At 38.7% G+C, this 72,089-nt stretch overlaps 2 protein-coding genes and 1 non-coding gene across 8 annotated transcripts; 1 reads left to right on the top strand and 2 right to left on the bottom strand.

The window, feature by feature from the left end:
• Positions 1-6,532: 6,532 nt before the first annotated feature.
• Positions 6,533-6,605, bottom strand: TRNAF-GAA. Its single transcript has one exon. It is a non-coding gene; the product is annotated as a tRNA-Phe (tRNA).
• Positions 6,606-9,020: 2,415 nt separating this feature from the next.
• LOC113295312 lies at positions 9,021-9,482 on the bottom strand. Its single transcript, XM_026543660.1, has one exon. The coding sequence runs from the start codon at positions 9,480-9,482 to the stop codon at positions 9,021-9,023; it is 462 nt and encodes a 153-aa protein (XP_026399445.1).
• A 674-nt stretch (positions 9,483-10,156) lies between these two features.
• LOC113298586 lies at positions 10,157-13,068 on the top strand. Of its 6 annotated transcripts, none has more exons than XM_026547356.1 (4): positions 10,160-10,575; positions 10,910-10,968; positions 11,756-11,865; positions 12,862-13,068. In XM_026547356.1, the coding sequence occupies exons 1-4, from the start codon at positions 10,549-10,551 to the stop codon at positions 12,981-12,983; spliced, it is 318 nt and encodes a 105-aa protein (XP_026403141.1). In that variant the 5' UTR covers positions 10,160-10,548; the 3' UTR covers positions 12,984-13,068. The 6 variants fall into 6 exon arrangements, 4 of the variants coding, with proteins under 4 accessions (XP_026403141.1, XP_026403142.1, XP_026403143.1 ...); XM_026547357.1 differs by having other exon boundaries at positions 10,166-10,575; positions 11,777-11,865; XM_026547358.1 differs by lacking the exon at positions 12,862-13,068 and adding an exon at positions 12,273-12,636 and having other exon boundaries at positions 10,172-10,575.
• Positions 13,069-72,089: the final 59,021 nt, after the last annotated feature.

The following is a 72,089-nucleotide window of genomic DNA, read 5'->3' on the forward strand; positions in this document are numbered from 1 at the left end:
CCAATACATGTATGGCCTCGATCTTCAAGGTGTTTGATAGGAAGTCACGATTGCCAATCACTTTAGAATACTGAACGAAACTTGACTAGCTTGTTCTTTGGTTGGTTGGGATAGAAGGTGGAGGTTACATTAAGAAAGACAACCATCGAATTTAACTGGGTGCATCAAAAAGGGCTACCTCTTGCAAAGTGTCATGTAATTTTTTGTTTCTTTTTCCTTATGTATCAAAAGTGTTTCCTTGTATCAAAAAAAAAAAAAAAAAAAAAAAAAAAAAAAAAAAAAAAAAAAAAAAAAAAAAAAAATCAAGTATTTATCAATTCCATCATCTCTTGTTCCAAAAATAAAAAGAGAATAGTCAATGTAAATAAGAGTCATGTAAAGAGTCATTTTGTTGTTTCATTGTAATAAGCAAGGAAGGGTGTATGCCATTGATGTACAACGCGAGTAATTGTGAAACACCTCCAACTCATTCACAATTCTCGTAAAGTCCGGACAGCTAGCTAGATTTCGACCTTGGTTCTTAGCCTGAGAAACTATCTCTTGGTGATTAGTAGTCATAACATCCGATCTTTCTTTACACATGTGTAGATACACTTTACACTCTTATCACATGTCCTTATTTGTTATCAGTGCTAGGATTGTGCCTTCGATAGCTAGATTGACATCTCCATTTTGCTGTGAGCTTAACTGACTTGCACATGTCACATTTGATGGAATCTGAGCTTATATTTTGACCTAGAACTTTGTAGGTACGTTCTAAGCAAACCTTCACGAGACTTCAACTCGTCCACTAGGGACACTTAGTGGTTTAAAAGGCTTAGTGCATACGCTAAATGCATTCGAGAGACCAGCGACAGTGGTATAGGTAGGATTTCCTTAGTTTTGTTTTACTTGAGGACAAGTAAAATTCAGGTTTGGGGGTATTTCATGAGTGCTAAAAAGTGCATATTTCTATATATTTTTCTTGGCATTTAACTCATCTTTTGTGCATTAATTCTACATTTTATCCCATATTCTGTATTTTCATTGTTTTCAAGAATAAATATTTTTCTTACTTAATTTTGCATTTTTAGGTAATAAATAAAGTTTGGATGAATAGCAGAGCGGAAAAGAGCAGAAAAGTAGTGAAAAGCCGGGAGGAATTACACAAGGAAGCCGCGAAGAATGTTGTGCACAAGACCAAAAGGCTAGAAGTGGGCTTGAAGAAGAAGAATTGTCCTTAAAGAAGATATGGGCTTGGCATACCCAAGGCCCAAAACCCTTACTCAAACACATTTCCACTATCCAAGCCCGTCTCGGATTTCAGCCGTCAGATCGAAGCATTTCAGCATCCTACGGTCGCTCCATCATCGCACATCAAACTCCGAAGCCCCCGCTTTACATCGCAACGCCCATCTCCATCTTGGGTCGTCCGTTTTGCTACATCCCTTCATCCGACGGTCGCTCCACGCTTACCTCCGTATCGCCGTTGGATCCACCTACCATCTTCCCATCCATCGCTCCTTGTCGCAGATCATCAAAGTTCGCTACACCCGCTCAACACCCTAGCATCCAAAACCATCGACTTCACCCAAACAAGTTCTTCTTCCCCAAATCTTTTTTCCCCAAAATCTTTTTTCTTCCCCCGACAGTTGCAGTCGAGCTCTGCTCCTGCCTCTCTTCCATGTCACTGCCACCCTCTGCCTCACTACCATCTCCATACCCCGACACCACCTCAAACCCATCTCCCTAGCCTAGTTATTTTCCCCATCTCACAACCACTGAAACCCTAGGTTTTTGGGTGAGTAAAATAACTCGAGCTAGGGTTTCACCAACAGCGAGGAGAAGACAAAATTGAGGGAAGGAAAAGCTTCAGAAGAGCAGAGGGGACATACCCAAAGCATGGGTCGAGCTCAATTCAGGAAATTGGTGAGAGAATTTGATTTTCCCCAAAAAAATTAGGGTTTCGAATTAGGGTTTTTGTATTTTGTTGTAAGCTATAAAAGGGAAGTGATGTAGGATGTTAAAGGTTGTTCTTGGTTAGCCGAGATACCCCCTAATTGGGTTAATTTAATTCTCAATGTCAATTTGATTTCACTGTTAATTTTTAGGGTTCTTCATTTGCAATTTTCATTCACTGTTTAGTAGTTTAAATGCTATGCTATTTCACATGATCATGTTTAGTTCCATTTTAATGTTAATTATGTTCTGAGTTCACTGCTGAGGCTCAGATGAAGCTTTAGTGCACTGTCTGATAGTGGAATGCTAGGTTAGAGCCTTAGTGCAGTGTTTTGATTGAGCAATGGGAAGAGATTGATGCTCATAGTTCCTGTGATTGATTGTTCTGTCAAAAGACAGTCAATGCTAGGGGCAAACTAGTGAGCAAATTAGTTTTCCTCCCATTCTAGATGTATGCATAGGATCTTCAACTCAACCTAGGATCACATTGTTTGGCTAGGACACAAGGGTGGATTCAAAGCCTTAGCTTAACCCACATTTTTTTTTCACAGTCACTTGCAACTTAACTGTTTTGTTACTTCCTCTCCTCCCTGCCCTTGGCTAACAGCCTTGGTTTATTTGGTTTTGTTTCCTGTTTTGTCACTGTTTTGAATCTCTTGTTTTGTCAACTGTTAGCTTCTCAAATGTTAGGGTTAGTTTACTGTTGTGTGTCAATGCTAGGTTAGAGCCTTAGAGCATTGAGTTGATTGAGCAGTGGGGAGAAACTAGTGCTCACTAGTGACTGTGAGCAAGCTGGTTCTCTTCCCACTCTAGATGAATGCCTAAAGCCATTGCCTTGGCTTTGCTTTTTTTTTTTTCCTTTTTTTTACTTCATTGTCAGCTAATCTCCACACTCCTGCCCTTGTCTTGTAGCCTTGGTTTGCAACTATCTCTGTTTTGTTATTACTTGGCTTGCACTGTCACCATTGCTGCTTTCTCTCCCTTTCCCTGCTGAGCACCTGCCCTTTGCACTGCTGCTGCTACTACTTGCTGTTGCTGCTGCTGTGCACTGCTTCTGCTGCTGTGCACTGGTTCTGCTACTGCTCAAGCCCAGATCCTCATACAAGCCAACTGAGCACAAAGCTCACTTCAACACTGAGCCCAAGTTCAGTTCATTGAAACCAAAGGCTAAAAGCCCAGGTTCATAGCTAAAAATCCTAGCTCCAATAAGGCCCAAATCATACTAAAAGCCCAGGTTCAAAGTTCAGGTTAAGGCCTAAGGCCCAGTTCACTGTTACCAAGCCCAGTTCACATCAAAAGACCAAAAGCCCATAAGTTCACAGTCAATCCAAAAGCCCACTGAGCCCAAAACCATTTCATTGTTACAAAAAAAAAACCACTAAGCCCAAAGCACAATTAGAAGCCTAATAGCAATTTAGAGCCCAAATAGCTAGAAACTCCAAACACACCCAGTCTCTGTGGATCGACCCGTACTTGCACGAGCTACAACTGACGACCGTGCACTTGCGGTATTACTGTACGCCCGCGTTTTCATTTCGCTTAATTTTCACACATTTCCGAGCCCACCAGTCCCGAGGTAAGGAATAACCAGTTACACCAAAAGATGTGGTCAATATACTCAGAACCACACACGTAACCCAAGTCAATTCGCGGGGTTTTTTAAATCCACCGGTGAGATACACACGAAATACATGCAGTATCATCATTAAGACCATCATACTTGCTGACCATTGATGAACTGATAAGATTAACCAACCAAAGTTAGCTTCAGTCATTATGTATTGAACCAAGGCAAAAGCCTCTGTAACGGTCGGACGATAGTAAAAAGTCATAGCAAACCCCGTCGCTACTTGTACTAAAAAACAAGTAAGCGTAATCCCCCTAGACAATAAAATATGTTAACATGAGGGGAAACATATTTACTAGTTATATCATCTACAATCGCTTGAAATCTTGAGACGCTCTTCGAACCAATCATATACTTTATTGAGATAGGTAAACCAAGGGACCCCCCCCCCATAGAACCGTATATGAGAATTTCATCTCGTACAGCTCAAGCCCAAACACACAAATACTAGCTGCACGAAAAAGGGATATTGTATTATAACAGAAATTTGTAAAACTCCTCTTTATCCCGGATTCCATCGTCTCTTTGAAGATACGAAGGACCAAAAAGCCCGAAGCTCTTCTTTGTGATGATAATGCCAAAAAATCAAGTTGGCTCATTGGTATTTATGTTGATCGTTGTAGGCCTCTTGAATCTTCTCTTTCCCTACTTTTTTTTTAAAAATTTTTTTTTCTGTGTGTGATATAGATTTTTTTGTTGATAGAAATTATCTTGTTGAGACCCTATGGATTTATTGAAACCTCAGATTCATACTAGAACCACAATGATTCAATAAAGCTCCCAAGCTAAGTCCAAAGATTCTCTGAGTAAGAACCTGTGGATCATCACTTATTCAATGAATAAATGTAATGACTAAAAATCCTTTGGTTGATAATTATGCCTCTTAAAAAAATTGAATCCAGTCGCGAGGTCTAAAATAGTAGGTATGAATCATTGTTCAAATTTTTCTTGATCTATGGATTCCGTGCTCCGGATATTAGAACAAATATTCGATGGGGTAGAACCATCTCTGTCGAGATGACAGAACTACTCGTTATTTCAACTACATCAAATGATCTTTCAAATTGGTCAAGACTCTCAAGTTTATGACCGCTTCTGTATGGTACCGGTTGTTGCTTTATTGAATTTGCTTAATTAATAGGCTTGCGCTTGGACTTTGATCGTTATGGATTGGTACCAAGATCGAGTCCTAGGAAAGCGGACTTAATTTTAACAGCCGGCACAATAACAATGTAAATGGCTCCATCTTTAGTAAGATTATATGAGAAAATCCCTGAACCAAAATATGCCATTGCTATGGGATCCTGCACTATTACATGAGGGATGTTCAATACTGATTCTTATAGTACTGTTCGAGGAGTTGATAAGCTAATTCCTGCGGATGTTTATTTGCCGAGTTGCTCTCCTAAACTGGAAGCAGTTATCGATGCTATAACAAAACTTCGTAAGAAGGTATCTCGAGAAATCTACGAAGATATATTTGGATCACAACAGGATAATCGATGTTTTTACTATCGCTCACAAGTTTTATGTTGGACGCAACACGCATACTGGAAATTATAATCAAGGATTACTCTGTCAATCGCGATCTACTTCAGAGATACCTTATGAAACATTTTTCAAATACCAAATTTCAGTATCTTCCCATGAATTAGTGAATTAGGGAGGCTTCTTTTCTTTTGTGAAGAAGAATAGAAAATGCCCTTCACTTCAATTTTCAAAAATTTCGTCGTAAACGTGAACTACTTATACAAATGAAAATCCGGGAGAGATTAAAAAATGTAGGGTCGTTTGTCTGCTTGGATAGTCAAGCATGGGTTAGTTCAGAGATCTTTAGGCTTCGATTACCAAGGAGTCGAAACTTTACAAATAAATCCCGAGGATTGGCATTCCATTGCTGTCATTTCATATGTATATAGTTACAATTATCTACGCTCTCAGTGTGCCTATGATGTAGCACCAGGCAGACTCTTAGCTAGTGTGTATCATTTTACGAGAATAAAGTATGGTGTGGATCATTCAGAGGAGGTATGCATAAAAGTGTTTCCCCAAGGATAAATCCCAGAATTCCGTCTGTTTTTTGAATTTGGAAAAGTGCGAATTTCCAAGAACGAGAATCTTATGATATTTTTGGAATATCTTATGATAATCATCCACGCCTGAAACGTATTTTGATGCCTGAAAGTGGATAGGATGGCCCTTACGTAAGGATTATATTGTTCCAAAATTCTATGAAATACAAGATGCTCATTGTATGGTAAGAACCTTTTTTTTATGCCGCGAGATATTTAAGGAATTTTTGTACAGTCTCTTCTAGAGTAATCAAACTCTTTTTCCTATATATGGATATGGATGCGCAGAAAAATTGGTCCTCATTGAAATTCCCAATTTTGGAAGAAATTCTATTTATTTCGGGCGAGACGGGCTAGTAAGATGAATAATATGAGTTATGTACCATAAACTTTGTATCGCGCACATTACTTAGATAAGCTCCCTAAAGTCACGTAGGGGGATAACAAAATGGAATATGAAGAAAAAAACGAAGAAATAAAAGAGGATTGGATTCCACTTGTTCTGGATCTTAATTTCACATTGTCTAGTCGGATCATTCCACACCCCTCGAGACTATATATAGTCTTGGGTTTTTAGAAGCAACTAAATTCATATTGTAATTCTTTTTTTCGCTATTAATATTTAGAATGTTAGGAGGAACCCGCCATGCCATATAATAAAAAAAGAACCATGAGATCCATATGATAAAGACCCGCTTCTTATCTTTAGCCTAATTTCTTACTCAACCTGTATTTTTTCTTTTCCCTTATTTTTTTTCCTTTTTTTATAAGACTTTAAGAAAAAGGGTAGGATTTTCCCTCTCTATGCATTCGGACGATAACATGTATTATGCTGATTCATATCGAATTTGTATGAGTATCCATTATTAACCACAGGTTAATAATAGATATTCAATGTCAGGAACCAAATTTGAACTGGTGACACGAGGATTTTCAGTCCTCTGCTCTACCAACTGAGCTACCCCAACCCTTCTTGAGGCACCATCCCCGTCCTACTAGAGGGATTGGGTATATGTCAATTCAAGAGAGTAAAAAAGCATTACAAAATCTTACCCAGGCCCTGGAATTTCAGTAAACTTCAAAAAAGAAAACTTTTAAAGTTGAAAATAATGATGTGAATTGTGAATGATTCAAACAGTGATTCCTTGATCATAGAGTTTCCTTTGTACATATATACCACAAGACTTGTGATACGAGTGCGGCTTTTCTGCTCCGATCCTTTTGTGAAATAATATAGTGAATGATAAATATAGCTAATTTTCGGGCGATGCCGAAAAGAAAAAAGACTAGAATTATAAGTAAACACTTGGGGAGTAAACCAAGCCTTTTTGTGGGGATAGAGGGACTTGAACCCTCACTATTTATAAAGTCGACGGATTTTCCTCTTACTATGAATTTCATTGTTGTCTGTGTTGATATTGACATGTAGAACAAGACTCTATCTTTATTCTCGTCCGATTAATCAGTTCGTCAAAAGATATATCAGACTATGGAGTGAATGGTTTGATTACTGATTATTCCATTCTTCCTTCAACCTGGAATAGATTCACAAAAATTATTCTTTTTTTATGTAATTTTTTTTAGGGCGACATTAATAGAATCTTTGATATTTCAGTACGTATACGTACATAACATATGTTTATCCTTCATTCTTTAAGGAGTTTAAATTCAAATCGAATATAAGGAGTCCTCTACCAACGTAGTCAACTCCATTCAATAGAATAACTTCCATTGAGTCTCTGCACTTATCCTTTTTTTATTTTCGTTTCAGAATCCCTTAATTTTTTTTCTTCTGAAAACATGATTTGGTTCAGGATTGCCCTTTTTTAGTTCCAGGATTTTTCTGAATTTGAAAGTTATCACTTAGTAGGTTTCCATACCAAAACTCAATTCAATAAAATCCTTAGTGTCTCGATTAGATAGCCTTATAACTATCTTGGAACTGCTTTAGATTTCTTACCGTGCAAATATTTAATATATATTTATCTGGAAAAACATAAAATATGTGTGTCAAACATGACACAACAAGGTTTTTTATGTGTTGTGCCGTATGCCATCCGGTGCTTTATTTTTTTTACTAAATTCCTAAGATAACACAACACGCTGCACATACATTAGACATGTTTTTATTCGTGTGTGTGCCAGCACAGCAAGGTGCATTTTACACCTCTAACCAGCACCCCTCACAATTAATAGCTTACTAAATTATGGACCTCGGATGTCAAAAAATGCTACTAAGTAACTTCTGGCCCAAAAGTTAGTCACTTTTGAGCAACACCCAAAACATCTTTACTTCGCGTGGAAGTTCGGATTCCCTGAAAGAGATGCAAGTAACTTCATCATCATTAGAGGGAAAGGAAGGCACTTGCGCGTGGTAGAGTAGTAGTTACTAGTGCTTTCAAAAGTGGATGTCTTGATTAGTTGATTATATCGAGAAAAACATCGTTTATGACATGTAGTAGTTAGATGCTAGTAGCCCAGTACCTGTAATGGTAATTGGTAACACTATATAATGACTAGAATTAAGGGCAGATTATGAGAAGTAGATGCGAGCATTGATATTGTTTCTTGTATAGTTATTTTTAAAGATAACATGTTGGTTCCCTGGCATGGGGATGTAAGGTTGAACCTGCGGATTCCGACAACACTTCAAAAGTTACTTTTTTATTTTTGAAAGTAAAAGAATATAAAAGTCCAATCTAGAATGACTTGTAAAAGTAAATTTATAAAACAAATTATTGTTGCTTCTAATTTTTGAGATTGATTTCTATTCATGATATCCAAATATGCTAATCGGAGGAAAAATATTTTTAGTTACGGTCTTTTGTTTTTTTGCTCAAACCTTACTATTTTTGGTGCAGGATCAGTCTATGAAGCTTTTATCCACTAAAAGTTTTACCACATCACTGTTTAATGTACGTAGATGCTAAATTTTGGAAAATGATATATTGACCGATACTTGCTCCCGAATTTTAATCCCGCGAGTCATACAATGTTGGGACCCACGTTAAACTTTCCTTATCCCAATGTTGAGAGCCTTGTTTTTCTCCGTCGGATCCCCTCTCGGGATGATTATCGAGATAAAATGTCGGTCAGTGTGTCATCACTCCTGAATTTTATGCCACGTCAGTTGTAAAATTCAGGTTAATAACTTGATATTTTGATGTAAAATCTTGGGTTTCGACTTTCGGTCAAATTGTAACAAAGAAAGAGAAAAAGGCAAATAAGGAAAGACTAGTTTGCTAATTAATCATTGATATAGCTAGACTATAGTAGGTACATCTCATAACACAATTTTAACAAATACCATCAGAATGAAACGGAAAAGTGAAATGCTACTATTAAACAAGCAATTTAAGTATTTTACTATTTTAGCAAAGCCCTTAACAAGCAGAATCAGGCTGCACAGAATTTGAACGATTAATGTTAGTTCGTCGAGTAACTATTATGTAATAAACACCTATTCCTGACAGGACTGCGAAAACAAAAGCAAAAACAATTCCAGAAATGCCTCCAGCTCCTAATACTAGTCTCTTACTATTACCACTACCACTACTACCCTGTACTGCTGTTGATTCCTTGCTTTCATGTGCTGGTGTTGCTCTTACTACAGCCGACGAAGTAGAAAATGCTGATGATCCTGACACTGGTGCGCAATTAAATTCATCACAAGGTTTAACGGCTTTCGGTGTATGTGTATTTGGATGGAAAAAGTCGTAAGCAGATGGAGAAAACGCCACTGGGTTCTCGAAAATAAGTCCATGGGGAGCTCTAGCTTGAGCTTGCGCTTGAGTTATGTATAAAGAAGATAGAGAACAGAGGAAACAGAGTAAAAATGTCCCCATTAATTAAATTGTAAACTGAATTGTGATATTGTTTCCGTGAACGGGAATTTAAGTAGTAGTGAGATTTTAAAAGAGTGGGTGTGATGGAGTAGGAAAATTTGGATGAGCATTATTTATAAGGGATTTGTTGGAATTTTAGGAGTGGGTGTGGGTTTTTGGTTGCTTAATCTTAAAAATTACTACTAAAGAATATGAGGGGAACAAAATTATGCCTACTTGTTAGTAAACTCATGGGGAATGCAGTGGCTCTGGCAGATAACGATCATGGATATTGCATGAGATGTCAGGGTTAGGGTGGTGTTGTGTGGGGAAGATGATTGATGAGGTCCATGAGGAGAACGGCGTGGGGTCTTGCTTAGTTAGGCAGCAACATATACTGTTCCCAAAGTCATGAGTGGAGTAATCTAGTTTAGGGAATTGATGTAATGAATTACGTGTACCTCCAATAACAAAACCATTTGAGCCAAGTTTTGTGGCCATAGGCATTATTAAAGAAGTTGTAATTAACTTGCGCATGCTGTGATGAAATCGATGAGTTTCTGATCGATGTTTTCTTGATGTTTTGCAGCCATATGCATTATTAACGCTAGTGTGGATACATATGCCATACACATGTTTGAATTTGACTCATTTAACAATCATAATAAGTTCTAAGAGCAACTGCAGTGGTACGATCAAAACCAGAAATCAAAGACCAAAAAAAGATCAAATTTTAGATTTAGTGCGTGGTGTCACGCTACGGTACTGGAATATATTTAATCGAGCGGAAATATAGCCTTCGTTTGGGAACGAAGTTATAAAGTTCGTCCCAAAGAGACGTACATATACATTAGCTTGTTGTGGGGCGTTTGAAGAAATGTACGCCTGGTATGGGGCGTACATATAATCCACGCGGGTACAAGGGACGGAGATATTACGCCTCTTCCTCCTCCTTCATATCCACCACCAACAACAACACATCTGCTGCCACCAACCGGTTACGACGTTCAGATCTGACAGCAACACCATCTCCCCCATCACCTCCTCCTCCACCTTCACCACCAGCAACATCACCTTCTCGATTAATATGCTGACAAATCTCTTAAATTCAAGAGTAAGCCCTAATGATTCAAGTTATTACAATCTTAATTAACCAAATCCATTACATTTAAGTCATTGTTAAGTTTTATCAGAGATAGTTTTTGAAGACGAGTGATGAGTCATTTTCGTGGAAATAACTCGGATCTATAAAACCAAATGGGAAAGTTGCGGTGGATTATTAACAAGAGGCAATTGCGGTGGTCTGGTTTTTTCTAAAAAAAATTTTTTTGTGGTGGCGACGAAAAATTTAGCAGAAGATTTTCTAGGGTTTTTGATTGATTTTTGTTTAATCTCTTAAATCTGTATCTCAACTGAAAATCCGATGTTGTAATAGTCTTGATTTGCAGGTGCTGGTATTTTGTATTGGTATCTATGAATTTGGGAAATCTCAATTGAAAAAATTCTGGTAAGTAATGATTCTTTATCTTTGAATAATGTATGAAATTGTTGTTTTCAAGTTGGTTTGATTTGAAATTAGGGTTCTTATTCATGAAAATGAAAAGAAAATCCAGTGTTATAGAGTGACGACCCTTCTTTGTCATACTTCTACCATTGATTTGGTAACATATGTAAAATTGTGTTTCAATTGGTGAGGTAACTAATGTTTTGGTAGGTCCTTATAAAATTGATACATATTAGTGGTTCTTCTACTTTGGGTTATATCTGTGTATATTATTAATTCTGAATTTATAACCGAGGAAGCTGTATGATGTTGTTTGTAACTACTTGAAGCTAATGCATACTTTGTTAACTCGAAACATGTGGCATTACATTTGATGATCATGCGTAAAGAGTGTTTGCAAGGAAAATGGGAATCAATCTTGGTCTAGTTTTTTCTTTTTCATTTTTTTTCGGTAAAAGAAATTTGCTGGTTTGTGGTTCTATTGGTGGTAGTGCTAGTGCGGGTTTGGTGGCGGTAGTGGTGTTGCAATTTCTGTTCCTGTTTTACATAGACCAACATATGAATTGCTAACATGCATAGAGCGATGAGCGATGAAATTTACATTGTCATTTATGTTCCTGTTTAAGTTGGCGACTGGTGTTGTGATTCCATATTTATGTATTGAAACTACAAAACATCCTTAAGAGAGATAATGAGAGAGTTGTTAAAATGCCTTTCTTGCATTTTGCACATTCATTTTTGGTTGTACCTTTGCACAGTTCTTTGGTATTGTAATAGTATTGATTTGCAGGTGCTGGTATTTCTGTGCTAGGTTCTATGAATTTTGGAAATCTTTGGATTTCAGCATGGAAAAAATTCTTTCACCAGAAGCTAGTCGTCTGCAATCAGAATTTGCAAAAAGTGAGTTATTGACTTCTTCTTTTTCTGTTAAATAGGAGCGTGAGTTCTTATAGATAAATTATTACCATACAATATGTTTTGTAATCTCAATATATGAGTTCTTATAACAATCATACATTTGCCAAGTATTTCTTGTTACTTAGTGAATCATATCAGTTTTTTTTGGACAATTAAATTACTTTTAAGTAACATAAACTGCATTTGCTACACCAAGAAAGATTGTATTGACGAAACTAAATTTTGTTAGTAACATTTTTTTGTTGAAACCAATTTTGGTTTCATCTGATTTTTTTCATTTTCTATGAAATCAGTTTTGGTTTCATTTTATTTTGAAGTTTTTATCAACGAAACCCCTAGTAATATAGTTATTTTCTGTTTTGGTGGCGTCTGGTTGGTGTTTATGGAAGCGGTAACGGCGGTGGCGCAGTGGAGATGGTGGTGGCCGATAATGGCGGTGGCGAGGTAATGGTAGTGGTGGTTATGGTTCTAGTGGTTGTGGCGGCGATGGGGGTGGTGCATAAAGATAGTTGCAAGTATGCAAGATCTTCTAGGGATTGGAGAGTACAGCCCTAGTTCGACCAACTTTCATTGATTATAAAACACTCAAGAGTACATTTATGATGAAACCAATTTCGGTTTCATCTAAATTTGGTGAAACCGATTTTGGTTTCATCTAATCTTGCCTTATTTTTCTTTTGAAATTTTTCGGTGAAACCAACGTTGTTGGTGATAAATAATATTCTATTGAAACAAGTATTGATTTCATCTGCATTTGATCAATATTTTTTGAGTTTGTATTGACGAAACTAAACATAGATGAAACAAAAAATAGTTTTTTGATGAAACCAATTTTAGTTTCATCAATTATTATTTTTAGTAATATAGAGATGGATTGTTTTTGATGAAACCAGTTTTGGTTTCATCAAATTCTTTTAGTGATATAGAGATGGATTGTTTTTCTGATGAAACCAAACATTTTTTTTTTGATGAAACCAGTTTTAGTTTCATCAATTTTTAGTTACGAAGGTGATGGTATTGGTGGTTATGGTGCCACTAGGGTGGTAATGGCGGTGGTTGTTTTGTTGACATCGGTGTTGGTTGGCATTGTTGGCGGCTAGTGGTGGTTGGATTTGTTAGAGGCGGAGGTGGTGGTGGTTTTATGAATATTTGGTGGTGGTGGGTGGTGGCGTTGTTATGTGTGCTGTTTGGTGGTGGCGGTGGTGGCAACGGCAGTGGTAGCAGTGGTGGTCGGCGGTGGTGGTCAGTGGTGTTGGGTGCTGGTTGGTGGTGGTGGCGGTGGTTGCGACAACGGTGGTGGTGGCGGTGGTCGACTGTGGTGGTCGGTAACAGTGATGGCGACGACGGTGGTGGTCGGCGGCGGTGGTTGGCGGCGACGCGGTGGTGGTCGCGGCATGGTGGTCCGCCGACGGCGGATGGTGGTCGGTGGTGTTGCTAATTGATGGTGGTGGGTTGTTGTTGTTTTTGTTGATAATATAATAAAAATTAAAAGTGGGGATGATTTTTGTTTTGTTGGGATGATTTAAACTAGAAGGGTATTATAGACAGTTTATGTTAAATGGGGTTTTTGTGAACAATTTGTTTTGTTGGATTTTTTATGCATGGATAGTGACACCTTTGGTGTTGTAACTCACGGATTATTTAACAATATAAAATTTGAAAGCAATGGCATTTTTTGAGTAGAATTGTGAACACAAAAGTAACGATCATAGCTTCGTGTTCACGATCAATATTCGCAGTGATGGTTTGTGCGATACTTGAAATACATGAATAAACGCAGAATAAAATAACGGGGAGAACTCTAAGCATAAAAGCTCGTCATCGCTCTATTTATGCTTAGTTCGAATGCACGGTAACGATCATAAATAAACACGCAAGACAAGATAAATAATAAGTACAGAATATAAATGAGACAACGATTTACGTGGTTCGACACTAAGGCCTACATCCACGGGGTATTGAGATTTTCACTATGGATTGATCGGGATTACAAGGCTCAGTCAAATGACTCTGAGTTAATGGAACGAAGATAAAGTAAAAGGGGATTTCTCATACCTAATGTCTTACACTTTCTCTCTCTAATAATAATTCTCTCCTAAAATGGTCGACCCCTTCTTCTTTGGTCGAGCAAGGTATTTATAGACTCTTCATGTGGGCCTCTCTTACTGACATTGTTGTCACTTATCGTCTTGGTTAGTGTGCCGATCCCGAAGACTATTTTCGTGATGATCCGAAGCCTCCAACGGTAATATGTTGCAACGATGATCCACCTCCATTTCTTCCATATGAATTGCGACACGTATCCTATGTTCGTAGCATTTAATACGGGTGGTTGGGCAGTCCATACGCGTAAGAAAGTTGCTGCCGCAGCATTCACTTTCATGTCGGTGAATTTCATCTCCTCCGTCTATTTCGGATCTGCCTTGGGATGGAGTAAAGTAACTTTCCTGATCTCCTATTATGCTTCGCGGTAGTCATTACATCAGGTACTCCTTAACCTATTGATCGCTGGCTGGATCTATTTACTATGAATACATGGCAGTTGATGATTCATGTTTCTGAAGTGTTGTAACATGGCATCATAGTTTGATGCTACTTTGTTTTATGAAGTACACGTGTATTCTTCTTGACACGTGGTTGATTATGAATTATGTGTATACAATTTGCCCATTTTCTTCTAAGTTTGACGAGGGTCAAAGTTTGAAGAAAAACTCCTCGTTCTACACATTTCCCATTCCCTGTAATAACCTCCCCCCGATTTTTGTGGAGGTGTTTTTCTCCCTTTATTGCGGCTATAAATATGAGGGAAGGTCTGGGTATAATAAATTTTTATTGCCTTCTCATTCTTATTCTTTTTCTAGTTCTTCTTAGACTCTCTGAGAAGCATTAACTTATCTTCTTCATTCTTTTATTCTTTTTCTCTTAAGTTTTGCTGGATTTTATTCATTAGTACTGCACATAGTTTGTATTGACAGCGTTTTTCTCAGTAATATCCTCATAACTGGGAAGATTTGGTTGGTGATTCTTTACTGTCCCTTTCTTTCAACTCTTGATTCCGCTATTTTTACAGGTATGTTGATTTGTTACTGCTTTGATGGTTAGGTTTTCTTGCTTCTTCTCTGCTATTGTTGTTATTACTTCTAGGTTTCATGACGGAGAACATGATATACAAAAGTATATATACTTCCCTTGTGCTTACCATCACAAATGTGTAACCCTTTGTTGATTTTGATTGGATTATTTTTTCTTTGATTATCCTGTGTTTATGATGTCCTGATGATATTCTTCATGAGAATTAATTATCATGGATCAGTTCCGATCTTCGTTTTCCTCCGATGTCCCCCTTAGGTTGTTGTGGCGGATAATGAACGAAGACCTAGTCTTTATAGGTCTTCGCAGCAAAGTCCTTAGATCTCCGCCTCTAAGAAGTCCTGATATTTCTTCTCCGCCGAAGGATCCGCCACAGATCTTCCTAGTTATACCTTCGTCCTCAGAAGCCTTCTTCGTCATCTGATCCAATGCTTCTTATCAAAAAGGGGGGAGTAAAGAAAGGTTCTCGTTATGTAGTTGATCGTAACGTACAGGAAGATCACTTTCCAGCATTCAGACCGTTGGCAGCTCAGCCTCTTCGTTCTATCGCTCCACGCTATCCCTTTTGTCCCACAAAGGTCTAAGCCTTCGTCGAAAGGTCCGAGTCTGTCGAGGAATCCATCGGTGAAGAGAAAGTCTCGGATACCGAATCCTCCATCGGGTAAAGCAGCATCCCCTGACGTTTCCCTTTCGGTACAAATTGCTTCGGTTTCTTCATCAAGAAAAAACGGGCTCCTGTGTCCTTCAGAAATATTGTTGTTGAAGATTTTAAAGTAAAAGCAATGGTCTTGAGCGTTTTGAGGTTCGTTTTTACAATCAAGGGACGGTCTTACTTATGATTGATAAAAAATTATAAGTATGATTCCCACATCTCTTTACTACCGTTGGAAGCGTTCGAAGTGGGTCTAATGCTTCCTTTGTATAAATGGAAGGATTCGTTCTATTACGATTGCTGGCTCATCGTGGTGATGGTTATAATACTCACACTCACTGCCACTCAGTGGCTCAATTAAATGGAATTACTGGCGATGCCTTCGAGGGCTATCTTCGGAGTAAGGGTAAGACTACCATGACATGCTATAACCTGATCCTGAGCAGAAAAATTGGTATAAAACCGCGAAGAACTTAAATGCTTCATTGGAAACTATGTCAATATCAGGAACCGGAAAATATGGAGTGTTGGGATTCATACGATCGCTGCTCCTCGTGGTGAGATTCGTCTTTTAAGAGAAGTAAGTGACACGAAACTGCGATATGTCCCTGGTACTGAATCTTTGACAACTAAAGCTCTTTCCCCTTAAGGAGCATCTTCGTCGTGATTACGATCATGAGTGGCATGATACTATACCCTTGAGGTTATTGGTCCTTGGGCCTACGGATGGATCCCCGGTGAACATGGATGAGAGCCTACTGATCAGACCAAAACCTCGTTCCGATCCTCCAGCCCGCTACGGTGACTATTGTCCTTGGGATTTGAATTTTGCTGGCATGAAGTTCGAATACTGGTTGATGATGGTGACAGGAAAGTTCTGAAGTTGACCTTCCTTCAAAAGTGGAAACTACTGCCAAGGTATGATTTGATTTATATTAGTATATGTATGTTGCCCCTCGAATCAGAGATTGACATATGTTCGTTGTAGGCTTCAAAGAAACAGAAGATTGATCCTGGAAGATCTTCTACCATGGAATTTGAAGAAACAGAGATTCCCGAGGTGACCAGTCCGGTAGTTGACTAAGAGGAAATAAATCAATGAGGAATTAGAAGAGAGGAGGAAGAAGAAGAACATCTAGGAATGACTGAGACTACGAGACCCCCCCGATCCTCCTACCGATACTAAGAAGAAACCGAACTTGGGGTCAAGTGGTATCACTAGCCGATCCTGAGTGGGCTGCATCTCCTCATCGTGAGACTAACGATCCTGGTTACAATCATTGGGGCGGTCCTTTCATTCCTCAACCCATCGATGTTCTAGACGAGGAGTTCCAGCATCCAAATTCTGAGTTTTCTTTGGTAAATTTATTCTGCCGGTGGTCAGACTACTGGGGCGCTCTCATGGGTGTAGCTTCGGATTTCACCTTGTTGTCTCTTAACGATGCTTGGGAGGTGGAAGTCGAAGAAGATGGTGAGAAGGTTATTGAGGAGAGAGTATCCGATGGGGAAGATGCTGAGCTTCCAGTCTACTAATGAAGTGAAAGGCCAAGAAAACAGATGTTGTTGATTCTTCGAAGCTTTTTGTTAATTCAGTGATGCACAGTTGATGATGATGAGACCTTCGACTAGTTAGAGGAAAAGGTCTTATGAACGTTCCCCATCCTACTCCCATCTTCTCCGGTGAGAGAGACTCTGATGCTTTTACTCGTCGACATATGGAGTTTCGTCTCGTGAGAAGGTTAACGAAGTATGGCATTTTTGAAAGCAATGGCATTTTTTGAGTAGAATTGTGAACACAAAAGTAACGATCATAGCTTCGTGTTCACGATCAATATTCGCAGTGATGGTTGTGCGATACTTGAAATACATGAATAAACGCCGAATAAAATAACGGGGAGAACTCTAGCATAAAAGCTCGTCATCGCTCTATTTATGCTTAGTTCGAATGCACGGTAACGATCATAAATAAACACGCAAGACAAGATAAAATAAGTACAGAATATAAATGAGACAACGATTTACGTGGTTCGACACTAAGGCCTACATCCACGGGTATTGGGGAGATTTTCACTATGGATTGATCGGGATTACAAGGCTCAGTCAAATGACTCTGAGTTAATGGAACGAAGATAAAGTAAAAGGGGATTTCTCATACCTAATGTCTTACACTTTCTCTCTCTAATAATAATTCTCTCCTAAAATGGTCGACCCTCTTCTTCTTTGGTCGAGCAAGGTATTTATAGACTCTTCATGTGGGCCTCTCTTACTGACATTGTTGTCACTTATCGTCTTGGTTAGTGTGCCGATCCCGAAGACTATTTCGTGATGATCCGAAGCCTCCAACGGTAATATGTTGCAACGATGATCCACCTCCATTTCTTCCATATGAATTGCGACACGTATCCTATGTTCGTAGCATTTTAATACGGGTGGTTGGGCAGTCCATACGCGTAAGAAAGTTGCTGCCGCAGCATTCACTTTCATGTCGGTGATTTCATCTCCTCCTCGTCTATTTCGGATCTGCCTTGGGATGGAGTAAAGTAACTTTCCTGATCTCCTATTATGCTTCGCGGTAGTCATTACATCAGGTACTCCTTAACCTATTGATCGCTGGATCTATTTTACTATGAATACATGGCAGTTGATGATTCATGTTTCTGAAGTGTTGTAACATGGCATCATAGTTTGATGCTACTTTGTTTTATGAAGTACACGTGTATTCTTCTTGACACGTGGTTGATTATGAATTATGTGTATACAATTTGCCCATTTTCTTCTAAGTTTGACGAGGGTCAAAGTTTGAAGAAAAACTCCTCTCTACACACATTTCCCATTCCCTGTAATAACCTCCCCCCGATTTTTGTGGAGGTGTTTTTCTCCCTTTATTGCGGCTATAAATATGAGGGAAGGTCTGGGTATAATAATTTTTATTGCCTTCTCATTCTTATTCTTTTTCTAGTTCTTCTTAGACTCTCTGAGAAGCATTAACTTATCTTCTTCATTCTTTTATTCTTTTTCTCTTAAGTTTTGCTGGATTTTATTCATTAGTACTGCACATAGTTTGTATTGACAGCGTTTTTCTCAGTAATATCCTCATAACTGGGAAGATTTGGTTGGTGATTCTTTACTGTCCCTTTCTTTCAACTCTTGATTCCGCTATTTTTACAGGTATGTTTGATTTGTTACTGCTTTGATGGTTAGGTTTTCTTGCTTCTTCTCTGCTATTGTTGTTATTACTTCTAGGTTCATGACGGAGAACATGATATACAAAAGTATATATACTTCCCTTGTTCTTCATCACGAAATGTGTAACCCTTTGTTGATTTTGATTGGATTATTTTTCTTGATTATCCTGTGTTTATGATGTCCTGATGATATTCTTCATGAGAATTAATTATCATGGATCAAGTTCCGATCTTCGTTTTTCCTCCGATGTCCCCCTTAGGTTGTTGTGGCGGATAATGAACGAAGACCTAGTCTTTATAGGTCTTCGCAGCAAAGTCCTTAGATCTCCGCCTCTAAGAAGTCCTGATATTTCTCCGCCGAAGGATCCGCCACAAAGATCTTCCTAGTTATACCTTCGTCCTCAGAAGCCTTCTTCGTCATCTGATCCAAATGCTTCTTATCAAAAAAGGGGGGATGTAAAGAAAGGTTCTCGTTATGTAGTTGATCGTACCACAGGAAGATCACTTTCACAGCATTCAGAACCGTTGGCAGCTCAGCCTCTTCGTTCTATCGCTCCAGCTATCCCTTTTGTCCCACAAAGGTCTAAGCCTTCGTCGAAAGGTCCGAGTCTGTCGAGGAATCCATCGGTGAAGAGAAAGTCTTCGGATACGAATCCTCCATCGGGTAAAGCAGCATCCCCTGACGTTTCCCTTTCGGTACAAATTGCTTCGGTTTCTCAGAAGAAAAAACGGGCTCCTGTGTCCTTCAGAAATATTGTTGTTGAAGATTTTAAAGTAAAGCATGGTCTTGAGCGTTTTGAGGTTCGTTTTTACAATCAAGGGGACGGTCTTACTTATGATATGATAAAAAAATTATAAGTATGATTCCCGACATCTCTTTACTACCGTTGGAGCGTTCGAAGTGGGTCTAATGCTTCCTTTGTATAAATGGAAGGATTCGTTCTATTACGATGTGCTGGCTCATCGTGGTGATGGTTATAATACTCACACTCACTGCCACTCAGTGGCTCAATTAAATGGGAATTACTGGCGATGCCTTCGTGAGTGCTATCTTCGGAGTAAGGGTAAGACTACCATGACATGCTATAAGCCTGATCCTGAGCAGAAAAATTGGTATACCGCGAAGAACTTAAATGCTTCATTTGGAAACTATGTCAATATCAGGAACCGGAAAATATGGAGTGTTGGGATTCATACGATCGCTGCTCCTCGTGGTGAGATTCGTCTTTTAAGAGAAGTAAGTGACACGAAACTGCGATATGTCCCTGGTACTGAATCTTCTGACAAACTAAAGCTCTTTCCCCTTAAGGAGCATCTTCGTCGTGATTACGATCATGAGTGGCATGATACTACCCTTGAGGTTATTGGTCCTTGGGCCTACGGATGGATCCCCGGTGAACATGGATGAGAGCCTACTGATCAGACCAAACCTCGTTCCGATCCTCCAGCCCGCTACGGTGACTATTGTCCTTGGGATTTGAATTTTGCTGGCATGAAGTTCGAATACTGGTTGATGATGGTGACGAGGAAAGTTCTGAAGTTGACCTTCCTTCAAAAAGTGGAACTACTGCCAAGGTATGATTTGATATTATATTAGTATATGTATGTTGCCCCTCGAATCAGAGATTGACATATGTTCGTTGTAGGCTTCAAAGAAACAGAAGATTGATCCTGGAAGATCTTCTACCATGGAATTTGAAGAAACAGAGATTCCCGAGGTGACCAGTCCGGTAGTTGACTAAGAGGAAATAATCAATGAGGAATTAGAAGAAGAGGAGGAAGAAGAAGAACATCTTGAGGAAATGACTGAGACTACCCCCGATCCTCCTACCGATACCTAAGAAGAAACCGAACTTGGGGTCAAGGTGGTAATCACATAGCCGATCCTGAGTGGGCTGCATCTCCTCATCGTGAGACTAACGATCCTGGTTTACAATCATTGGGCGGTCCTTTCATTCCTCAACCCATCGATGTTCTAGACGAGGAAGTTCCAGCTCCAAATTCTGAGTTTTCTTTTGGTAAAATTTATTCTGCCGGTGGTCAGACATACTTGGGCGCTCTCATGGGTGTAGCTTCGGATTTCACCTTGTTGTCTCTTAACGATGCTTGGGAGGTGGAAGTCGAAGAAGATGGTGAGAAGGTTATTGAGGAGGAAGATAGTTCCGATGGGGAAGATGCTGAGCTTCAGTCTACTAATGAAGTGAAAGGCAAGAAAACAGATGTTGTTGATTCTTCGGAAGCTTTTGTTAATTCAGTGATGCACAGTGATGATGATGAGACCTTCGACTAGTTAGAGAAGAAAGGTCTTATGAACGTTCCCCATCCTACTCCCATCTTCTCCGGTGAGAGAGACTCTGATGCTTTTACTCGTCGACATATGGAGTTATCGTCTCGTGAGAAGGTTAACGAAGTATGGCATTTTTTGAAAGCAATGGCATTTTTTGAGTAGAATTGTGAACACAAAAGTAACGATCATAGCTTCGTGTTCACGATCAATATTCGCAGTGATGGTTTGTGCGATACTTGAAATACATGAATAAACGCAGAATAAAATAACGGGGAGAACTCTAAGCATAAAAGCTCGTCATCGCTCTATTTATGCTTAGTTCGAATGCACGGTAACGATCATAAATAAACACGCAAGACAAGATAAATAATAAGTACAGAATATAAATGAGACAACGATTTACGTGGTTCGACACTAAGGCCTACATCCACGGGGTATTGAGATTTTCACTATGGATTGATCGGGATTACAAGGCTCAGTCAAATGACTCTGAGTTAATGGAACGAAGATAAAGTAAAAGGGGATTTCTCATACCTAATGTCTTACACTTTCTCTCTCTAATAATAATTCTCTCCTAAAATGGTCGACCCCTTCTTCTTTGGTCGAGCAAGGTATTTATAGACTCTTCATGTGGGCCTCTCTTACTGACATTGTTGTCACTTATCGTCTTGGTTAGTGTGCCGATCCCGAAGACTATTTTCGTGATGATCCGAAGCCTCCAACGGTAATATGTTGCAACGATGATCCACCTCCATTTCTTCCATATGAATTGCGACACGTATCCTATGTTCGTAGCATTTAATACGGGTGGTTGGGCAGTCCATACGCGTAAGAAAGTTGCTGCCGCAGCATTCACTTTCATGTCGGTGAATTTCATCTCCTCCGTCTATTTCGGATCTGCCTTGGGATGGAGTAAAGTAACTTTCCTGATCTCCTATTATGCTTCGCGGTAGTCATTACATCAGGTACTCCTTAACCTATTGATCGCTGGATCTATTTTACTATGAATACATGGCAGTTGATGATTCATGTTTCTGAAGTGTTGTAACATGGCATCATAGTTTGATGCTACTTTGTTTTATGAAGTACACGTGTATTCTTCTTGACACGTGGTTGATTATGAATTATGTGTATACAATTTGCCCATTTTCTTCTAAGTTTGACGAGGGTCAAAGTTTGAAGAAAAACTCCTCGTTCTACACATTTCCCATTCCCTGTAATAACCTCCCCCCGATTTTTGTGGAGGTGTTTTTCTCCCTTTATTGCGGCTATAAATATGAGGGAAGGTCTGGGTATAATAAATTTTTATTGCCTTCTCATTCTTATTCTTTTTCTAGTTCTTCTTAGACTCTCTGAGAAGCATTAACTTATCTTCTTCATTCTTTTATTCTTTTTCTCTTAAGTTTTGCTGGATTTTATTCATTAGTACTGCACATAGTTTGTATTGACAGCGTTTTTCTCAGTAATATCCTCATAACTGGGAAGATTTGGTTGGTGATTCTTTACTGTCCCTTTCTTTCAACTCTTGATTCCGCTATTTTTACAGGTATGTTGATTTGTTACTGCTTTGATGGTTAGGTTTTCTTGCTTCTTCTCTGCTATTGTTGTTATTACTTCTAGGTTTCATGACGGAGAACATGATATACAAAAGTATATATACTTTCCCTTGTTCTTCATCACGAAATGTGTAACCCTTTGTTGATTTTGATTGGATTATTTTTCTTGATTATCCTGTGTTTATGATGTCCTGATGATATTCTTCATGAGAATTAATTATCATGGATCAAGTTCCGATCTTCGTTTTTCCTCCGATGTCCCCCTTAGGTTGTTGTGGCGGATAATGAACGAAGACCTAGTCTTTATAGGTCTTCGCAGCAAAGTCCTTAGATCTCCGCCTCTAAGAAGTCCTGATATTTCTCCGCCGAAGGATCCGCCACAAAGATCTTCCTAGTTATACCTTCGTCCTCAGAAGCCTTCTTCGTCATCTGATCCAAATGCTTCTTATCAAAAAAGGGGGGATGTAAAGAAAGGTTCTCGTTATGTAGTTGATCGTACCACAGGAAGATCACTTTCACAGCATTCAGAACCGTTGGCAGCTCAGCCTCTTCGTTCTATCGCTCCAGCTATCCCTTTTGTCCCACAAAGGTCTAAGCCTTCGTCGAAAGGTCCGAGTCTGTCGAGGAATCCATCGGTGAAGAGAAAGTCTTCGGATACGAATCCTCCATCGGGTAAAGCAGCATCCCCTGACGTTTCCCTTTCGGTACAAATTGCTTCGGTTTCTCAGAAGAAAAAACGGGCTCCTGTGTCCTTCAGAAATATTGTTGTTGAAGATTTTAAAGTAAAGCATGGTCTTGAGCGTTTTGAGGTTCGTTTTTACAATCAAGGGGACGGTCTTACTTATGATATGATAAAAAAATTATAAGTATGATTCCCGACATCTCTTTACTACCGTTGGAGCGTTCGAAGTGGGTCTAATGCTTCCTTTGTATAAATGGAAGGATTCGTTCTATTACGATGTGCTGGCTCATCGTGGTGATGGTTATAATACTCACACTCACTGCCACTCAGTGGCTCAATTAAATGGGAATTACTGGCGATGCCTTCGTGAGTGCTATCTTCGGAGTAAGGGTAAGACTACCATGACATGCTATAAGCCTGATCCTGAGCAGAAAAATTGGTATACCGCGAAGAACTTAAATGCTTCATTTGGAAACTATGTCAATATCAGGAACCGGAAAATATGGAGTGTTGGGATTCATACGATCGCTGCTCCTCGTGGTGAGATTCGTCTTTTAAGAGAAGTAAGTGACACGAAACTGCGATATGTCCCTGGTACTGAATCTTCTGACAAACTAAAGCTCTTTCCCCTTAAGGAGCATCTTCGTCGTGATTACGATCATGAGTGGCATGATACTACCCTTGAGGTTATTGGTCCTTGGGCCTACGGATGGATCCCCGGTGAACATGGATGAGAGCCTACTGATCAGACCAAACCTCGTTCCGATCCTCCAGCCCGCTACGGTGACTATTGTCCTTGGGATTTGAATTTTGCTGGCATGAAGTTCGAATACTGGTTGATGATGGTGACGAGGAAAGTTCTGAAGTTGACCTTCCTTCAAAAAGTGGAACTACTGCCAAGGTATGATTTGATATTATATTAGTATATGTATGTTGCCCCTCGAATCAGAGATTGACATATGTTCGTTGTAGGCTTCAAAGAAACAGAAGATTGATCCTGGAAGATCTTCTACCATGGAATTTGAAGAAACAGAGATTCCCGAGGTGACCAGTCCGGTAGTTGACTAAGAGGAAATAATCAATGAGGAATTAGAAGAAGAGGAGGAAGAAGAAGAACATCTTGAGGAAATGACTGAGACTACCCCCGATCCTCCTACCGATACCTAAGAAGAAACCGAACTTGGGGTCAAGGTGGTAATCACATAGCCGATCCTGAGTGGGCTGCATCTCCTCATCGTGAGACTAACGATCCTGGTTTACAATCATTGGGCGGTCCTTTCATTCCTCAACCCATCGATGTTCTAGACGAGGAAGTTCCAGCTCCAAATTCTGAGTTTTCTTTTGGTAAAATTTATTCTGCCGGTGGTCAGACATACTTGGGCGCTCTCATGGGTGTAGCTTCGGATTTCACCTTGTTGTCTCTTAACGATGCTTGGGAGGTGGAAGTCGAAGAAGATGGTGAGAAGGTTATTGAGGAGGAAGATAGTTCCGATGGGGAAGATGCTGAGCTTCAGTCTACTAATGAAGTGAAAGGCAAGAAAACAGATGTTGTTGATTCTTCGGAAGCTTTTGTTAATTCAGTGATGCACAGTGATGATGATGAGACCTTCGACTAGTTAGAGAAGAAAGGTCTTATGAACGTTCCCCATCCTACTCCCATCTTCTCCGGTGAGAGAGACTCTGATGCTTTTACTCGTCGACATATGGAGTTATCGTCTCGTGAGAAGGTTAACGAAGTATGGCAGCGTGGCTTTGGCGCTTTTTTCCCATCGAGTCTCTTGGCTACTGCTCCCTCGTCTATTTCTGAGATGATGGTTATAGACGATGAACACCAATATGGTTTTTCTCAGCAGCGCATTCTTGAGGTAATGCGTTGTTCTATCTACATAACTTATTAGTGCAGTTTTCTTTAGCGAATCTTATGCCCATGTTCGCTGCAGTTGGTGAACAACGAATATTGCAATCATACCTTGTATCAGTTCTTCAGAGCCAAGGCGCTAAAGTCGGAGGCAAAGCTACGCCAGAGGGATGGTGAACTTCAATATGCTCAAGAGTCTATTGACGCCAAGGATAAAGAGATATTGGAGTTGAATGAACAGTTTAAGGGGAAACAACAGGTTGGTGCTGCTGAGGAAGGGCTTCGTCAGGAGATAGCTTCTCTTTGTGTAGATCTTGAAAAGGTCCGTGGTGATGTTTCGTCGACGGGTACTTCTTCCAGAGGTTTGTCCTTTTCCTTCCCTAAAATTTTTGTCTGATTAGTGTTCTTTCTGAGTTAGCCATGCCTGTCTTCAGTGGGTGTTTCCGAAGAGTTAGTATGGCTTTGAAATGAAAGGACTCGATAAGATTATCGTATTAGGGATCTGGTCGCTAAAGTAGTAGAGGTAACCAATACATGTAACTCTCGAGCCGATAAGTATAACCGGTTATCGGCAAGTTATCGAAAGCGATGGGAACAAATGTTTGATATACAAAATTCAGTAGCCGGTGATCGTCGTCAGTTCATTGGTATTCTATTATGGACCCCGTAAAAAGGTTTATGAGGCTCGTGATGCTGCCTCTCGGTTAGAAGCCAAAGTAGCGGATTTATAAGTAGAGCTTCGTGAGGCCCGCTCGTCTCATGATCCTGAAGTTCGGGATTATATGCAGCGAATTTTTCGGGAGCGAGACGATGATAGGGCAGAGGCGCATGCTTTTATTCAAGCTTTATCTACTTCTCGTGCTGATGTTGCACGTTTAGTGGAGTCAGAGAAGGATCTGGAGATTAATATGTATATACTTACAAAGGGGATCGAGGAGATCAACAATGAAGTCAATCATCTTCGTCATTTGGATTCAATGAAGCAGGTAGAGTTAGATCAATGCAATTCTATCTCGAAAACTGTCGGCTCGACTATAAGAAACTTTCCAACGAATATGATTTCCTTGACAAAGCCCGAGATGCAGCAGCAAATGAATTTGAAATAGCTTCGGCTGATGTCGAAGGTATATGTTAGTTCGATCGTGAGTAGTTGTTTGTTTTTCTCATCTGATAGTTTGTCTTCTTATTTTCAAAACTCGAAGGACAGCTTCGCCTTGCAAATGAAAATTTTGAAATGGCTCAATCTGAACTAGTCAAGCAACAAGGGAGAACTAGCTATTTTGAAGGGTTAGCAGAATATCTGGACGTGACTGTGAAAGAATATGCTCAAGAAATGGAGTGCTTGAAGTCGCTGGTGACAAACTTTGAGCTCAAGATCGCTGCTATCTCCATTGAAGCTCGTCGCCAGTTTTCCTTGGAAGTTAACAAGACCTTGATGCAGGTAGAGCAGGGTCTATTAAAGGATGGCATCGTCAAGAAATACAAGCGTCGTCCCGTTCCCGAACCCTTCATTACTACATTGGATCCATATTCCAGGGGAAACGTTCCTTCTTTTCAGAAGGAGAGGCGTGATGGATGATCGTCCTGAACCTTCGTTGAAGAAGTAAGGACCTGCAAGCTTTCGTTATGGAATAGGGATGTGATCGCTGGTGATTATGTAGCTTGGGGCTATTTTTTGTGTATTTTTTGCTTATTCACTCCAAACTTGTAATCAACTTTCATGAAATGGATCATCAGTATTTTTGTATGTACAGTTTTGGTTTTACTGCAATGTTACTTTATGCCTTTTAATTTACTTATAAAAATATAAAATAAAATAAGGATTGAGTGTGTGTAAAATAACAAAGGTGTGTACCTTCCTTATTAATTTTGAACCCGTCACCCCGTTGTCCAATCCTGTGCCAGAGGACTATCGAACTCTGGGGGTTGTGCGGTGTTCTCGGATACATGGTGCGTTATTGAATATTTACATGCACCCGTTCCCCCGAATCACTTCCTTTTGTTATAATGGGTATCTATTTCTACTGGAAGCCTCCCCCCTGGTCATACACTCATAGACGCTGATAGGGGAGTCCTGAGAGATGGCATGCAAGTGCTTTCCCCAATGTGAATGTAAAAGTAAGGGATCATAACCAGATGCCCCAACATTATGATAGTGTTTGCCGAAGATTGTGACAAAAAGTTCTTGTTTGATTGATGTAGCGAGGTCTGCTACTCCTCGGCCAGAGATAGAAACATGTCGAGCGGGGACGCTCCCTTCTTCTTCTGGTGCTCTTCACGTAGATGCAGAACTGTGTTGCTTTGATGGATAGTATGGATTTAAATATTTTGCATTCCATGGGTACCTTAGAACTTATCCTTTTAGATAGTACGAACCCTTTCCTGCAACATGGTGTATCACATACAGTCCTCCCCATGTAGGTGCAAATTTTTCCCATTTCTTTTACCGTTGATACTGCGGTATAGTGCTTAACACATATTTTCCTTATACAAAGTTTCTAATCCTAACCTTCTTATTGTATTCCCTTGCTAGTCTACGCTGATAATTTTCCATTCTTTGTAACGCAGTTTCTCTTCTTTCCTCCAGATAGTCTAGCCTTTCTAACATCATGTCCGTCGTAAGGTTCTTTTCCCATGCTTCAGTCTTTGTTGTCGGCATGATTATGTCTGTCGGGGTCACTGCTTATGCCCCGTAGGTAAGTAAGAACATAGATTCTATTGTTGCTTACCTTTGGGTGGTTCTGTACGCCCATAGACTATTGTGTAACTGTTTACACCATCAGCCCTTGTGTTCATCCAGTGTTTTCTTGAGGATGAGAGTGATGGTCTTGTTGGTGGCTTTGGCTTGTCCGTTGCTCTGTGGGTAGATGGGAGTGGATTTTTTTTCCTGATTCTGAAGTTGTCGAAGAGCATGTCAATGTGTTTTCCTCTTAATTGCTTGCCATTGTCGGAAACAATTTTCGCGGGTACACTGAATCTTCATATGATATTTTGAAAAATGAATGTAAATACATTCACGTCTCTGATTCTTGCCAAAGCTTTAGCCTCTACCCATTTGCTGCAGTAGTCCGTGGACACTATTAAAAGTCGTAGTTTTCCTGTCCCTTTAAACGTGGGCCGACAATATCTACTCCCCATTTTGTAAATGCCAACGGACTTCCTACTGTGTTTAGCTCCATTGCTGGCGCATGGATACTTTTAGCAAACCGCTGACATCATTCACATCGTCTGGCCATCCTTGCGACGTTCTGTATCATCTGCGGCCAGTAGTACCCTTGCATCGTGGCTTTGTCTGCTAGTGATCTCATCCCGCTATGGTTACCAGCGTCTCCATAATGTATGTCCTTCAATATACGATGCCCTCCTCTCTGGATAGAAAGTGCAGTAGGGTTCGAGGAATGATTTTTTGTACAAAATCCCATCACGAAGCTGGTACCTTACTGCTTTTGATTGTATTTTCCTTTCTAGCTTAATATATACAGGAAGTATGCTTTCTTCGAGGAAAAGATGGACTTCGGTCCGCCAGTCTTATTCGTTGCTAAAACCTTCATCTTCATTTGCCCTTGATATGATATCGTCTTCGGCGAAAAATTCGGCGATGTCTTCCCCCACATCATCGTCATGATCTGTTGTAACGATGATTTGTCGCGGTCTGACCCAAGGTTCGTTCACCCTGCCTATCTTGATGGCCTTTACGTTCTCGTCTTTTAGCATCGATGATATGTAGGCGAGGGCATCGACATGCCTGTTGTCTTTTCTGCATAAGTGTCTGAAAGTGATGTTTGGTACTTGAGATGCTAGGTTTTGAACCAGTGGCATGTATGCTGAAAGGATCTCATCGTAAGCGTTATACTCTGGCTCTATTTTTCGGATGACTAGATGTGAGTCACTTGTAAGGCGCAAGTCAGTTATTCCTAGATCTATTATTAGGAGGAGAACATGTACGACTGCCTCATATTCCACAATGTTGTTGGTATGTTCTTCAAACTTCAACAACCTCAATTCATGGACCATTTTTTCACCTATAGGGGTTGTAATGATGATCCCGAATCCAGATCCATCCTTTTTTTTTGATCCGTCGACGAAAACTTCCCATCTTCACTGATTAGTTGGTTTGAGCACGTCAGAAGGATCTTCTTCATATTCTTTCGTTCCAGGTAGGACGTTCACCTCTTCGTCATTATTCAGTGGTAGATCTTCTAAGAAGTCCACCAATAATTGTGATTTTTGAGCTGTTTGGATCTCGTGCACGATGTTAAATTGTTCTAACTGCGCCATTCCACTTAGCTATTCTGCCGACTTTTCCTGCGTTCTTGAGAACAACTTCCAGTGGTGCTTTGCTTGGGACACGGACATAATGAGTCAAGAACTAGGTTTTCAGCTTTTGCGTCACAAAAACTAGTGCCAAGATGAGCTGCTCAATCTTCGTGTAATTTCTTTCCGTTGTATTGAGGATTTTTCTGACATAATACACCGGTTGTTCTACCTTCGTGTTCGTTCGGACTAAGACAACGCTCACTGCATCTTCGGTTGAAGCTATGTATAATGCCAACACTTCATTAGGTTCTGGTTTCTGGAGGATCGGGATTTCTGCCAAGTAATCTTTGATATTTTGAAAAGCTTCTTCACATTCAGCAGTCCATTTGAATTTATTCTTCTTTTTCAAAAATGTTAAAGAAATGTTTGCATTTGTCTGATGATCTCGCGATGAATCTACTTAGGGAAGCTATGCATCCATTAAGCTTTTGCACTTCCTTCAAATTCCTTGGTAATGACATTTTCACGATGGCTTGGATTTTAGCGGGATCAACTGCGATTCCTCTCTTTGTTACTAGGTATCCGAGAAACTTCCCCAATGTGAGACTAAAGTTACATTTCTCCGGATTTACCCTCATATTGTACTTCCTCATTGCATCAAATATTTCCTTCAACTCACAAAGGTGATCCTTGCGTAATTTACTCTTGATGAGCATATCATCGACATAGACTTCTAGGGTGCGTCATATCCATGGTTTGAAAATTGCGTCGACCATTCTTTGGTACGTTGCTCCTACGTTCCTTAATCCAAAAGGCATGCGGGCGTAGCAATAAATCCCGTGTGGAGTAAAAAACACTGTGTGTTGAATGATAACTCTTCATGGCCCTATACAGCTTCCACCAACTGATCGATGCCTGGGAGTGGGTAGTTGTCCTTTGGGCATGCTTTATTGAGATTGGTGAAATTGATGCATATCCTTACTCCGCCGCTATTCTTTGGAACAATTACCATATTGGAGATCCACGTGGGATACCTGACTTCTTTTATGAATCCGGCCTCAAAGAATTTGTTGAGTTCCTTTTCTACAGCCTGATGATATTCCGGTGCCACTTTTCGTAATTTCTGTCTGAACGGGTTCGTGCCTGGTTGTATTCGAAACTCATGCTTTATAATTTTGGGATCGATCCCTGGCATATCTCCTAATTTCCATGCGAAGATGTCGGGATAGTCTTTGAGTAGATGGATCAACGTCTCCTCTCGTTCCTTATCTAGTAGCGTCCCAATTTGTATCATTTGGGTTCTTCTTTGGTTCATCTATTGCTATTCTCTGGTGGGTTCGACCGACGTGAACGTAGATTTGGTATCGCCTAGATGAGGAACGTTCTTTAATTGCTATTTGGCGGGTTCTTTGCCATCCTTCGTCCCTGAAGTGCTAGCCTCAGTGTTCATGTCTACACTACCTTTCATCAAGCTTTTTCTTGAGATCTCCTCAAGGTATTGATCAATTGCTCTATCTTTGGCTTCTGCCTTTTTTTTCCCCTTCGGGCTCTACGCTTTGTTCTTCTTGTTCAATGTTGAGTTGGTTTTGCTGAGCCTGGAATTCTCATGCGGTGACCTAATCCCCCTTAATTTCCATTTCCCCTTCGGGAGTTGGGAATCATGGTTTTAAAAATCGTACGAGTTACGAGTTAACTCGTACCGAGTCATTTTGTTTTGTTGGTATTTCGATTCGACTCGTGGTAGTGAATCGCATCTTCACCTAAATCTTGAAAATCTGTTTTTTTATGCGATTCAGAACTCACCTTTTTTAAAATTAATTACAAAATGAAAAGTTTAGATAGGAATCTAACCAAAGACCTCTAGTGCCCTCGTATGTTGTCATAACCACTGCACCACGTTGTGATTTTGTGAAATACACTGAAACTATATAGGTTTTATAATAAATCTAGCAGATAATATGTCACCCACTTAAACTTTTCACACAACTTAGAATATTTATTAGCAAATATATGATTCAAAAATAAGCCATAAATCTACGATTAACGATTCAATATATTATTCGATTCTTAAAATCTGAAAAAACGATTTATGTTACGATTTACGATTTAACAACCTTGTTAGGAACCTTAGGTATTGGTGGTATGTTGCCGCCACTCCCTTGAGTTTATGCACCCATCGGCGTCCAATAATGGCGTTATAGGGTGACAGTGCATCCACCACGCTGAATCTGGTACTTACTTTCATCGGCCCAAGCTTGACTTCTAGAACGATGTCTGATGGTTTTCCAAAAGTTGTTGTAATAGTGGTAAATAATAGGTTCTTTTCAGACTTGTGAAGGAAAGAATTTTTAGATTTAAATAAATATTGGAAATTTGATTCAAAAAGTGATGTCAAGATTTTAGAGAAACTGGGGCTAAGGGTTCCACTATTCTATCAATTCCAAAGTGATATTATTATTATTATTATTATGCAATTTCCCATTTAAGTGATTCTAATTATCGCAAAAATAGATTTTATAAAAGAGCAATTGTAAGTTGAAAGCATGGAATATCAAGAACTCAAAGTTAAGCATATACCATCAATTAAAATAACAATTGCTTAATAAAAATCATTGGAAAAACTCTTTTGTTCTAGGCAAAAAATCATAATTTAAATTGCATAAATTATTTAAAATAGAAATTACCCTTTCTCATTGCCAGTATCGCTTCCTCTGTCGCCCCAGAGGATGGGTTTAGCTCCTTATATCAATCATGGTCTCAAAAGATTGGTCTATGGCTCAAAAGATGATCAAAAGAGTGAAAAGGTATGAAACTGTGAGTTTGTAACAATTATAATTGTTACAAAACTCGCTGTAACGGAAGAACGAAAGTGAACTGTTGCAAACTTTATTAATTGTTGGAATAATTTTTACAAAACTGTTACAAAGAGTTTGGATTTGAAAGTTTAGGCCACGGTTTCTGCGACTGTTTTCAACTATCGAGTTCACTATTCACCTTCTTCCCCGACTGCAACTCGACAGTTTCTCTGTAAATTTTTTTCTTTGTTTCTGAGCTTCCCTAAACCTCCCTAAGTCTCGACACCCTTCTAGGACACCCAGGGAACCTATTTATACCCAACAGCGACAAGAAATCACGCTCATTAACTCTCCATGATCCTCCATTACTCGGTGTTAAAAGAAAATATTTTCCGAATATTTTCTTCCCTGAAATGATTCTACACGCGTAAACAGCTTCTGATACTCCCTTATTTAGCTTCTACACGCATCTTCAATGACTAAGTGTCATCCAAACACGAGCAGCACACATCAAACTTGCTGAAAATCCGTGAATATCATTTTCAAACCCGTGTTGCCCTGATTTCTTCCACGTGATTATCCAGCCAAATTCAGTCGAAACAATCACCCATACCAGCTCTGTTATGATATATTACATGTTTCCACAAAGTTTCAGCGATTGAATCACACAAAATCACGTCCAAATGCAATCGAGAAAATCTGCCAGTGAAGAGCAAATATTTTCCCGCCAAAATATTTTTTTGAATTTGTGAAGAAGGTCACCCCTTATCCAGTGGTCGCCCCCTTATCCAGTTGCTGGAGTCCGAATAACACATGTCCCTTGGGGTGCCTTTAGTAATTTTTCTGGGTTCCTCCGGTGCATTTCTGGGGTGTCTTTAGTACTCTATCCTAGGGTGTAAAACACCACTTTTCGAGCCAATTTCGCCGCAAGAGCTTATTTTTCCAAAAACATCTACAAAAACATAAAATAACACAATAAGTATTTAATCGAGTCTAACAATACAGAACATTGAGAACAAAATAGACACATAAATGCGTCTATCAAATACCCCCAAACTTATTATTTGCTAGTCCTCGAGCAAAACTAATAATAAATAAATAAAACCGAGTTAATCTCGGGAGGGTTTACCAGAGGTGTGCCCACAAAACCATTACTCCAGACCCTAGTTATCTGTGCAGAACCTTGGAAGGCACTAAAAAATCTCCTTGGTTGGCATACTTATTGACTACAAGAGGAAGTACCCTGATGAAATTCCAATTGATGTACACGAGTTTGCACTCAAGCATACTAAAATTCATATAAAGTGACAGAGCTCTACTCAGATAGTTTCTGGACATCATAAACCGGAGTCAACCAATCACATGGATAGATTAAGAAGATGGATGTAGAGAAAAATGTGGATGATGTTGACTAAGGTGAACCTATCCTAATGGACTGAGATACTGGCCTAGACTAATATCAACACACTGGCAAATACAAGGGAACCAGTGATCGATAATCCTAACTCTAGGTCAACTCAGCTGGCATATACAAGGGTACCAGTGGTCGACTTTATTGTATTTATTCCGGTTGGTCTGGTGGTCTGGTCTCAAATTTTTTTTTCCAGCTCAGTCACTCTATTTCACCCTAGTAATGGTAAAAAAAAGAGAAAGAAGTGATCAGGATTCTTTCGATGTTTCCATCACGAGGATATGGCGAAACTACCATGTTTTCTTTTTCTAACACCTGAGCTTTGTGCTTTTATGAATAGACTCTTTAGATATTTCCATCTAATCAGATTGATTCCTCAAATCCTACAACCAAAATGCTTCCATCCACTTAGATTAGTTAGTGCCAACCTTAATAAGCATAAATTTCTAGTCTCTGGAGCTTATTTATCGCAACTAAGAACTTTCTCCCATACCCCCAAACTTAAATCTAACATTGTCCTCAATGTTCTAAAGATGAAATTAAAAGCATGAACAAGGAGAAACTTTTACCAATGAAGCAAAAGAGATAAGGAAAGATATTACCGTGTCGCATGAATATTGGGTTACCTCCCAAGAAGTGCTAAGTTTAAAGTCTTCAGTCAGACTAAGCAAGGATTAGTCACCACGTAGAATCATATAGTAGTAGCCGGAATAACTGTGGGTCATCTGTATCAAAAAGTATTACCCACAAGAAGAGGAAAGTGCAACAGACCCAGAAGATACCGAACATACCCTTGCTTAAGACAACTACATCTAGTTGTGGTTCAGGTTCAGGCTCTATAAAAGGGTCTAAATAAGAAGTTTTCCTGGAATGGATTTCCTCAAAGGCATTCTGAAGATCAGACTGAAGAGTCTGGAAGTACTCAAGTAAGAACTTAGAAGCGCATAATAAAAGCCTGAATAACTGGGGATCCTCTAAGTCAATCATATTTGACTCACACAGCTGCCCATAATGAAAGAGGTGGTCTTCCTTAAGAAAATTTGGCGACCCTAATATCCTAAAGTAATTAGGTTTAGTCTCAAAACTTAATAACCGACACATCTGAAAATCATATGTTCCCACAATTGGTTGAAAAGTTTTTGGTGGGAAAACAAAGTCAATCTTGGTATCATAGCCTGGGTTAACCACATCAACCAGAGGATGGGTTTCTAACAACTGAGCTTCTCTATGGACATCATTAGGTTCGGGAAAATGTGTATGAAGATAATCTTGTAAGATGGTTGAGGCACAGATGTCAAGTCCTACAGGAGGGAACTTCCTAAGAGTTAAAGAACACGAAGAATGATAATCACCCCCAAACTTAGAGTTTTCTGTGTCTCTAGAAAGACTAGTCACAACTTCCCTAATTTCTAGGTCATCAGATTCCTGGAAATGGTCAATTGATTCTTCTAAGTCAGGTTCATCCTCACTCATCTCTACGAGTTCATCTTCTTCGTCTAAGACTATTGTTTCTAAATCGCTAGACTTTAAAACATTATTCTCAGAATAAACTCGTTCCTCTAAATCATTATCGGCTTTGTAAACAGGAAATAATACATCGTCTAAAACGAGGGTATCTCTAGTCAAATCCTCGTCCTTTTGAATAGGTGAATAATTATTAAAATTATTTGGATTTGAACTAGAAATAATATTATCATTGTAAAGCTCAATTGGAGTAACCATTTTCTGATCACTATTCCTACATAAGTATGATTCTTCATCAACACTATCCTTATCATAATAACATGAAAAAGATCGAACCTCATCAAAACAAGTAGTGTTACCAATTCTAACCTCGTCATCTTGATTATGAAAATAACTATCCTCATTTTTAAGGGTATTATTGGAAACATTATATTGGAAAGTAAGATTATTTCGAGCAAGTCTTTCGTTCGTCTCAGCCATCAGCTTGAGGGATTCCTCTATAGAAAGTTCACTCGTTATTGTAGTTCTTTCGTCTATAATTACACTATTCATCTCAGCTAACTTACGCGTCGACTCAGCTAACTCCCTGAGGGACTCTTCTAAAGGAGGAATAGGAACAGAGGGATCATAAAAAGGACTACTTTTCAATAGTTTGATTGTATCCTCTAGAGACGAAGAACTAGTACTATAATCTTCTTGCTCGTAAGACTGATGCATGTGTGGATAGTAATTGGGCTCACCAGGGTATGACCCATATCCTTCCAAAGGATGGCGTTCCCAACCACTATTCCCAACATGGTCATAGAAAGGATGATGTCCATATTCAAATTCAGGTCGATAATCATTGTATTGGCTTCTATCATACCAGTTCGACATTCTTAATTGCAAGGGAATTCTACACAATCACAAACAAGGCTGACTCGACCAAATCAAACCTATAAAATCTAGCAAACAACAAGCATGATGGCTCCACTTAGATTGTTTCTAGACCAGCTTCTAATCCTTCGAAAGGGAATTCGTTACAACTTAAGCAAACCCCTCTGGAGTCAATCCGAGTCAAAGTAAGTTGAATTGAGGCGAGGGAAGCTCAGTGGAGCTTTGATACCCAAGGCCTCACCACTATCACAAGGCGGCGCATTCACGCATTCAACTCACAGAAACCATCATGAACTTCGAAGTATGCTAAAAAGAGTAACCAATATTTTTCGAAAGATTTTCCTACCAAGCTCGTTACCCTATCGGTCTCGTTCTAATCAAATTTTAAGCTTGGGTTCGCGTTAGGTTTTGTTTTCCGAAGGCGGGCAAGAAGGGAACGGTGATGAAATCTGAACCCTTATATTATATGGCCAGTTCTTGCCCTTTACTAGGAAATTAAAGCAGCCGGTTCAGTACTCAACATATAATCACCTTAAGGCAGACAGTAAACCCGCTGACAGGAGATTCACGGGTGTTTAAAAGTTTACCTCCCGTACCAGACGGGCGAAGAACCGCTGTAGTCGACTCGGTCCACTGACTCCGGTGTCAGTGTGTGAACCCGAGGGGCCGAGACGATAATGTAATCGTCGTCCTTCCCTGCAAACAATTTATATATTTTTTTTTTATATATAACCCTTCCGTAGGGTTTAAAATTAAAATAAATTTTCCAAAGTCCAGTCCAATGAAAAGAAATACAAATAATAATAATAATAATTAAAAAAAAAATGGAAAGTCTCTTAAAAAAAATAAAAAATAAAAAAATCTCTCTCTTTTTTCTTTATTTTTTTGCTTTGTCTTTTTTCCTTCTCTTTTAGCTTTAAACTTTGATTCCAAGGTCTTTAGTATCCAACTTCAAACCTGTAATACAAAGACACAACCAAAGAGACGTAAAAAGAACAAATGGAATAATAAAAATAAATACCTAAAAGTTCTACCTAAGCACAAATCCGCGTCGGCGGCGCCAAAATTTGATGGTTTTCCAAAAGTTGTTGTAATAGTGGTAAATAATAGGTTCTTTTCAGACTTGTGAAGGAAAGAATTTTTAGATTTAAATAAATATTGCAAATTTGATTCAAAAAGTGATGTCAAGATTTTGGAGAAACTGGGTCTAAGGTATCTACTATTCTATCAATTCCAAAGTGATATTATTATTATTATTATTATGCAATTTCCCATTTAAGTGATTCTAATTATTGCAAAAATAGATTTTATAAAAGAGCAATTGTAAGTTGAAAGCATGGAATATCAAGAACTCAAAGTTAAGCATATACCATCAATTAAAATAACAATTGCTTAATAAAAATCATTGGAAAAACTCTTTTGTTCTAGGCAAAAAATCATAATTTAAATTGCATAAATTATTTAAAATAGAAATTACCACTTTTTCATTGTCAGAATAGCTTCCTCCGTCGCCCCAGAGGATTGGTTTAGCTCCTCATATCAATCATGGTCTCAAAAGATTGGTCTATGGCTCAAAAGATGATCAAAAAAGTGAAAAGGTATGAAACTGTGAGTTTGTAACAGTTATAATTGTTACAAAACTCGCTGTAACGGAAGAACGAAAGTGAACTGTTGCAAACTTTATTAATTGTTGGAATAATTGTTACAAAACTGTTACAAAGAGTTTGGATTTGAAAGTTTAGGCAACGGTTTCTGCGACTGTTTTCAACTATCGAGTTCACTATTCACCTTCTTCCCCGACTGCAACTCGACAGTTTCTCTGTAAATTTTTTTCTTTGTTTCTGAGCTTCCCTAAACCTCCCTAAGTCTCGACACCCTTCTAGGACACCCAGGGAACCTATTTATACCCAACAACGACAAGAAATCACGCTCATTAACTCTCCATGATCCTCCATTACTCGGTGTTAAAAGAAAATATTTTCCGAATATTTTCTTCCCTGAAATGATTCTCCACGCGTAAACAGCTTCTGATACTCCCTTATTTAGCTTCTACACGCATCTTCAATGACTAAGTGTCATCCAAACACGAGCAACATACATCAAACTTGCTGAAAATCCGTGAATATCATTTTCAAACCCGTGTTGCCCTGATTTCTTCCACGTGATTATCCAGCCAAATTCAGTCGAAACAATCACCCATACCAGCTCTGTTATGATATATTACATGTTTCCACAAAGTTTCAGCGATTGAATCGCACAAAATCACGTCCAAATGCAATCGAGAAAATCTTCCAGTGAAGAGCAAATATTTTCCCGCCAAATTTTTTTTTTGAATTTGTGAAGAAGGTCACCCCTTATCCAGTGGTCGCCCCCTTATCCAGTTGTTGGAGTCCGAGTAACACATTTCCCTTGGGGTGCCTTTAGTAATTTTTCTGGGTTCCTCCGGTGCATTTGTGGGGTGTCTTTAGTACTCCATCCTAGGGTGTCAAACACCACTTTTCGAGCCAATTTCGCCACAAGAGCTTATTTTTCCAAAAACATCTACAAAAACATAAAATAACACAATAAGTATTTAATCGAGTCTAATAATACAGAACATTGAGAACAAAATAGACACATAAATGCGTCTATCAATGTCCCCTAGAGGCTTCGTAGCTTCTCCATTGAACCCATAGATAGTGTAGTAAGAAGATATCAGTTGTTCGTCGTTTAATTTCATTCGCTTGAAGGTATCATAGAATAGGACGTTGACTGAACTCCCTCCATCGATTAAGATCTTCTTTATGTTCCATCCTGAGACAGGTAATGTGAGCACTAATGGGTCATTGTGATCTTCCATATCTTCTTCTACGTCATCAGCGGAAAAGGTCAGTGGCACGTTCATCCAATCTTCATGCTCTTCGACTTCTTCTCCATCGATCTTGTATATTTCACAATAGTACTCGAATTGTTTTCTTATTCTTTTCCCAATCTGACCAGTCAACGATGGACCATTTGGCTCGGAGCAGTAAATGGTGTTGATCGTTTGTTCGTTCTTAGGCAACTGTACTTGTTTGCTTCGGTTGTTCCTTTCTTTTGGTTCCGGTTTTTGAACGTACTGTTTGATATCTCCAGCATCAATCATCTTCTGAATCATTATCTTCAGATTCTTACACTTTTCTGTTTGGTGGCCGTTGAAGTAGTAGTACTCACAATAATCCCTTGACTTTTCAGATCTTGGTGGTTGCTTTCCCTTCGATTAAGGCCATTAGAAGTTGGTTCGGTCCTTAATTTCTCGTAGGATACGAACATATCTTGTATTGAGCTTCGTGTAGACTTGAACTTCAAATTTTTGATCTTTGCACCGATAATCATCTCTTCGACCTCGCTTATCTTCGTTGAAACCTTCGGTAGAGTTCTTCCTTTTGGACCCGCTGGCTTGTTCCACTGAGTTTGTCCGCTGAGACTTTTGCATCTGCGCTCTGGGATTCTCCCGTTGTAGTTTTTCCAACCTAGCTTGCTTTTCGATGATTACTCGGAGTTCTCCTTCGGTTGTGGGGTTACTACCGTGAATCTCAACAAATAATGGGCTCATTCTGTCGAATCCCCACTTGTAGCAGTTGATGTTGACCACTGGGCTAACGTTCCCTATTGCTTGATAGATCTTGTGCCACCTATCTGTGTTCTAATCATTTTTTTGGGTCCTACCGCTGGTGAGAATAATTTTTCCATGCCTGCATTAACGATCTTGTTGTACATGTAGGTCTCCAAGAATACCTCGGTGAGCCGGCTGTAAGAGTCGATGGAGTTGGGAGGTAAGTTTTCGAACCATGACAATGTCGATCCCTTCATACTCGAAGGAAATTACCTACATAAGACTACATCATCTCTCTCCCATCGGGCCATTGTTCGGTTATAGTAACGAAGATGAGTTGCAGGATCGTTAGAGCCATTATAACATTCAAATGCTGGGATAGGACATTTGGGGGGGGGGGGGGGGGGGGGGGGGATAAGTGATCTTTCTAGGTGCACAGTCAGTGGTGTAGTAATGGCTTCTCTCATTACTTCCTCCAATATTCCTCCTCCTTGCTTCGCCTGCAACTGCTTGATCTCTGACATCATCTCGTTACGAAGATTCTCCATTGCAAGGAAATGCTCGTCCCGTATTGCCGCTCGTCCTGGTCTTCGGGATTCACTATCGAAGTAATCGGAATCTCCCGGTACATAATCAGGGTCAGTGGTCTATTTCCTCCTACAGTACGATGGTTCAGCGGTTTAGGATTGTTGATGTTAGCCACAATCATTCTTCGATCATAGTTCGGCTCTGGTGCTTTGGAATTTGCTTCGTCATGTTGGTTTGCCGCCTCTACACTAAGGGCAATTTTATCTTTAAGTTCTTGATTTTATTGTGCAAGTAGCGCCACCGCGTTTGCATATGTATTCTGGTTCCTTTTCATCTCCTCAAGCTCTGAAACCAATTGGATGGAGTGTTTTGATCCTTGGTTCGGAGTTCCTCCCTGTACTTGTCCACCAGCAACAACAGTATGATCTTCGTCTACAGTCTGGATTAAGGGGATCGGCGGATCTGTGGGTAGAATTTGAAGCTCCATTGGTTGAGGTGCTGGTTGGTTCGCCGTCAGCAGAGGCTGGTTTTGTTCATTGAGCTGCGGTACCCCGTAGATAGGTTGCTGCATCACAGATTTTGCAACTAATTCTCGTTGTTCGTTGGCACGGGTCATACCTGCCGCCTTTGCTGCATCGGCTTTGGATGATGCGGTTTTGAGTGCTGCCGCCGCTATAATAGTGGCATCCAACAGTGAGGTACTTTCCGTTGCATCCTGCTTTTTGCTTGCTGCTTTAAGTTTCTCGCCCTTCTTATTGCTACGTGTTACGAATGGTGTTGTCCTTGGTGTATCCTTTGACGTTGTTCTTGTCTTTACGATATCTTCTGTTTTATCCATGTTCTGTAGAGGTAGACAATTAACAAGAAAAACACATCCACCAAGATTTTGTTAGGTACAAGCACAACGATGTCGTAAGGAAAAAGGGTTTTCAATTTAAGAAACCGAGGATCTGAAGTATAAATAAAGATATTTTCGAAAGAAATACTTAGATCTGAGGGTTTTCCATGGTCAAAATCTGGATGCTTTGTATTTTATGGTGATCTTTCAAATCTGGAGGACTTTTTATGGTTAAAACTCTTATTTTGTACGAAACCTTTTAGATATGTGGACTTTTTGTGGTTAAAACTCTAACTTTATATGAAACTTTTTGAATCTGGGGATTTTTTAATGATTTGTCACCCAAAGTTTGTACCGAAAAACAGCATGGGATGATAACAAGGGTTCACATGAAAATATAAATATTTTACCGGGACAAAAAGCGTCCTTGTTTCTAGCGCCAAATTGTGAACATAGAAGTAACAATCATAGCTTCGTGTTCACAATTAATGTTCGCAGTGATGGTTTGTGAGATATTTGAAATACATGAATAAACGCAGAATAAAATAAAGGGGAGAACTCTAAGCATAAGAGCTCGTCATCGCTCTATTTATGCTAAGTTCAAATGCACGGTAACGATCATAAATAAACACACAAGACAAGATAAATAATAAGTGCAGAATGTAAGTGAGACAACGATTTACGTGGTTCGGCACTAAGGACTACATCCACGGGGTATTGAGGTTTTCACTGTGGATTGATCGGGATTACAAGGCTCAGTCAAATGACTATGAGTTAATGGAACAAAGATAAAGTAAAAGGGGATTTCTCATACCTAATGTCTTTCACTTTCTCTCTCTAATAATAATTCTCTCCTATAATGGTCGACGACCCCCTCTTCTTTGGTCGAGCGAGGTATTTATAGACTCTTAATGTAGGCCTATCTTCGTGATGATCCAAAGCCTCCTACGGTAATATGTTGCAACGATGATCCACCTCAATTTTTTCATAGGAATTGCGGCATGTATCCTATGTTCGTAACATTTAATGCGGTTGGTTGGGCAGTCCACACGCGTCAGACAGTTGCTGCCGCAGCTGTCACTTTCATGTCAGTGGATTTCATCTCCTCCGTCCATTTCGAATATGCCTTGGGATGGAGGAAATTAATTTTCCTGATCACCTATTATGCTTCGTGGTAGTATTTACATCAGGTACTCCTTAACCTATTGATCGTTGGATCTATTTTACGATGAATACGCGACAGATGATGATTCATGTTCCTGAAGTATTGTATCGTGACATTATAGTTTTATGCTCCTTTGTTTTATGGAGTACACATGTATTCTTCTTGACACGTGGTCGATTATGAATTATATGTGTACAAGAATAAAAAATTAATATTACTAGTTGCGTTGATAACTCAGAGAGTTTTTCAAACATATAAATTTTATAAAAGTTTGATTTATATTTCGAAAGATATTAAGTTATTGAAATTATTGATACATTTTTACAACAGTGACATTTCTATAAATACGTAAGTATTTATTTAATGTATATTTATATCCTTTATTTTTATTGAATTTACATGATGTGAATGAGGACAACTTGATAATTTCGGGGTCTCCTGTCAAAAAGATCTATTTTCTTTGTATCGTACTAGTATAACACGCACGCGCGATGCGCCTGCCATTCCGTTCGTTCTTCTCCACCTCGGGTACCACCACATCCGTCGGCCTTAGTATCTCGTCGCCCCCACTTCCATTACAAATATCTTCTGAGAATGAAATAGAAAGAGACTACTTGAAGTTTCAATGGGACACAACCCCAAAGTTGTAAATCTAAATCAAGTGATTCGTTTTTTCCGTATGTTATTTCTACGAAGAAGCATTTTCACAAAAGACTCGTATCTCTTCTTATAATCATACCCCTGAGTATCTTTAAAATTACATAATTTACCAAGTATGATTGATTTTGAGTGAAGGATAAATTTGTCATTTCGGGGTGTCCGGACCAAAAGTAAACGCCCATATTTGGGTCAGCATTTGAAGCAATTATGAACGAGCTAAATACAACTCGATCGACTAGGGTACTAGTGGGCCCGCTGGTGGTCACTATAGTGATTGCCTAGTTCTGCTAGGAATAAGCCATGCTTATTAAATCGCGCGGCTAAACTGTGTGGCCGTGATCGTTTCTGAGACTAAAATTAACAGTTTAGATTTTTTTTAAGGAGTAAATACGTGTTCGATCATGCTAACTTTTTTTTGAAAAATGTATGAACGCATTGATCTCTTTGTCCAAGAGATTTAGCCTGTATGAGTATTTTTATGCAGATCTCAATACTAGCACTTTAGAAGATCCATGCTACTCTGCTGAGAGTGAGCATTGGTCGTCATCTCATGTCAGTATTGAGAGTCCGGCTGGGAACATAACATGGAAAAATATCAGACGAGTCACGCATTAGATAATAATGCTGGCATAAAATAGAATTCACAGAATATTTGGGATTGCTACTATGCGCACCATTCCGAATGAATTTCATATATACATATATTGAGTTGTTCAACACATGCGTAAAGAAAGAGGTTTGAGAACTCGTTATTTTCAAGTGGCCATCATTCCTTTGCAGGATCACGACGCTAAATATAGGGTTTACGATTTTGACCCTGAACTAAAAACCACCATCAACAGAGGGACCGACCAAGGGGTCATGGGACCGGCCCTTGGTGGTCATGGGACCAGTTTACGGTCGATTGAGCGAGTCTCAATTTGGATGAAGAGAGTTTGGACCCAATATGAACAATTGATAACAAATTATGTCAAAATTATAAAGATGTGTCGGACCGGATCATTGCAAGCCTTAGGGACGGCCTTTGTCGGTCAAGGTAGCATTTCCGTGTCACCATAGTGTCCATGTCTCGGTCCTGAGAGTTTTGGTATTTTTCTGGTGCACGTTTGAGCAATATTTTGGATTTTCAGAAGAGTTCGATCTTGACTGAAACTCTCGATTTTTCTCGAATGAGCAAGTGGAACTTTTCTCGTGCGGCCAATGTTTTGAAAATATTAAAATAATAATATTTTAATACTTGACGTCAGTAGCCTAGTCGTTCATGTGACCGTTTGACTTTTTCGTGGTTTGAGCAATATTTGAGAAAATATTGAAAAACTAGGGTTTTCGCTCAAACGATGGAGTTCCATGAGATGATAGAAATAAGAATATGAGAAAATAAGGGATTGTAAGGTGTGGGACCAGCCACGGCAAGGGCATGGCCGGCCGGCTAGGTGGCCCAGTCCCGTGAGACCTTTCCTTATTTTTTGTTCGATGAAAGTATGGAAAAACTAAGAGTTTCGCTCAAACTAGGGAGTTTGCTCAAATGAAGGAGTTTCCATGAGATGAGGGAAACTGAAAAGATGAGGGTACCCAAATATACCTCAATCTAAAACTTTTCTTACCTATAAGTCCTTTCTCCGAAAGTGATTGTCTATAGACTGAGTCGAGACAATACAACTAATTGATTCACACTTCGTGTGATCGTCTATGGATACGAGATCGAGAAAATACAACAACGAAGTATGTTTACTTGATAAAAAGGTTCGGACTTAACCAAACACAATTGGATTCACTTATCAAGTAAATAGGAACTAACGTTTGTGTGATTTACTTTAATTATAATAAAACAATCATAATGCGGAAAATGACAGTAAATGACACAACAAGATTTTTTTAACGAGGAAAACGCAAATGCAGAAAAACCCCGGGACCTAGTCCAGAATTGAATACTCTCAGGATTAATCCGCTACACAAAATTACACCAACTTCGTATAGTTGAGACCAAGCAACTAAACCTATAGTTCACCTAGTTCCGTCTATATTCCCATGCCTCCAACTTAAAAATAAGTCACGTACTTGGATCAATTCCTTTGGTTCGTATTCCAAATAGTAAATGAACAACAAATCTGTTTGGTATCAACTCTCTTCAACCAAGTGATATGAGTCGTACAAAGGCTCTTCTGTTTATCTTAACATAAAATCCTTCTTCAGGTCCTTAGATCTATCTTATGTTCAATTACCAAAGTAATCGTTAAGATTTGCAATCAACACACTTAATCCAAAGAATTATGTTGATGCCGATCTACTCAATTAATCAATCCAATTCTATCACAAGGATAAAACTGATTATTAATTGGATCCTCTTTTTACCGAAACAAGTATTGTGCACACCAAAGATTATGAAATCACAAATCAGAAATCTTCAATATATTCTTCGTCTTCAAATCTTCTTAGATCTTCAATAAACACCTGCACACAATCACTTGAATCTCTTGTGATCAATCACGCAGAAAACGGAGTCTGTTAACAATGGATTATCACAAGATCGTCTTTAGAACTAACAAAAATCTAAAGATCCCTATCGAAACTCTAAACTAGGTTGAGTGAATCTTATATCAGAAGTGAAGATTCTCAAGCATAAAAAAATTAGGTGCAATCAAAGTTCAACCACCGTTAGTCAATCAAATCAATGAAAACAAAAGATAAACCACAGTTATCTAGTTTCCCACCAACGGTACTGACTAGAGCTTCTCAATCCCAAAAAAGACTTTAAACCGAGTGGCCGTAAGAGATTTCGCCTAATTAGGTTATTCTCCTCTCCGAATAGGAAGCTTCACCAGTAGCAGCACAACAAGAGGTAGTTTGCTATTACGAAGGATTAGTTAGCTAGAAATGCAAACTTCAGTATTTATAGACCAGGAAGTTTGGACAGCAAGGAATTTCCAAAACCGAAAATATTCTCAAGATATTCATTAAAGCACAAACTCGGTTTCCATAATTCCTGGAAATGCTCTGTCCAAAAATAATGATCGAAATCTCTCGAAAAATCTCTAATTAGTAAATGCACATTACTAATTCTTATTTCCATACAAAATGAAATTAATAACCTTAGTTAAAATATTCTTAACTTATTTATGTTTCGATCCTAGGATTCTCTTCCCTTAAGGAATAACTTCGAACAATTAAATAATAAACATTCACCGCATGTGTTCAAAGTATGTCGACATCCTAACTTTGTGTTGTTTTACCACAACAAGGAAGGGATTAAATCCAGAAATTGGGAGAAATCTGATAAAAATTAGTCAGGAAGAAGAAGAAGACTCAAGAAGAAAACTAAATTTTACTCAAAACTTAACTTTCCACAAAACAACAGGTTCTTACATCATAAATGCCCTAATCCACTCAGGTGTGGGTAACAACAACTAACCAATGATGGACATCTATCCACATCCTAAAGGACCAGGCAAAACTGATTAATACACCCCTCTGAATTACTAATAACACCCTAGTAAGTAATAAGCAAATAATCTAGTCACATGACAATACCCCTCCCATGAGAAAATCCTTGTCCTCAAGGATTGAAGGAAGGGAAATGAGCAACAATATTACTTGAGTCTTCCCAAGTTGCTTCCTTAGCAGTGGAGTTGGACCAATGAATAAGTAATTGCTGAACTAGGTGATCCCCTCTAATCACTTGCCGGGAGTCCAATACTGCAATGGGAGTGATAATGATCTGTCCTTCATGGTCTACAATTTGAAGTACTGGAATAAGAGTGTGAATGAAACCAATTCTCTTCTTGAGCTGTGACACATGAAAAACTGGGTGTATCCTAGCTTCAGCCGGCAGCTGTAATTTATAAGCCACAAAACCAATTTTTTGAATGACAGGGAAAGGGCCATAGTACTTAGCTGAAAGCTTGAAGTTTTTTCTGAAGGATACTGAAGCTTGTCTATATGGTTGCATCTTCAGATATACCATGTCACCAACTTCAAAAACTCTATCAGTTCTGTTGGAGTCAGCAAAGTGCTTCATTCTTTCCTGAGCTTTAGAGAGTGTGTCCTTGAGCATGAGTAAAATACCTTCCCTATATTTTAGAAACTTTTCAACAGAATCCACAGAAGTGCCAACAGAAGATGGAAAAGCCAGATGTGGAGCTTCATAACCATATAGGGCTTTGAAAGGAGACATTTTCAAGCTAGTGTGGTAGCTGGTATTGTACCACCACTCAGCTAAGTCTAACCAATGCATCCAATTCTTTGGTTGATGGATAGTCATGCATCTGAGATAGGTTTCAAGACAAGAATTGACCCTTTAAGTCTGGCCATCAGTCTGAGGGTGATAAGCAGTGGTAAGCTTAAGGCGGGTACCCAAATTCTTGAACAAATCCTGCCAGAAGTTGCTTGTGAACACCTTGTCTTTATGTGAAACAATTGAAGATGGTAATCCATGAAGTCTAAAGATATGGTACATGAAGGCCTTGGCAACTTAAGAAGCTGTATAAGGGCGTTGAAGAGGTATAAAGTGACTATATTTAGTGAATCTGTCCACCACCACTAAGATAACATCTTTCCTGTCACTTTTGTGTAAACCCTCAATGAAATTCATGCTGATATGCTGTCAAGCATGATCAGGGGTTTGTAATGGCTATAACAACCCAGCAGGTAAAGTATGTTCACTTTTATGTCTTTGACAGACATCACAAGTGGATACCAAGGAGAAAATCTATTGTTTCATACCAGGCCAGAAAAAATGAGTTTTTGCTCTCATGTATGTTGCCTGCATTCCAGAGTGTCCCCCAACAACAGAGCTATGAACTGCGAAAAGTATGTGCTGCCTGACAGAATTGTTGGTGCCAACAAAGAGTTTGGATTTGTATCTGATAAATCCTTGGTGATATGTGTATGGTTGACTGGAGGTAGGAGAAATCAGTAGCTGAGACAACAGTTGTTGAGCCTTGGAATCTTGCTCATAACTAGAGATCACTTCTTGTACCCATAATGGTTGAGATATGGTAATGCTGGAGATGGAAGACTCAACATGCGACCTCCTAGATAGAGCATCTGCAACCTTATTTTCAATACCCCTTTTGTACTGAATGGAGTAGTCATATCCAAGCAGTTTCATAAGCCATTTCTGCTGAATACCAGTATGAATTTTCTGCTCCAGGAAATACTTTATTCTTTCTTGGTCAGTCTTTATGATGAAGTGATGGCCTTGAAAGTAATGCCTCCAATTAGGGACAGGTGAGACCACAGCAAGCAATTCTTTTTCATATGTAGAGAGTGCCATTGCCTTAGTCCCTAAAGGTTTGCTATAGAAAGTAATTGGTCTCCCTTCTTGCATCAAAACTGCTCCAATCCCAAGTGCACAAGCATCAGTTTCTAGAACAAAAGGCTTGGAAAAGTCTGGAAGAACCAATACTGGAGTTGTTGTCATTGCTGTCTTCAAAGTGTTGAAGGCCTGAGTAGCTTGCTCAGTCCAAGTGAAAGAATTTTTCTTCAACAACTCAGTGAGAGGTTTACTTAATGTTCCATAGTGTCTTACGAATTTCCTGTAATAACCAGTTAAGCCTAGAAAGCCTCTGAGCTTCTTGATGGTTGTAGGAGTAGTCCAACTTGTCATTGCAGAAACCTTAGAAGGATCCTCTACAATACCTTTTGCAGTGATGAGATGACCCAAGTACTCCAGTTCAGTTTGTGCAAAACAACACTTAGAGAGTTTGGCATACAGTTGGTGTTGTCTCAACAAGGAGAGTGTAATGTGTAAGTGTTTAGCATGAGAAGCTAAATCAGGACAATAGACTAAGGTATCATCAAAGAATACTAGGATAAACTTGCACAAATAGGGTTGAAAAATATCATTCATAAGGGCTTGAAAAGTGGCTGGGGCATTGGTGAGGCCAAAAGGCATAACATTGAATTCATAATGCCCATGGTGTGTTCTGAAAGCTGTTTTGTAAATATCCGCTAAGGTGACCCTAATCTGGTGATATCCTGATCTTAGATCAATTTTAGTAAACACACAAGAACCAAATAATTCATCCAATATCTCATCAATAACAAGAATGAGAAACTTATCTTTTATTGTGATACTGTTGAGTTTCCTATAGTCCATACAGAACCTCCGGTTGTTGTCTTTTTTCTTGACAAGAAGTATTGGAGAAGCAAATGGGCTATGGCTGGGTTGAATGACTCCAGATTATAGCATTTCTTGCACCAGTTGCTCAATGACCCCTTTTTGAACATAAGGACATTTATATGGTCTTTGGTTTACTGGGGTTGAATTTGGAATGAAGGGAATGGAATAGTCAAGGGATCTGTGTGGTGGGAGGGAATTGGGCTCAGAAAAAACATCTTTAAATTCATGAAGAATATGAGATATTTCCTGAGGAATTGGTGGTGGAGTGTCAGAAGTAGTCACTGAGTATAATTGACCAATAAGCCTATGAGAGTTCTTCTGAAAGTAGTCTTGTAAGTTAGATGTTGATATTTCATGGAGAGAAGGCATTGTGTGCTGACCCTCTAGAGTTATTTGATGACCATGGTGCATAAAAGAGATACTCAATTTAGAAAGGTTGAGAAGAATATCTCCCAACTTCCTGAGCCAATCAGCTCCAAGCACTATATCATGACCACCCATAGGTAGAAGCCTTAAGTCCCCACTGAAGTCATGATGCTGCATCTTCCAATGCAAAAAAGCACAAATCTCAGAGCTTACTGTCTATTCTCCATTTTCCATAGTAACCAACATGTTAGCATTAGGTTGTATAGAGAAACCTAAAGAGTTAGCTAAGGCACAGTCAATGAAACTGTGAGTACTTCCAGTATCAATAAGAATAGAGACAGCATGGTTTTTTATAAATCCTGGAATCCTGATAGTGTCACATATAGAAGTGCCAGTGAGGGCATGAAGGGAGATCTCCATGTTACTGTCCACAGCTGGTGTATCTTCAGCCTCAGAAATTTCCTCTTCTGGTTCACAGGATTCAGCCTGAGACTCATTGGCTACCATCAAGTATAATTGTTGCTTCTTGCAGAAATGCCTTGGCATATAAACTTCCTCACAATTATAACAAAGACCTGACTCTTCCTTTTCCGAATTTGTTCAGGTGTTAGTCTCTTGATGGGTAAAGGTACTAGAGGAGGTGTTGGAGGTGTTCGTAGTAGGGGAGAGAGGGTTGTGGGTTTTGGTGAAAAGGATGTAAAAGGTGAGTTTATTGAGGTGGTGAAGGTATTGGAAACAATTTTATTAGGAGCTCTGTGGTTTTTTGATTGCGTACTGAGTGTTTGTTCTTGCATCCTAGCAAGAGAATAAGCCTGCATTAAGTTGGTAGGATTAAACATACTGACTGAATGTTTAATATCTTCTCTCATACCTCCAATGAAGCTCATCACATAGTAATGTTCATTTAGCATAGGGTATTGTCTGTAAAGTAGAGCTTTAAGATTCTCAAATTGTTCAAAATATTCCTCAACTGTGGAAGTCTGAGATAGTTTGTTGAACATTCTTAATATGTTTTCATTGGCAGGGTTTTCAAATCTAAAGCAAGCAAGCTCAGATAGTTCATACCAAGATGTAATTGATCTAGTAGTTTGTAAGTTGGTTAACCACTTATCTGCTTTACCCTCCAAATGCGTAGCTGCCATGGTAATTTTCTGGCTCTCATCACGAATTTGGTTGAGGAAGAAATATCATTCACACTTTTGAATCCACCCTTTTGGGTTCTCACCACTGAATCTGGGAAAATCCATCTTAGGCATACGTGGGTTGAAGTTTGAATCGTGATTACCTGCTTGAAAATTGAACATCCTCCCTTCCTGATGATGATAATTAGAATGAGAACCTTCTCCACCTGAATTTCATGGATCTTCATTCCTCTTCCCTGAAAAAGTCTCCATATACTTAAAGAAATCCTCCTTTGACAATACTGATGATTTTAATTCCATTTTGAGTTCAGTGTTCTGCGCAGCGATGTCATCCATTCGTGTTGTAAGATTTTGCATCTGTTCTTTGACTGAATCAACGAATCTGTGTAATTCGTCATTCACCTCTCTGAATGTGGTATTTTTTTCGACTACCATGATAGTAAGGAACAACTCGTGATACCAATTGTTGTGTTACCACAACAAGTAAGGGATTAAATCCAGAAATTGGGAGAAATCTGATAAAAATCATCCAGGAAGAAGAAGAAGAAGACTCAAAAAGAAAACTAAATGTTACTCAAAACTTAACTTGCCGCAAAACAACAGGTTACTACATCATAAATGCCCTAATCCACTCAGATGTGGGTAACAACAACTAACCGATGATGGACATCTGTCCACATCCTAAAGAACCAGGAAAAATTGATTAATACACCCCTCTGAATTACTAACAACACGCTAGTAAGTAATCAACAAATAAGCTAGTCACACGACACTTTGTAAGTTCTCTTTTATACTTACAACCTTGAAACCGATTTGCCACACTTCCAAACAAGTTTAGAATTGGTTCATCTGACTTACAAGAACTATGTGATTGATCAAATAACATTCAATCACAATCATTGGTTTAACGGTTCTACCAAATCAAGTTTCGGTTCTACCTCCATATGAGTACTGTGCATAGTCACAGTAGCTTTCCAAAATTCGGTTGACTAGGTACTAGGATCGGTTCCCCACATATATATGGTATCTAACTTGAATGTGTTGCACATGTCCATTGGATAGGTTCCTCTTTGCCTAAAAACATGTTGCACATGTCCATAGGATCGTTTCCCCTTTATGCTATAAACTTGCTGCACCTCATACAAGGATCGGTTCCCCTTTGTGATGTATTGCACCTCTTACTAGGATCGGTTCCCCTTTTCTCAGTTTTGGTCAGACATAAAATCACAAACCCGATCATACCATCTCAAGTGATTACTTAAGATAGGTTTCACTAATAAAAGTCATACCAATACATAAGTCAGACCTTTGTGAATAGTTCTACCAAGAACACAAACAAGTTGTGAGCGGTTATACTCAATCACACGTATTGGTTGTTCAGAGGATAATCAATTAATAACAAAACCAAGAACACCTGGCAATTTCCTTTTCGGTTCACAAACAAGTTTATGAACTTACTTACTTAGAACACATGTAAAACATTGTTCCCTAGGATGAAATCCTCACCTCATACCCATACATAATCACAATATCATTCAAATGATTATGGAGATGTCTTATCTACAAAGTTTACTGGTTAAGCAATAAACCTCATATTGTATTCCTTAATATTATGTCTATCTAGAGTTCAAATATGCTTCTCAGTTTTGTTTTCAATATGCACGACTTGAAAGATACGTTAGGAAATGAAACAGTTCAAGTCAAATATCACTAACCTCAAGCAGAAGGATGATTGTTGTCGTTGTAGCTCCTTGATTCTTCACATCTTCAAGTCTTCAAAATACTTGTAATGTCTCATATCCTAATACTTTCAAGCTAACCTATACGAAGTTGACTCTCGTACATAATCAAGTGACTCTTAACATGATTTTTGATTCACTAAAATATGACAACCAAACTTGACATACCAACGCTGGGTGGGTTCAACTGAGCTATGCTCTAACAGAAACAAAACAAAATAAAATAATGGGAAAGGGGGACCGACCACAGCGGCATGACCGGACGTCCGGTGGGCCCGGTCCCATGCCTCTTGTTTATTTTATTTAATATTATTTTCTTCATAAGTTCCTCGCTTATCCATATTTCCGAACGTTCGTTCGTTCGTGCGTTCGGGTGCTCGTTCGTGCACTATTTTTAAGTACACTTGCACCATTTTCTCGGGGCTTCCTCGGTGGTGGCACAGACGCCCGGACAGTGAATATTTATTACTAATTCATGGTATTCAGTCGGGAATAATCCATGAAATGGAGTAATAAAATAGATTGATTATCTATTACTAATTCATGAAATTCAGTCGGGAATAAGCCATGAAACGGAGTAATGAGATATAATAGATTATTTTCTAGGAATTTGGTTGATGAATGACACGATAGAATTAATCTATTTGCAGAATCGAGATATGAGATAATTGAAGCATCATATTTGTTCTGAGGGGTGCATAGTCAGGGAACAACGAGCGGCGTGACGTCCTGAAGGCGTTAATCTCTCTAACCAACATTATTTCTAGGGAACCGCCTAATCATTAAGAGATTTTATGCACGTTCTCTCTACGTAGTCAGGGAACACCGAGCGGCGCGACGTCCTGAAGGCGTTAAGCTCCCTAACAAACATTATGTCTGGGGAACCGCCCAATCATTTTGATTCTATTTAGAGCTGATGATGAAATGTGTGAAGCATCGAACGCTCAGTCGGAGAGGCCTTTCGAGAAACATATTCATCATAGCTCTGAGAGGAATGTTCGCTCAGTCAGAGATCGTGAAAGGGTTCACGGATCGTATAATATGAATCATCATATGCGTTCCTGAAGCCGGGTCAGAAACATGCAGTACCATGATTTTACGATTTTATCCCTTGTCGAAAATCCACCATCAATATTAAATCCCATGCTTAGTGAGGGACAATCATGTTCCGCAATAAGCAATAGATGGTGATTTTCCAGTAGACGAGATAAGTAATCGAACTTAGTCGTACAAAGGCATTTTCAGAATCCCCGATTTGCTCCAATGATGTCATGTACGAGCAAATGCCTAGATAAGGACTCTGTCAGTATAATAGAGTGTCATCTCATGAGTACGAAGAGACGAGGCACTGCTGATTTGTTCGGTCAGATTTCTAGTTTTGGTCGGTTTAGCGTTTATGGATCCGTCCCAACAAAGAAAATCATTGTTTTATTAGGTTATTTGAAATAAAGTTGATATAAAAGGGAAAAAACCCTAAAAAAAATTATTTCTCCTTAAGCTGATTGACCACCCTCCCCTTTGATCTCTTCACGTCCGAGCAACAGAGAAGGAGGAGAAAATTTTCGTCCGGAGCCGACCGTCGTCGTCACCGTCACCGTCCAACGAAGTTTCAGCCAACTCCGGCGAGTTCAAGTAAGCGATTTTTTTTTTGCTGTGTGTTATTCACGAGTTGTTTATAAAACAAAATTTCATATGTGTACATGCATGCGTAGGTTTTAGGAAAATTTTGTTTTTAGCAAACAGTCGTCCGTCCGTCGGTTTAGGAAACAAACGATAATCCCTAACTTATGAGAGATTTTTTTTTTTTTAAAATAGACATGCGTCTAATGATAGAATCTTGTTTATGAGCTTCCATGAAAATCAAAATTTATTTAGAATATGTGGACCTTTTTAAAATAGAAAAAGACCCGTTTGATAACGAACGCTCGTTCGAGCAAAAAATTTATAGACGTGACCTGCTCACGTAAAATTTTTTTTTTGAAATTTACGTGAGTTAAATTTTGTAAAAATCAAATTTTGATTTTTCGAGCAATTGTTGAAAGCAAACAAATACGTATGATGAAATACAATTTTCGTGAATTTTGCGATTTAATAGTGTATGCACGAAAATCAATGAGTGTTCACTCGGTGGCAGTCGCTCAGACGGTGAAAATTATGTGAATTGCTCACATGAAAATCAAGTTATGGTTTTGAATAATGAATTTTGTTCGTTGCAGGTTTTAAAGGAACGAACAAATCCTCAAGATTTTGCGTTGTAATCACTACATGTAGTGATATTGTAAACAGGTAAGAGTTGGAGAGTTACCATTTTAACGCATATTGTTGCCAACTTGTTTTGACTCCAGCACTTTCGGTGACAGCTAATGTCGGATCCTAGTGATGACCACGTCTCTGACTCTTCTAGGAAATGCCCCAGAAATACTAAACCGAAGATGAAAGATTTAGCAGATATTCATGCGAAGGTTGATCAACCTTTAGAGAGGGCGAGAAAACTGGTACCCGACATGCCTTTTAACCATCTATGAGTGGTTCGTGCCATAATTTGTGAGTTCTTGAAATTTGTGAACGCGGAAGCAAAACTGAGACGTGATGAAATATCTTAGAGGAAAAGAGCTGAAAATGAGAAGATCGCAATTTATCGGCAGAAACGACGTCGAGTTCAGCAAACAATGTTAGCAGTAGAAGATGAATTTCGATCTCATGCTGATAGTGTAGATCCTGATTCAGATGCAGACGAGGTTGAGTCTGCCTGGAAACCTCTTGATCGCAGGATCAAACCACATGAATCCGGTATGAAAGCTGAACGGTTATCCAAGGCTGATCTCCGAGTCGAGTATGAAGAAGATGAATACTAAGATGTGATGGATATGATCCTGAAGACCAATTGGAAGAACTTGAAGAATATTACATGGAGGATGATGATCGTGAAGACGATGATGGATCCGATGAATCTGATAACTAGTCTTGCTTGCAATCCTCCTGAATAATTGACCATTTTATTTCTTGTAGAAGTAGATGTCTTGATCATTTGAGAAATTTTGTAGATATTTAATTAGGATTTTCGAATGACAATCCTTTCATTATACATCTTTCTCTTTTCTTTTATGCTTCCGTTTTGAATGAAGTGGACGATCATCAATATTCATAAAAGATTGATCATAACTTATTCTGGTATCCGTCTGTTCATATGTTAAAAATGCTAGACCGGGTAGACATTGTTTGAGTTGAAGAAACGTGTGATATGCACGAACGGTCAACTCGAATTAGTATGCCGACTCTTGACCTTGTCCAATCATGGTCACAGGCTATCAGTCCATAATATGATTACTTTTCTTCGCGCCGTGACTTTTTATTTTCCATGTAATTAGGATCACAAAAAAAATATTTGTTACCTTGTTTCAGAGTATTTTTCCATCGACGGTCTTTCGACTTACTCCTGTTGGGCGAGTAAACCATGAATCCAACACCATGGATGAAGACGAATCGATATAAGTATCTCATTGCATAATCAATTGTGGTACTTATTTGATTGGAACAATAGTAATTGTTGTTGATGTATCCATGGTTTTTTTTTATGGATACACAAGATGTTGACGATGCCCATTAATCCTTGGAAAATGGTGAGACGGAGATTCTCCATGACTCGGGATCGAATGAAAGTAATAATGCTCATAATGGTGACTCCAACAACATTGATCCTACGAACAGTTTAGAGACCACTCAAGTAAGTGTTCATCCTGCATTTTCTTCATAGAAGTATAAGACTTCTGATTTGTGGATGAATGAATGACAACCTATATGAATGAATGAAGAGTCTTGCCGAAATACGTCACCAGAAAATTCAGAATTTAGCCTCTTAGTAAAAAATGTTGTAGAATCTTCGTCCGATGTCGGATTTTTACGGCCTACCCCAGTTTTCTCATGCCCGGGAAATTTCTAATTTTTTCAAAGAAGCTTTTTGAGTTTTGAGCATGTTTAGGGACCGAAATCGGAGAAACAGTAAACTTCCAGGAGACTTCCTTAATTTTCAGCTGGCATATAGTCCAATGTTTCGGCCACATCTCTTTGCTCATTTATCCAATTTCTATGAAATTTTGATATGTTGTAAAGGACATCTATACAAAGATAATGATATATACCTCAACCTTATATTATTCACCAATTTATCCATGTTCGTCGTCTTATACATGGCAGTGTAAAATCTCCTAAGGTGAACTTGTCGTAAAACGTGCTTTTATGACTTTCACACTATTTTCCCATGTTTTGAATGTATAGTAAAGAACTTAAACAGTGTTTGTTCAATAATATACTTGGATTTTTTGATTTCCTTTGGTTTCCATACTTCGATCGTTCTAATCTTATGTAATCTTCATATTAGGTGCCAAATGCCGAAGCTGAGAATAATGGAACCAATGATGATTTGAAAAATATTGCGAATCAAAATGGATATGTTATCATATCCGCGCCTCAGGGTCATGAGAATTTTCTACTGAAGTTTTTGAGGAGAACGATGCTCGAGTCGTCATTACTTCAGAGACTGAAAGAACCGAACCATGAATATAAGGAACTATGATGGAAGAAACTGCTCTTGCTCCATCGATGGAAAAGATTACTCCAGAAATAGGATAAGTTGCTCCGATGACTGAGACTCGCATAGTGGTGCGTAAATATTCTATTGCAGGGATTGCTTCCGTTCCTCCATTTGGTGAGTTACTCGCGTATCATGAATTAGTTGGAGAATTGAGTGTTCCTATTGCATATGCCAGCATATATGAAGAAATATGGAAGAGATATGGTCATATCATCGTCACCAAGGATCCAAAACGAAGTTATTTATCGACCAAGAAAGTAGGAGCTCTCTTACGAGTTATAGACGATATACGAACCACGGCTAGAAGTACTGTTACTTCAGATGTACTCTTTGATTAGGAGTACAATTTGGAGCACTCTGAGAAACTATGTTTCAGTGTGGGATGGCTTAGTGAGAGAATTGAAGCCATTAAAGAAGCAGTCGAGAAGGATGTATGTCTGACAAAGGATGCTGTGATGAAGAAGGAGGCTAAGATCCCCCATTTGATTGAAGAACTAGAGTTGGAGAAAGCTGCCTTGCGAGACCTGAAGATTGCAGAGGAGCAAAAATCTTTCTTTGCTGATTTCCTTTAGTTTCCTTTCCATAATCTCTTGAACCTTGAACTTCTGAGAGATGTGAGGTTTTATTTTGGTTTTGATTTTTTGATTGGTTGTGGATAAGTGAGTGATTGAGGATTTTCTTTTAGATTTGATAGAGATTTTTTTTTAAATAAAAAGAACATTGATAAACTGCTGAATCCAAATACTGGATGCAAGTATTGCAAACGTTTTGGAGGAATTGAAAATACATGTAAAAGAAAATCCTAAAAAATGCATTAGGTGTCTCGAACGTTCGTTCCTGCCTTGAACAGATAACACCCAAAAATGCTGAATGTCTCAGACATCAAAAGGGTTGAGCCAATTTTCCTGTATCACTGGTACACTCGGCTTGCCCTTCATATCAGCCAACTTGTAGTATCCTCCAACCATCGATTTAAGAATCATAAAAGGCCCTTCCCAGTTAGAATTTCTTACAGAATGGAGATTGCGTTTAGTTGCTTTGAGAACTAAATACCCTTCGTGAAATTTGTTAGGCTTGATCGTTCGTTCCCTAAATATTTTCTGCTGGTTCGGAATTCCTCGTACAGTAGGATTCCATGCTTGCAGAGCTTTCCAATATTGCGGAACATATGGACACTCGTGCGAGGGAGAATATATACGATATTGTTTGTTGTGTTCGATCATTATTTCAGCAATGACTGTATTAGTGATATGCTCGATTTGGAGAGGCTCTGCATCTAACCACTTGGTAAAATACTGCTGAGGTGAGGTTATCCATTCATAGAATTTTACAATAGCTAAGTTGTTGGTGGAGTGAAGCCCCCGGACCAGAGTAGCATGTTTGAAAATTGATAATATGGACGCATGAGGAGGAATAAGACTTGCCTGAGTGCGGAACCTTTTGATGAATGCATGCACATTTTCTTCAAGTTTTTGCGTTAGCTGCATCAAGGCTTTGAATTCCTCCAGATGCTCGAACGATGGAGTATCCTCTATTTATTCTGAATCAGAGCTTTCTTTAACAGAGAAATGTGCAATTGAAGGTGTTGGAGTTACCTTTTCAGCATGAATCCACATACGTTCGAGGATCATATCATATCATATCCTGGATCCTCCCTAATTATGTGAAATTCGGTTTCCGCCCAGGTTGAACCAGTTTTCTTTTTGAGAATGATGTAACCATATGCATCCCTGGATATTCCTTCGTGATCTCTGACTGAAACAGGAGCATGAGTGGCTTCTTTTCGAGTGATGCTTGTAGGTATAAGATTCTTCAAAGGGATAATATTGACAGCCATGCCAACATCGACCAACGCTCTCCTGAATTCATTTCCTTTGAGATTGACCGTGGTAAGAAGTCCCCAGTCATACATCTCTTTATCAGTGACCGAAGATTCAGGGAGTGCTTCTGGAATGGACAGACGTTTCCCAAACACTATATGGTTCAATGCCACAAACATGTCCTTCCTTTGACAGATAAACCAATTCGCAGATGTGCTCGACCAATGACCGAACTGCTTCCTTGACCGGTTGTTCAGAGAGTGTGAAGGTTCTAATTTAGAAAGGATTCTTGTGTACTCCTTCAGTCCCCAGTTCTCCTGAATCAACCTTTTCCTTAAAGATGCATTTCAGGACTCTTCAATCGCTTGTTGGGTGATTGAAAAATCTATGGAAACGGCAGTACCGAGGATTCTCCATATCTTTCTCAATAGGCTTTTTTTTGACGTTGGGCAATTTGATCGCACCGTATTGAACCAGATCTCTAATGATTCCATCACCTCTTCATTGGGAAAAGGAAAATTTGGGTCCTCCTGGTCGTTTTGCTGATGATGAGTAGGTGCTTGTGCGTTTTGAGTTTGATTATCCTTCCTTTGTGGAGAAACCTGGGATACTGGGGAAGCATGCTTGTGATGTTGTGCCTCGTTCTTTTTTTTTACTTCCTTCAGCAGCAACATTCATGGAAGATTGAGGTTGAGTTTCGGATCAGAAGAATACCTGTTTTCCTTATATCCTTGCAAACTTCTTTATTCTGGAATGGCTCGGATTGGCTGAGTAGAGCAGCGGTCGATTGGTCAGTTGCTTCGGGCACGATCCGAGAGTGTAAATACTCCAAGATAGATTTATAAAATGTAATTATTCTTTCATCGTAAGAGTTCTGATTGAAGCATGCTAAAACGGACAGGTCATCTTTATGAGTTGGCGGGAATTGTTCTGAGCTTTCACGGGCGCCCAAGATATATTGGTGGATCTTTTTACGCTTAGCATGAGTGTAGACTTTACCCTCGTTGTCACTGGTGGAGGTATGGATATAACACCAGTGATAAGATGGTGATAGACACATTTTTGTGTCTAAGTTGTCCTCAATTTTCTGTATTGTTGGTATTCGATTTCGTACTTATTATGGTGTTTTATGTGTTTGTAGGTATTTTTGGAAAATAAACATTTTTGGAAATTTCGGCTCAAAAAGTTGCTCGGGGAACCCCCGGAGGACATTTGCTAAGCGGACTCCAATTTTGGATAAGGGGCACCCTCATTCTCAGCACCCACGGCTATGTGTAGCCCAAATTCATCTTTAGCACCCATCTTCCTTGTTTGAATTTTTGTTTTGTCGGGAAAAGCAGTTATTTTCCTGACAGATTAGGGTTGGATTTTTGGGCGTGCTGGAAGGAGACTCAATGGCTGGGATTTTCTGGGATGACGTGACTGGTCATAACAGGCAGGATATGGTTGATTTCGTTGGATAAAATTGGCTAGATTCTCGGTGAGAAGAAAACAGAGGAGCACGTCATCGATGGAAATATTCACGGGATTTGCATGAGTTGGAGAGAGTTTTGCGCATGCTAGGAAGATTCTAACAACCATTTGGGTCGTGACAGAGATAAATAAAGAGAATTTGCAGTTGTATAACGCGTGCAGGAGCATAAAAGGGAAAGAATATTTTCCCGTGTCTGGAAGAATTATTGAGAATTATCCTGGAGTTATTACATCGATTCTTAGTCCCTATTGAGTATATAAAGACTGTTCGGAGGTCATAGAAGGGGGACGGAAAGTTTGGGGAGATTACAGAGCATCACAGAGTCGAGAAAATCAAGTTGCAGAAATCACCATTTCTGCTGCTGTGAAGAACACGAAGAACTTTAGACGCACAGAGACAGTCGTTTATCAACAATGACAACGACAGAGGGGTGAGGGTCGTATGCTACAGAATCAGTGACAGTTTACATATATCGTTCTCTGTAACAGTTCGGTTTGTAACACTTATAACCGTTACAAACCCGGTTTTTAATAGTTTTTCTCCATTTCATCTTTGTAAACACCCTTTGAGTAATAAAAATGAATTTTGAGTGTGTTTCCAACATGATGATGAACTAATTCTCCCACAAGAGGAAGCTATTCACGCATGAATAGTTGGTAACTATTTTATTCTCTCTAATTTATAATTTATAATTCACTCAATCACTGGTTTGCAGAGTTTTAAATTGTTTGCATGATTTTCTTAAGGATTATATGCAGAAGTAGGCCTCGTCTGGACCCTCACTTTCATTTCTAGTCCACTTTTTTTATTTCTTGCAAAACTAGGCAAGTTAAACGGATTCCATCCACTTTAACCATCTCGGTCAATTTATCGCGTTGACTTGTCAATATCTCGCCAAAATATCATATAGGGAGATCTCATACATGTGGTAAGATTACTGAAATGTCCTTCACGCGTGTGTGTCAGTCACGTGTTCGATCTCATTCATTCTTCTTCTTCTTATCTTCTTCTTCTTTGTTTTATTCTCCTTCCGTTTTCTTTCTTCTGCTCATTAGTGAAGAAAAAGGGTTTGATAGAAATTGAGAAGCAAAGTAGATTAAGGTTCAGTTTGTGAAGAAATTATTGATGGTGTTTGGCAGTGATGGTTTCGATAATCGAAGACTAGGGTTGAATTCGAACTGAAATTGGGTTCTTGGTGCTGGTTTTGAATGATTCTGTTGATATCATCCTCCGTTTGTTTTCTGCTGACTCTCTGCGAGTCGTGTGTTATGTCTATCTAAGTACATCAGATGTTGAGGTGGTATGATTGTTGAAGAAGATGGTGTGGTTGAGGTTTATGAAGAAAATGAATTAGAGATTTTACGGTTTCGGGATTAATCTGATAAAATCAGAGTTAGGGTTTGGCATGAAATTGAGAAATGAATTGAGATCTTAATGGATGAGGAAAAGAGGGGTTGTTGATGAATTGATGATATGAAGCAGTTCTGGGAGAATAGTTGGGAATTGAGTTACGGTATCTGAGAAATGGAATCAGAGTTTAATTTGAGGATGAATAAGAAGAAGTTAGAAGATGGGTTTGTTCTAATTGATGTTTGATTGAAGCTGTCCTGAAGATGAATCAAAGAATTAGGGTTTGCTGGTGATTTCAGTTATATGAGAAGAGTATGTAGAAGCTGTTGATGCTGAATTGATGGAAACAATGAAGAGTAATTCAAGATTAAAGAAGATTGGTGGTGGTGCTGGAGTTGATTGAAGTCAGTAAACCGAGAGAAGGGTTTGATAGAATTTGTTATGAAGATTGAGAACTGTTGGTGATGATGGGAGTATTTTGGTGTTGGATGAAATAATTTGGTGGGATGTTGTAGCCTTGACAAGAATTGCAGAATCCAGTTAAGAAAGAACAAGAATTGAATTATATTTGCTGGAATGGATTTATCTTGAGGTAATTGTTCTTCTCAGTGAAAGGATTGTATGAGATGCATGAACCGTAGATTAGTGGTGTTGATAGCTAGAGAATGGTGGTGTTGATTGTGTAGATGAAACTGTAGGTATTATGGGATGGCCTGAATGAATGAGATGTTGCAGGAAGTATGGGTTTGGTGAGATGATTTTGAAATGGTTATGAAACTGAGAATGAACCAAGATGTGTATTTGAAGTTGTATATACGGATTTTTGTATGGCATACATATTCCAGGCTCCGCTGCTACTGAAGTATCCGGCCAGTCTTTCAGTGACTGCATACTCATACTTTTTTGTTGCAATGTTTATGGTTATTGCTGGAATATCTGCCACCGATGGAAACACTGTCTGGACATTGACACCATCTGAGTTAGTTGCAGTTTTCTATGCTGTAAGTACTTCTAATCAGGATTTACTATTTTAGTTATATCATGTACTGAAATTATGGCTAAGTTAAGTGTACTAGTTTACCCCTGGTTATGACCTTAAGAAGCATGATTAAGTGCCTTAAAATGCACATCGTGCTTTGTTTGCAATATTGAGTTTTGAAGCAAAAACAAGTCTGTCTTGTCTATTTGGTTATCGAATATTATGGTTGTAACTACCATTATTCCCAAGTTGATGTCTGTCTTGTCTATTTGGTTATCGATCAATGTAGATCTTTTCGATTCAATCTTTTAGTTTCGATTTCACAGAGTTCCAACTCCATTGCACTGTACTCATCTCTAAAGTTCTCCTGAAACTGCAACATGATTTAATAACACTCATCAGGAAAGGCATAACTTTATATGCATAACAGGTTATGCAGATACTCTAAACAATGCATAACTTGTCATGCAGTCAAAGTTACGCAGTTATGCATAGTTGTTTTTACTGCATAAGCAGTTATGCATAATAAGTTATGCAGTTCTGCATAGTTGATTTTACTGCATAACCAGTTATGCATAATAAGCTACGCAGTTATGCATAGTTGATTTTACTGCATAAGCAGTTATGCATAATAAGTTATGCAGTTCAGCATGTTTGCTTTTACTGCATAACCAGTTATGCATGATAAGTTATGCAGTTCAGCATGTTTGCTTTTACTGCATAACCAGTTATGCATGACAAATTACGGAGTTCAACATGTTTGCTTTTACTGCATAACAAGTTATGCATGATAAGTTACGCAGTTATGCATAGTTGTTTTTACTGCATAATCAGTTATGCATGATAAGCTACGTAGTTATGCATAGTTGATTTTACTGCATAACCAGTTATGCATAGTTGATTTTACTGCATAACAAGTTATGCATGATAAGTTACGCAGTTATGCATAGTTGTTTTTACTGCATAACAAGTTATGCATAATAAGTTATGCAGTTCTGCATAGTTGATTTTACTGCATAACCAGTTATGCATCGTAAGCTACACAGTTCAGCATGTTTGCTTTTATTGCATAACAAGTTATGCATGATAAGTTACGCAGTTATGCATAGTTGTTTTTACTGCATAACCAGTTATGCATAATAAGCTATGCAGTTATGCATAGTTGATTTTACTGCATAAGCAGTTATGCATAATAAGCTATGCAGTTATGCATAGTTGATTTTACTGCATAAGCAGTTATGCACATTATTTTTTTTTGGGCCTGCGCCTAAGTTCGCCTAACGTAAAAGACGAGGAATAGATGCTGATTATGCTATTTGTCTTTTTTTCCACCCTTATGCGTCCACCGTCTCGAAAGTCTGAAGTCTCAAATACTGTACTAAATTGTAAGCTTTAGGTTAGGCAATTGTCTGGGTTAGGGCCATGTTCCCATTCTATGTCACTATTCAGAAGGCAAAAAGGGCCTTCAGTCTCAATGCCATTCCCATTCTTCGGACTTTTCTGTAATGTCTGTTGCATTCATTCCGACCGGTGCAGTGTTGCTTCTTTACTGATGATGTATGCTCAGGCAATTCAATGAGTTCAGCAAGCACTGAATGTTCAATAGATTTGAAGGACTAAAACGTCTTTTTAGCTAAGAAGATATGGACAGCTGGAAGATAACTGCAGCTAACTTTCCATCCATCACTTTTGGTCAAAACTTGCCTAGTCTAGCAATAAATAAAAAAAGTGGCCTAGAAATGAAAAGCACCAAAAAACGGGCCTATTTTTGTAAAAAGCCCAATTAATTACTTGTGATTCAATTTGATAGGTTATACTTTGTTTAGATAATCTATGCTTAGGGAATTCAATTAAAGTTTGAGAATACGCCTGATTATTTGTGAATTAAGAAATAATGGACTTAGAAGATAATTAGAGTTTTGAATTATTTACCATAACTTATTCATGTGTGATAGTGGAATCAGTGTCTTGGTTATTTTTAATATCTTGAAATCAGTTTTGCAATAAGTTTTCTATTTTCAAGTTTTATAAGTCTAGAATCTTTTGCTTTCACAAGTCTCAACGAATCTTTTAATACAACTCAATTGAAAATCACATCAGATGGGAAGGATTATCAGCAGCGTTCTTTTTAGAGCAATCATAGATTGGTTCCCTCAATAACTGATCTGTAAGAACTTTCAAAAGGGCGAACACCTCGTTGTGTATCTTGACAATTTCCGCTTGATTTTTTACTACATCATTTAGGATTTTCAACATATAAGCAATAGTGGTTGAGCTTTGAGCATTCATAGCTTCTAAGAAAGCTTGACCAGGCCAGCCGAGTTTAGTATTAATTGAAAGAAATTCGCCGGTATTGGGAGATAATGAATTGAGATTGAATGTTTCTGAGACCTCCCCATAATCGACCATCTTGAGAAAATTTGTATTGCAACCGAGAGGTAAATTATGAGATCTCCCACTGTAGTCGCCAATCTGTAGATGGGGGAAAACGATTTGCTGGTTTTTTAGGGATGGAAAGACGACCGTGTGGACGGAGGCTCCTCAACCGAGAAAACTGCCTATCCTCAAAAAGATGCACTGCGCGGGAGTGCTTTGAGTTTGAGAGATCAATGTGTAGGACTCCGGCCTAAACCAAGACAATGGACGTTCTAGAGTCAATTCGGTCACAAAGAGGGAAGATGGTTGATCTATAGGAGGGAAGCTTAGAAGTGTGTGTGATCAATGATGATCAAGGATTGTGAGTGTGTTTAAGGTTGCTGCAAGTTTTCTGCGAACTGTTGAGTTCGAATAAGTTCTGGTTGATTGATTGAATTCTTGAGAGTGATTGCTCGGATCAGAATTCGTCTTGTTTGACGAAAGTTGTCCCTTTTCAATCATGGATTCAGATACTTATTTATATTACCAGAATAGTAGACACATTGATCTCCAGTAAGTGTGATAGTTGCTCCAGTGAAAGAGTGGGAAAGTGGGAAATCGTGGTTTAACCAATTCCAGGTCGTGCAGAGACTTGGTTGATTGTCCACCCACTACTTTGCTAACTCCTTCAACTGCTTGCACGACTTACTCACATTTATCATCGTGGATGAACACACATGCCGTAGGCCTCCAGACCAAAACCCTAATCAATATCTTCCATGTGACGTGATTGATGTTTCACGAATGTGGAGTCTGCAAGGAAGACATGTATTTGATTAGTCAGTCGTTGACTTGATTAGACGATGAGTCTAAGTATTGTTTAGTCGAGCATGATTGCTGACTTCTCTAGGATTCATGAATTGAACATGTCTGCTGGGACGTATAGTTATCTAATGAATGATGTTGATAGTTGAGTCAACATGATGAATATTGATAGTCTGAGCAAATATTGCCCGTATGATGAATTGTTGAATATTGATAGTTGGATCAATATTCGACCAATTGAGGAAGTATTGCTCATTCGATAAATTACTGAATATTGATAGTTGAATCAATATTCGAGCAATTGAGCAAGTATTGCTCATTCGATAAATTATTGAATATTGATAGTTGTATCAATATTCGAGCATCTGAGAAAGTATTGCTCGTTCGATAAATTATTGAATACTGATAGTTGAATCAATATTCGAGCATCTGAGCAAGTATTGGTCATTCAATAGATTACTGAATACTGATAGTTGAATCAATATTCGAGCAATTGAGCAAGTATTTCTCATTCGATAAATTACTGGATATTGATAGTTGAATCAATATCGAGCATCTGATCAAGTATTGCTCATTCGATAAATTACTGAATATTGATAGTTGAATCAATATTCGAGTAATTGAGCAAGTATTGCTCATTCGATGAATTATTGGTAGCATGACCGAATAAAATATTAATTAAAATGTTGGTAGCTGGACTGAATATTACATAATTAATCTGGATGTTGATTGTTGTATCAAAATAAAATTATTAGTGTTTGAACTCGCTCAGAATTATGGAGAGCATTTTTTCGAAACCCTAATTTTGATCAATTGTTGGTCAATTGATGATTTATTGAAAATAAGTCATTGGGTGAAGGAGGGAACGACTACATGGGATGATGGTCGACCATGTAGCGCCAAGTGCTCGAGTGAGCATGCACCAAAGTCCTTTGTTGACCAGTTGGTGAAAGGATGAACAAATGCTGGTTTGATTATTTATTAAAATAGTGCTCGTGTGAGTGTTAGGTAGTAAAACCTAGTTATGGAGAGATGAGGGACCGACCAAGGGGTCATGGGACCAGCCCTTGGTGGTCATGGGACCAGTTAATGGTCTATTGAGCGAGTTTCAAGTTGGTTGAAGAGAGTTTGGACCCAATACGAACAATTGATAGCAAATTAGGTCAAAATTATAAAGATGTGTGGGACCGGATCATTGCAAGCCTTAGGGACGGCTTTGGTTTGTCAAGGCAGCATGCCCGTGTCTCAGTTCTGAGAGTTTTGGTATTTTTCTGGTGCACGTTTGAGCAATATTTTGGATTTTCAGAAGAGTTTGATCTTGACTGAAACTCTCGATTTTGCTCGAATGAGCAAGTGGAACTTTGCTCGTGCGACCAATATTTTAAAAATATTAAAATAATAATATTTTAATAATTGATGTGAGTAGCCTAGTCGGTCATGTGACCGTTTGAATTTTTGGCTTTTTCGTGGTTTGAGCAATATTTGAGAAAATATTGAAAAACTAGGGTTTTCGCTCAAACGATGGAGTTCCATGAGATGATGGAAATAATAATATGAGAAAATAAGGGATTATAATTTTTGTTCGAAGAAAGTATGGAAAAACTAAGAGTTTCGCTCAAACGAGGGAGTTTGCTCAAATGAAGGAGTTTCCATGAGATGAGGGAAACAAAATAAAATAGAATAAAATAATGGGAGAGGGGGACCGGCCGTCTGGGGGCCTGGTCCCACGCCTCTTGTCTATTTTATTTAATATCATTTTCTTCATAAGTTCCCCGTTTGTCCATATTTTCGAACGTTCGTTCGTGCGTTCGCGTTCTCTTTCGTGCACTATTGTCAAGTACACTTGCACCATTTTCTCGGGGCTTCCTCGGTGGTGGCCCAGACGCCCGGACGGTGTGTATTTATTACTAATTCATGGAATTCAGTCGGGAATAACCCATGAAACGGAGTAATAAAATAGATTAATTATCTATTACTAATTCATGGAATTCAGTCGGGAATAACCCATGAAATAGAGTAATGAGATAGAATAGATTATTTTCTAGGAATTTGGTTGATGAATGACACGCTAGAATTAATCTATTTGCAGAATCGAGATACGAGATAATGAAACATCATATTCGTTCTGAGGGGTGCATAGTCAGGGAACAACGAGCGGCGTGACGTCCTGAAGGCGTTAAGCTCTCTAACAAACATTATGTCTACGGAACCGCCCAATCATTAATAGATTCTATACACGGTCTATCTATGTAGTCAGGGAACAATGAGCGTCGTGACGTCATGAAAGCCTTAAGCTGCCTAACAAACATTATGTCTAGGGAACCGCCCAATCATTTGATTCTATGTAGAGGTGATGATGAAATGTTTGAAGCATCGAACGCTCAGCTGGGGAGGCCTTTCGAGAAACATATTCATCATAGCTCTGAGAGGAATATTCGCTCAGTCAGAGATCGTGAAACGGTTCACGGATCGTAAATATGAACCGTCACATGCGTTCCTGAAGTCGGGTCAGAATCATGCAGAATCATGATTTTACGACTTTATACCTTGTCGAAAATCCACCACCAACAACTAGTTATATGCTAGAGCCGTCCTCTATTAATCTAGGTTTCCTATGAGAAACATAATTAGTTTTACGACTTAAAGACTTAACTTAGGGATTCGTGAAGTTAGGTTCGACTATATTTACCTTGATCGTTCATGTATCTTGATCTTGTTCTTTCTATTGTCGAGGTTTTTCATCATTCTCTTTCAGGCAAGATATACACAAATCATAAAGTTATATTCGTCTCATAATTTGTGATTCCTCAAGATAGATATCTGAAAACCCTTCTTACTTGATTAATCCATGATTGTTCTTGAGAGGTGGTTAAGAATCCAGGTTTCTCAGCTAACTGAGTTTAAGTGTTCCGGATTTGTGAGGTTTGTTAGCTTTGTCTATGCAAACAGATTTCCAAGCCTTGATTTATTCGATCTAAAGGGAAACCAAATAGGCTTGTCTGTTATAGGCAAATTGATATCAGAAATCTTCACTTAGGTTGATGCAACTCTTTGGATGTTCGTATCAAAAACAAAAACTCTTTGGATGTAAAGAATGTCTACTAAGAGAATTAATTGCATAGAGCGTTGCGAGATTCAAGAGACGTAAGGAGAACGCCTGCAACTGAACTGCTTGGAGGATGAATTCGGTCTCAACTAAATTTTACTCCGATTTTAATCGTAGGATAGTGTCTATAGAGGCTTAATACAATATTTTTTTCAAATCTGGACGAGGCCCCTGAGTTTTTTTGTTTGGGGACTTTCTCTCGTTAACAGAATTTCTGGTGTCTTGTGTTTCTCCTTTTCCACATTATATTTTTTATATTTATAATAGAAATAATACATAATTAATCGGTCAGATTAAGACAACTATTGAATCATGATGCTTCCTCTTGAACCTACGTCACAATATAAGAACACCACGACACTGATATCCACATATATATAAGAAAACAAACCTATAAGTGTCTTCTACCCGCAAAAAAAAAAAAGGATGGAAATTTCTTCAAGGCAATGCAACAAGAGCTGCACACATATTATTAAGCACCGGATTGACCAATTGTATCCGCCTACATATGCTCGAATCACGAAAATATGAAACTAGCCGCTACTCTCGGTAATAACAAGCCGCTCAATAAGCAAAGGAGAAGATAGTAACTCCTCCTGTGAGCTTTCATCACAAGTTGATCAGTGTCTATCGATCTGAAATGTCAAATTATATTTTCACTACGAAGTGCGCTCATTAGATGATTGGGATGCTTCATCTCCAAACCAAGAAAACGCGAGTAATAAAACAAACGAAAATAATACTTTAGCAAAGTGAAATAATTGATAAAAGAATAAAGCCTACCGCGTGGTTGACATACGCGTTACAAAATTGAATGCTCCTAAGGATTGTAAAACAACTAGAAAATTATACACAAAATTGGTTAAAAAGATCAAAATCAACAATTTTTGGGTGAAAAAGATATCTAGATTTTGATACTGTTTAAATGGACAAAAATATTAAAATAGCGAGGATGTAAACAGTTTCATCCTACCCATTTTCAAATACTTTTTCTTATTTTTAATTTACATCAGGATGCATCCAATTTCATCCTCGCTATTTTTTAAGTTTAAGCCAGGATGAATTCAGTTTTATCCTTGCTATCTTCTTTTTGTCCATTTCACCCGTAATAATTTTTACCCGTTCATTAAAATCATATTTTAAAAATATTGGACAAATGAACCATTTTCCGAAAATTATACTTACACAACATGAATAGTTAGATCAGTTAACCGTTCACGAAAAACACCGCCTACCATATAGGCGTGCATAAAAAACATCTAGGGGCTATACTTATACAACATGAACAGTCCACCAATTAAGCGCACATGGAAAACACCGCCTGCTAAACAGACGCGCATGACAAACCTTTAGAGGACTATACTTAGACGACATAACCATCCAACCAGTTAAGCTCTCATCTAGTCGCAGATGAATAACCTCACCTACCCGACCCCTTGGATACCCGGAGGGCGGGAAAAAATGGAGGGGAAGGGTGATACAGAGAAACAGTATGAAATAGTATCATAGACACAAAATCGCGAGTTAATAACTCCCATCCATGCGGGTCTTATCCAAAAAAAAAAGAAAAAAAAAAGGATAAGGGGACTTACTCCCAGAAATGTAGCATCACTCCTCGAACCTTTGTAAAAATTTCTTAACCAAATTTCTTACTACCCCATCCCTTATTATTTGAATCTCTAACGAAGAAGTAGTCTTTAGGTTAACAAAAACACAACTGTATAGCAGCTATATTAGTTTCTACGAGCCTAGAACAAAACGAGGATCACGACCCTATTTGATTGATTCAAGGGAAAAATACGGTTTAGTTTAAAATTCCATCCAAATATATTAGTTAGTCCTAACCCATTCAACTAGGTACAAATTAGTCATTTTTTATGGAAAGTACACATATAATCTTCCTGGTTTACAATTTAGTCCAAATATTTGCAGTGTAGTCCAAAGTGACTCATGATGTTGTTAGCAGTTTTAAGTAATATATATAAAAAAAATCAACTTATTTTTGGAACAGTTTGTCCAAAATTCGTAAACTTTATATATTCGGAAATAGATTTTCGAGATCTACGAAAAGAGTACCGATATGACTATAATTCTGTCATTTAAAAAAAAAACTTAGTTTACATTAGTGTACAAACATATACACATCTACAAAAATCCAAAAAATCCAAAGACACAATCTTGTACATTACACACAACTTAAATCTTGTATATTACACACAACTTAAATGGTCCACCTAAGACAAATTTTAGCCTCATCTACGGAAGCGAATCCACCAATCAGGGTATCCCAATAAGGCTCATCCTTGTGTGTACTAAAATCATCATATCTGCTGCCGGTGTCTCAAATGCACCTAATAATTTAACATGTTCGTCCCCACAAACAACTGCAACTCTAACTCTTCTGCCACCTTCGAATGAATTACTCAGTGTAATCATGGGAAAATTCGACGTGTTTGCATTTGTTCCAAATGAGCTCTTACATCTGAGACTATTGAACCAGTTATAATATTTCTTCTCTCTTCATAACAAATACAGATTAGTCCCCGTAACAAAAAAATTCAAAAGAAACCCAAACATATTTAACAATTTCACCATACAAAGGCACCTTCATAATACTAGTCGCAAGCTCTTATAGAACTAAGCACTCATCTGTTTCACAAAGATAGGCATATTTACCATTTAGAGCTTAGTAAAAATGATAGGTATGTTTATTTTGGGTGTGGTCAAAGAAAAATAAAATGTGCTTGTTTCTAGAGTGATAGTGGCAGTGAAATCCACCATCTCAGTTCCCAAAAAATGCTTGTATCTAGGATGATAATGGAAGTGAAATCAACCTGCACTCATCTTGTTACAGGTGCACCATTTTGTACACTTGTATTCCAGGTGCACCAGTATGTACACTTATAGAATGATGGTAATCTGAATGCCGAGACACAATGTCAAGCTAAATCAGAAACTCTGCAAACGATGCACTACCAGAAAAGCATCCATTATTGCATTTAAGAAGATCAATAGCCTTACACATTATAATTCTTCTGATCATTATGTAAGACTAACCTGTTCGTATATGTTTCCTTCTTCATTACCTTGGAGGCCAACATCTCAAAATCTTCCTCTCTTTTTCCTTAAAACAAACGTCTTGACATTCTATGGTCTTTCAGAACATACATCCTGTGAGTAAGAAAAGAGTTCATCAAACATAACTTCACAGAAAAACAAGAAACGGAGTGCGTAATGGTAGTAATAAAACAACATGCAATAGTGTTAGTAACATATTGTTCTCAAAATACAACCATGCAAACGCTACTGAGCTTGGCAAGATATGTTGCTTCAATATTTTGGCTTCGAGATAGAAAAACTAGTGAAAAGAAATGCACAAATGATACAAATACAATCATATATGAGAAATTCTAAATTGATACAAGTATGGTTAACACTTCCATAATCATGATGTTTGGTT

Source organism: Papaver somniferum, chromosome 7 (genome assembly GCF_003573695.1).
Source record: "Papaver somniferum cultivar HN1 chromosome 7, ASM357369v1, whole genome shotgun sequence".
NCBI lineage: Eukaryota > Viridiplantae > Streptophyta > Magnoliopsida > Ranunculales > Papaveraceae > Papaver > Papaver somniferum.

Excerpts from the sequence above, each read along its gene's own strand:
- LOC113295312 (XM_026543660.1), bottom strand. The coding sequence starts at position 9,482 with ATGGGGACATTTTTACTCTGTTTCCTCTGTTCTCTATCTTCTTTATAC.
- LOC113298586 (XM_026547356.1), top strand. The coding sequence starts at position 10,549 with ATGCTGACAAATCTCTTAAATTCAAGA. Across the intron at positions 10,576-10,909 it reads CAAATCTCTTAAATTCAAGA|GTGCTGGTATTTTGTATTGG; the intron begins GTAAGCCCTAAT and ends CTTGATTTGCAG. Across the intron at positions 11,866-12,861 it reads GCAATCAGAATTTGCAAAAA|TTTTAGTTTCATCAATTTTT; the intron begins GTGAGTTATTGA and ends TGATGAAACCAG.